The 60,795-nt window shown below is 36.1% G+C and overlaps 8 protein-coding genes, 1 non-coding gene and 1 pseudogene across 10 annotated transcripts; 3 read left to right on the top strand and 7 right to left on the bottom strand.

The window, feature by feature from the left end:
* Nucleotides 1-21,215: 21,215 nt before the first annotated feature.
* Nucleotides 21,216-22,507, bottom strand: LOC146945336 (pathogenesis-related protein 10-like). The gene is made up of 2 exons (XM_085747852.1): nucleotides 22,242-22,507; nucleotides 21,216-21,745 (listed from the first exon to the last, which is right to left on the bottom strand). The coding sequence occupies exons 1-2, from the start codon at nucleotides 22,420-22,422 to the stop codon at nucleotides 21,453-21,455; spliced, it is 474 nt and encodes a 157-aa protein (XP_085603978.1). The 5' UTR covers nucleotides 22,423-22,507; the 3' UTR covers nucleotides 21,216-21,452.
* A 4,049-nt stretch (nucleotides 22,508-26,556) lies between these two features.
* LOC146945335 (disease resistance response protein Pi49) lies at nucleotides 26,557-27,483 on the bottom strand. Its single transcript, XM_085747851.1, has 2 exons — nucleotides 27,245-27,483; nucleotides 26,557-27,061 (listed from the first exon to the last, which is right to left on the bottom strand). Exons 1-2 carry the CDS (start codon nucleotides 27,423-27,425, stop codon nucleotides 26,766-26,768), a joined length of 477 nt encoding a protein of 158 aa, XP_085603977.1. The 5' UTR covers nucleotides 27,426-27,483; the 3' UTR covers nucleotides 26,557-26,765.
* Nucleotides 27,484-30,126: 2,643 nt separating this feature from the next.
* LOC146945332 (uncharacterized) lies at nucleotides 30,127-42,353 on the top strand. Its single transcript, XM_085743693.1, has 3 exons — nucleotides 30,127-30,737; nucleotides 41,434-41,687; nucleotides 41,766-42,353. The coding sequence occupies exons 1-3, from the start codon at nucleotides 30,173-30,175 to the stop codon at nucleotides 42,279-42,281; spliced, it is 1,335 nt and encodes a 444-aa protein (XP_085599819.1). The 5' UTR covers nucleotides 30,127-30,172; the 3' UTR covers nucleotides 42,282-42,353.
* LOC146945333 (uncharacterized) lies at nucleotides 32,932-37,998 on the top strand. Its single transcript, XM_085747687.1, has 4 exons — nucleotides 32,932-33,581; nucleotides 33,726-34,789; nucleotides 34,892-35,530; nucleotides 36,005-37,998. The coding sequence occupies exons 1-4, from the start codon at nucleotides 32,932-32,934 to the stop codon at nucleotides 37,996-37,998; spliced, it is 4,347 nt and encodes a 1,448-aa protein (XP_085603813.1).
* Nucleotides 33,298-33,404, bottom strand: LOC146945334 (small nucleolar RNA R71). The gene has a single exon (XR_015029530.1). It is a non-coding gene; the product is annotated as a small nucleolar RNA R71 (small nucleolar RNA).
* A 1,742-nt stretch (nucleotides 42,354-44,095) lies between the features above and the next one.
* On the bottom strand, nucleotides 44,096-45,612 carry LOC146945331 (class-10 pathogenesis-related protein 1-like). Its single transcript, XM_085747847.1, has 2 exons — nucleotides 45,359-45,612; nucleotides 44,096-44,609 (listed from the first exon to the last, which is right to left on the bottom strand). The coding sequence occupies exons 1-2, from the start codon at nucleotides 45,537-45,539 to the stop codon at nucleotides 44,314-44,316; spliced, it is 477 nt and encodes a 158-aa protein (XP_085603973.1). The 5' UTR covers nucleotides 45,540-45,612; the 3' UTR covers nucleotides 44,096-44,313.
* A 1,716-nt stretch (nucleotides 45,613-47,328) lies between these two features.
* LOC146945330 (class-10 pathogenesis-related protein 1-like) lies at nucleotides 47,329-48,855 on the bottom strand (annotated as a pseudogene). The gene is made up of 2 exons (XR_015028020.1): nucleotides 48,593-48,855; nucleotides 47,329-47,843 (listed from the first exon to the last, which is right to left on the bottom strand). The product of XR_015028020.1 is annotated as a class-10 pathogenesis-related protein 1-like (transcript).
* Nucleotides 48,856-53,066: 4,211 nt separating this feature from the next.
* Nucleotides 53,067-54,057, top strand: LOC146945329 (uncharacterized). Its single transcript, XM_085747850.1, has 2 exons — nucleotides 53,067-53,533; nucleotides 53,617-54,057. The coding sequence occupies exons 1-2, from the start codon at nucleotides 53,336-53,338 to the stop codon at nucleotides 53,890-53,892; spliced, it is 474 nt and encodes a 157-aa protein (XP_085603976.1). The 5' UTR covers nucleotides 53,067-53,335; the 3' UTR covers nucleotides 53,893-54,057.
* Nucleotides 54,058-54,728: 671 nt separating this feature from the next.
* On the bottom strand, nucleotides 54,729-57,593 carry LOC146945328 (uncharacterized). Its single transcript, XM_085747846.1, has 3 exons — nucleotides 56,217-57,593; nucleotides 55,605-56,089; nucleotides 54,729-55,520 (listed from the first exon to the last, which is right to left on the bottom strand). The coding sequence occupies exons 1-3, from the start codon at nucleotides 57,576-57,578 to the stop codon at nucleotides 54,950-54,952; spliced, it is 2,418 nt and encodes an 805-aa protein (XP_085603972.1). The 5' UTR covers nucleotides 57,579-57,593; the 3' UTR covers nucleotides 54,729-54,949.
* Nucleotides 57,594-59,320: 1,727 nt separating this feature from the next.
* On the bottom strand, nucleotides 59,321-60,378 carry LOC146945327 (disease resistance response protein DRRG49-C). The gene is made up of 2 exons (XM_085747848.1): nucleotides 60,142-60,378; nucleotides 59,321-59,820 (listed from the first exon to the last, which is right to left on the bottom strand). The coding sequence occupies exons 1-2, from the start codon at nucleotides 60,320-60,322 to the stop codon at nucleotides 59,525-59,527; spliced, it is 477 nt and encodes a 158-aa protein (XP_085603974.1). The 5' UTR covers nucleotides 60,323-60,378; the 3' UTR covers nucleotides 59,321-59,524.
* Nucleotides 60,379-60,795: the final 417 nt, after the last annotated feature.

Below are 60,795 nucleotides of genomic sequence, written 5' to 3'. Positions count from 1 at the left end.
GGGATTAAAATGCAAATAACAAAAGTACAAGGACCAAAATGGAAATTAAAACTAAAATTGAATTGAAAAAAGTAAATTGAAAATTAACGTAAAGCGAGACGATTAAAAACAACGAAGCAGGAGTTTTTATGTGAAATGACCAAAACGCCCCTAGGGACTTAAAACGACTAAAAATGACTCAAATGCAATTTTAAAATGATTTTTTAACAAGGGATTAAAGCAAGAGTTTATACAAGCGAATTAAAAGACTCAGAGACAATTTTTAGGGTTTTAAACAGGGTTTTAACACATGAAAAGACTAAAATGCCCCTAGGGGCAAAACTGACTCAAAATGACTTTAAATGCAATTTTTGAAATGGATTCTGACATAGAATTGAAATGAAGACTTATTCAAACTACTTGAAAGGACTCAAACAAAATTTTAAAAGACTGAGAGAAATTTGACATAGGAAATGACTAAAATACCCTTACATGTGAATTTTGCAAATAACATTGAAATAAAATGCAGAGAAAGATGTAATTGATCAGAGACAGATTAAATGGCTTATAATGCAAGAAAAGAAGAATTGAATAAGTATTTTTAGGTCCAAAATTAGGGTATAACAGCTGCCCCTATTTAAGTTTCTTTGTCCGGAGAGTCAAGAGACGAAGTCTTAGAGTTGACGGGACGAAGATACTTAAATATTAACATTTGCACTGCTTTTGGACATAAAAATACGCTTTCAGATTTTCAAAAATATGAATGCCATGCAACACTTTGATTATGAATGCAAGACAACCAACTGGAGTCTATGGAACCTGTCATGTCGCTGGGGATTCAGGTGGACATTGACCGGGTAGACAAACCAGGGGATAGAAAAAAGGTACAAGCTGTTCTTTGGGTCGAACTAACCACTTGACCAAGGAATACAAGACAAGAGATAGGTACAAGCTGCTCTTGGGATCGAACTTGGCACTTGACCGGAAACATAGACATATAGGCAGATACAAGCTGTTCTTTGGATCGAACTTGACACTTGATCGGAAACATAGACATATAGGCAGATACAACCTGTTCTTTGGATCGAACTTGACACTTGATTGAAAATACAAACAGATAGACAGACACAAACTATTCTTCGGATCGAACTGGCCGTTTGGCTGGAGCTATAGACAAAAGGGTTGATACAAGCTGTTCTTTGGATTGAACTTGCTTGTTGGATTATCACCACGTCATGTGGGAGGGTGCAAACTGTTCTTTTAGATCGAACTTGCCGTTTGACCGATAACAAAGCCTGAGCTGGGTACAAACTGTTCTTTCTAGATCGAACTTGCCGTTTGATCGATAACAAAGCATAAGCTGGGTACAAACTGTTCTTCAAATCGAACTTGCCGTTTGACCGATAACAAAGCATAAGCTGGGTACAAACTGTTCTTCAAATCGAACTTGCCGTTTGTCCGGAAGCATAGGTATATAAGCAGGTACAAGTGGTTCTTTTTTGGATCGAACCTGGCACTTGACCAGTAGCAAGATACAAATTGAGAGTCTGGTTTAACAAGATACCAATTGAGGGTAAATTGTCATTGACCTGATTTGCAAATAGACATGACCATTTTTGTTGGCCCAAGAGTAAATTGAGAGTAAATTGACATTGATTTGAACTGAATTGAAAGTTGAAATTGACATTGACATTGACATTGGCTTGGAAATTGAAATTGACATTGACATTAACATTGGCTTGGCAATTGAAATTGACATTGACATTTGACATTGACATTTGACATCGACATTGACATTGGCATTGGATATTGACATTTGACATTGACATTTAACATTGACATTTGACATTGACATTGACATTGACATTGACATTGACATTTGACATTTGACATTGGCATTGACATTGACATTGACATTGACATTGGCATTTGACATTGACATTGACATTTGACATTTGACATTGGCATTGACATTGCTTCGAATTTGACAGTTGAAATTGAATTGAACTTGACAGTTGAAATTGAGATTGACAGTTGCAATTGAAATTGAAATTGAGTTTGACATTTGGAATTGAAATTGAAATTGACATTGAATTTGACAGTTGACAGTTGGATATGCAAAATGTATGTATGGTATAGCAAGATTATTGGATGTATGAGCACATAAAATGCATGATTATGCATGTATGAATGCTTGAAATGCATGATTGGTTTGCACTTTGACAGAGAAATTTCACAAAGGCAGACAAGACATTGGAAGATTGGGCACGTAGTGGCTCGTGCTGCGACATATTCACAGGGGAAAAACCTCTTTGGAGAGACCGTCGTTTGAGAGACGTATCAAAACCATGGCTGAGAGCAATAAGGCTTGTAAAGGAGGACCTTTGGAAGGTTCTTGGATACAGGTCGCCGTTGCTAGGCGTGTCAGTGCTGGGTAAACATTGGATGTTCGTATCTGTGGTCAATGCTTTTTCAATATTTCATTCTTTCATTTTTTCATTTTCAAACCCCATTTTTGCCTGAATCGCCCTTTCGGGTTTTCGATTCACCGGGGGGTAAAGATTCTTTTCATTGCCCCATTTTTGCCTGAATTGCCTTCATAGGTTGTCAATCAGCGGGGTGCTCATTTTTGCCTAAGCCGCCCTTTCGGGTTTTCAACTTAGCGAGCTTTTCATTTTTCATTTTTCATTTTCATTCTATTTTTTTTCATTCTTGCCATTGACCACAGATCATCCTGGGGAGTAACCTGCTTGTAACATGTATTGAAATAGACATTGACATTCATTCATTCATGCATGTTTCATTGAAATGTACCCTGTTGCTCAGGTTTGCTTTCAAAATAGACAGGAAAAGATTTTTCAATTTTCAAAGATGTTTGTTTCAGCCATTGATATCATCAAATAGAAAGAAAATATTCTGTATAAAGCATTGAAAGTAGAAAGAAAACAGAATTTCAAACAATAGAAAGGCTCAAATTGATGTAGAAGAGTGAGGGTCAGCCAAAGGCATGACTTCACGGATTTACAAAGCTTGGAAATTGGTAATTTTATTGGCTGGTGATACATTGAACACGATGACCGCTACATTTCATAGAAATTTTGAATTCACAAGTATAGAAGCCTCTGATGAAGATGATCATTGACAGTTGCAGATGCCCCAAGGGGTGATGGTGATTTGCCAGATATAGTTACTTGTCTTTTATTGTCAACCTCATTTTTGCATGAACCGCCCTTTCGGGTTTTCGGCTCATCGAGGCGCTCATTCTTGCCTGAGTTGCGTACAATCTCAGCGAGCTTTTTCATATATTTTTTTTGTCCCTAACTTTTGCCTGGATCGCCCTTTCGGGTTTTCGATCCACCGGGAAGCGCATTTTTGCCTAGGCCGCCCTTTCGGGTTTTCGACCTACCACGCTGTTCTTTTCTTTCTAGACAAAGTATTTCTTGACTATATCGGCATTAACAGGATTTGGGAGCTCAACTCCATCCATGTGTGTAAGAATCAAAGCACCACCAGAGAAAGCCTTCTTGACAACATAAGGACCTTCATAGTTAGGTGTCCACTTGCCCCTTGGGTCGGGTTGTTGACTTATCCTTCTTTTCAATACAAGTTCGCCTTCCTTGAATTCTCGAGGTCGGACTTTCTTGTCAAAAGCATTCTTCATACGTACTTGATACAACTGTCCATGAGTCATAGCATTCATACGTTTCTCTTCAATTAGATTCAATTGATCGTACCGACTTTGACACCATTCAGCCTCAGTTAACTTTGCCTCCATGATCACTCGAAGAGATGGAATCTCCACTTCCAGAGGGAGAACTGCTTCCATACCATACACAAGAGAGAAAGGAGTTGCCCCGGTTGAGCTGCGCACTGTAGTGCGGTAACCATGCAAGGCAAAAGGTAGCATTTCATGCCAATCTTTGTAAGTAGTGACCATCTTCTGAACAATCTTCTTGATGTTCTTGTTAGCGGCCTCCACTGCACCATTCATCTGAGGTCTATACGGAGAAGAGTTGTGATGTTCAATCTTGAATTCTTCACATAAAGCTTGCATCATGCTATTGTTCAGATTGGAACCATTATCAGTGATGATCTTGTTGGGAACACCATATCGACAGATGATGTTATTCTTGATAAACTTGACAACCACTTGCCTGGTCACATTTGCATAGGAAGCAGCCTCAACCCACTTGGTGAAATAGTCAATTGCCACTAGAATGAAACGATGTCCGTTGGAAGCTTTTGGTTCAATTCTTCCGATCATGTCAATGCCCCACATAGAGAAAGGCCATGGGGAAGAGATAACATTGAGAGCATGTGGAGGCACATGAATCTTGTCAGCATAAACTTGACATTTGTGGCATCTTTTGGCATGTCTGTTGCAGTCACGCTCCATAGTGATCCAGTAATAGCCGGCTCTTAACAATTTTCTTGACATGGCGTGACCCGAAGCATGGGTCCCAAAGGTACCATCATGTACATCATGCATCAATTTCTCGGCTTCTTGCTTATCAACACATCTTAACAAAACCATGTCGTAGTTCCTCTTGTATAGGATTTCTCCGTCCAGAAGGAATTTGCTAGCCCATCGTCTCAGAGTCTTTTTATCCCTGTTGGAAGCACCAGGTGGATATTCACGATTCTGCAAGAATTGTTTGATGTTGTAATACCAAGGCTTTTTATTATTCACATCCTTATCAGCTTGATCTGGCATATTTTCAATAGTAAACACATGAGCGGGTCTATCAAGACGTTGCACTTTGATTACAGGCACATCATTCCAGTGATTGACACGAAACATAGAAGACAAGGTAGCAAGAGCGTCAGCCATCTGATTCTCATCCCGAGGGATGTGGTGCAGCTCAACCTTGGTAAAGTATGTCAGCAAACGTCTTGCATAGTCACGGTACGGGATCAGCTTCTCATGATGAGTCTCCCATTCACCTTTTATCTGATTAATAACAAGTGCAGAATCTCCATAGATGTCAAGGTGTTTGATTCTCAGATCAAGGGCTTCTTCAATGCCCAAGATGCATGCTTCATATTCAGCTATGTTGTTTGTGCAGTCAAAGGTTATTCGAGCGGTGAAAGGAATGTGGTGCCCCTGCGGAGTTACAATGATGGCCCCAATTCCTTTACCATAAACATTAACAGCACCATCAAACACCAATCCCCACTTGCTATTGGGATCTGGCCCTTCATTGATCAGTGGCTCTTCACAGTCTTTTGCTTTCAGATACATAACTTCCTCATCAGGGAAATCAAACTTAATCGGCTGGTAATCATCAAGAGGTTGACAAGCAAGGTGCTCAGCAAGGACACTTCCTTTGATTGCTTTCTGAGCTTTGTACACAATATCATATTCGGACAATAACATTTGCCAACGTGCGATCTTTCCAGTAACAGCAGGCTTCTCAAAGATGTACTTGATTGGATCCATTCGGGATATCAACCAAGTGGTATGATTCACCATATAATGACGCAGGCGTTTGGCAGCCCAAGATAAAGCACAACAAGTTTTTTCAAGCATTGTGTACCGAGTCTCACAGTCGGTGAACTTCTTGCTCAGATAGTAGATAGCATGCTCTTTCTTGCCAGTCTCATCTTGTTGACCGAGAACACAACCCACTGAATCATCCAACACTGACAGATACATAATCAAAGGCCTTCCTTCCACTGGCGGGACAAGGATGGGTGGTTCCAACAGGTATTCTTTGATGCTATCAAAAGCTTCCTGGCATTCATCATTCCATACAACAGGCTGATTCTTTCTGAGCAATTTGAAGATGGGCCCACAAGTAGTAGTCATGTGAGATATGAATCTTGAAATGTAATTCAGACGCCCGAGGAAACCTCTGACTTGCTTTTCAGTTTGAGGGGCCGGCATCTCTCTGATGGCTCGGAATTTGTCAGGATCAACTTCAATGCCTCTTTGACTGACAATGAAGCCAAGCAATTTCCCAGATCGTACACCGAATGTGCACTTGTTAGGATTCAACCGCAGCTTGTACCTTCTCAGTCTTTCAAACATCTTTTTCAAATACACAACATGTTGCTCTTCATCACTTGACTTTACAATCATATCATCAACATATACTTCAATTTCTTTGTGAATCATATCATGAAACAAAGTTGTCATGCCTCTTTGATAGGTAGCACCAGCATTTATCAAGCCAAACGGCATTACTTTATAACAGAACGTTCCCCACGGAGTGATGAAGGACGTCTTTCCTCTATCTTCAGGAGACATTCGTATTTGATTATAACCAGAGAAACCATCCATAAAGGAGAACACTTTGGATTGAGCAGTACTGTCAACAAGCACATCAATATGAGGCAATGGGAAGTTATCTTTTGGACTGGCTTTATTCAGATCTCTGTAGTCAACACACATTCGAACTTTCCCATCTTTCTTTGGTACTGGTACGATGTTGGCAATCCACTCAGGGTATTCAGCTGTCATGAGGAAACCCGCATCAATTTGTTTTTGTACTTCAGCCTTGATCTTAAGAGCCATGTCTGGACGAGACCTTCTTAATTTCTGTTTGACAGGAGGACATTCAGGTCTTGTCGGTATCCGATGTTCCACAATCTTGGGATCTAGACTCGGCATATCTTCATAGGACCATGCAAAGACATCTGGATAATCATGGAGAAGCTGAATGATTTTCTTTTTCACCTCTGGCTCCAGTGCAGCACCAATCTTGATCTCTCGCTTATTCTCTTCAGTACCCAGGTTGATGAGTTCAATCTCTTCCTGGTGAGGCTGAATGGCTCTTCTTTCTTGCTCAAGCAGTCGAGTGATCTCATACGGTATCTCTTCATCATTATCATCCTCATCTTCAGCTTCATATACAGGGAATTCAAAATTTGGAGGAACCATAGGGTCACTGTGTTCAACGGGTTTATTATGGTTCAATCTGCATAATGTGATTGGGATGATTTTAGAAAAAGTTTTTCATGCAGATTTTTGAAATTAATAAGAAAATACAAATGTTTTGGTTCTTTCTGGCATTACCATTATTTCCAAGAAGAAAGGCACTAAAAAAAGTAAAAAAACAAAGAGTCGTGAGAAAAACGACAACTTTTATTGATAACGGCAATGCCGAAACAAACATGCCCTTACAATGATATCACTTTCGCCTTGGGCAGAGCGAAAGGATTGTTATTTTGAAAACAAGAAAACATGAGCAACAAGACACATTACATGGAAGCATGCATGACTAAAGGAACATCAATGGCTTCCCAATTTCTCACAGTGCCTCCTGGTATAACAAATGCAGGCACGTGACCACTTCCAGCAGCGTCTTCAGCAATGGCATTGATGAACCCAGCACTGTAGAAGGTTCCCTTTGAAACAGCAGATGTCGGGGAGAATCCAAGGCCTTCTTTACGCTTGTTTTCCAAGATCTGAATCACTTTGCCCCAGCCGGCAGCTTGCCCTTCTTGCCTCGGAGAATCCTGAAGCACTGGCACAATCACACATACATCACTGACGGTCAAGTGTTTGTCATCCATCAGACTCTGGATATCATCTTGCACCACACGACAGCCCATAGGATTTTGGAGACATTCTGAACAGGAAGCATGATCATGTTTGAACAGAGAAGCCTGGCAAAGCTTGACATGTAATGGCACCAAGGGAGTAACGACATTGCGGACATCCAACATGGGATCCTCTTGAGGAACGGGAACCCTTTCAAAGGCCTCAATCATGTTAACAGCAGCATGGTTTGGGAGCGGATTGTCAAGGACATGAGGAACACTGTTCTCGAAAGTCAACCGTCCTTTTTCTATCAGGTCTTTCACAATATATTTCAGAGCAAAACAACCTTCGACATCATGGCCTTGAGCACCCTGATGGAATTCACATGTTAGGTCCTGACGGAACCTGGGAGGCAATGGATTAGGCGGAGGCTTGCCTGGTCTAGTGACACAGTGTCCCTTGGCCAGTAGAGTTGGGAGCAGTTCACCATACGACATTGGTATTGGTGGAAAAGAAGGCTTGGGTCGGGGACCCTGTTGTTGCTGTCGTTGCTGGTGAATAGGAGGTTGTTGTTGTGTTTGCTGAGGGATAGCATTGACGGGCATTGGTGGTTGACCCGGTGGCAGAGGGTATTGCTGGTAGAATGGTGGGAAGAACGGATGCTGAGAGTATTGCATGTAGTGATAAGGCAGAGGTAGTTGCATGGCTGCTGCAGACGGGTTACCAGACACCATCCCTACGTCAGATTCTTTCCTCTTGTGATGTCCGTTACCGTACTTCTTTGGTGCACTGTTTGAAGATTCACCTTTTTCTAGGACAATAATACCATCTCGGACGGCCTCCTCTAGACGCGTTCCCATTGTAACCATATCAGAGAAGTTGTTTGGGGCAGAGACTATCATTCTCTCCTTATATTCCTTCTTCAGGGTCTTCAGGAATGTCTGTGTTAACTCTTCCTCATCAAGTCGAGGAGAGACACGGGCAGCTGCCCCTCTCCACCTCTGAGCATATTCTCGGAAGGTTTCATCTGATTTCTGAGATAGGGCTTTGAGAGAGTCCCTGTTTGGCCTCAGACGGGTGTTGAACTCATATTGACCTTCGAAAGCAGCAGCGAGTTCCTCAAAGGTATGGATGTTGTCTTTGCTCAGACTAGTGTACCAATCTGCTGCATCATCTGTCAAGCTACTCTGAAAGCAGTGGATCATCAGTGCATCATTTTCGGCGTAGTTAGCCATCTTTCGGACATACCGGATAACATGGTTATGTGGGCAAGAAGTCCCATTGTATTTGTCAAATTCTGGCTCTTTGAATTTCTTAGGAACCTCAAATCGGGATACCAAGCATAGATCACGAGCTTTAGCAAGAGCACCATTGTTTCCCCGACTAGCCTTGACCTCACGGAGTTCTCCAGCCAACTCCATCAACTGTCTTCTCATAGCTTCCATTGCGGGATCTTGTCCACGCGGAGTGTCAACATCAATCACCTGTTGTACAGTGTGTACAACGGGGTCGGTAACAACAGTAGTCACCTGAGGCATAGCAGTAGATACAGGAATCTGTCCTTGACCAGCAAAACCAGAGACACCAGCAGCAGTATTAGGAGAATAGTAAGCTGAGAGACCATAAGGACGCCCATTGGGCATAACAAAACGAGCATCAGTAGCCACAGTAGATAGTGGGATAGACGGAATTGCTTCAGTAGAAACTGGGATAGATGTGGCTGGTTGTTCTTGTGCAGCCAGCAAAGCAGACATAGTGTCATGAGCCTTAGCCAAGTCTTCTTTCATAGCAGCCAATTCGGCACGGAGTCGAGCATTTTCTTCTTCAAAGTTAGCCATGATCCTTCTCTTGTGAAATCTTGTTTGGTGAATTCTATCTGGTTGGTAGACTTTGCGAACACGAGCCACTTTTCAGACTGCGGCGGACAAAACCAGGAGGCAATGAGCACGAGAGAAGTTTTTTGTGACCAATGGATGCACATGATGCATGAAATGTGTTGATGCATATGCAAAAAGACTCTTTTTTGTGTTACCGAAGGGTTTTAGACAAATTATGAACTTGTAAACATTACCAAACAACAATTAACGTAAACGGGAAACAAACAACAACATGTAGTTTTACAAGACAATTTTAACATAAACAAATGGAAACAACAACAGGAAATGGAAGTCCTCAAGCATAGGAAGTGGAAGTGTCGTCCTCAGAGTCGGACTCATAGCTGCAGTATCGTGCGTAGAAGTCACGGGCACTCCTAGCCCTCTTGGAGTCCCTCATAAGCAACCTATCTTTCTCTTCAATCTCTCTCCTAGCCTTAGCTAACTCTTTCTTCAGTGTCAAGACCTCATGAGTCTGCTGCTCACCCTTTCCATCCAAAGTCATGATCAAGTTCTCAGCCTCATAGTATCTAGCTCTCCACTGATGCTTTTCCCGACTCTCCATAGCTAGATGCTCCTGATACATCTCCTGGGTAGGTGGGAGTAGAGGCAAAGGCATGGTAGGGACAGATGCAGACACATATCTCATAGAGGGGTAAGGCGTACCAGCCTCCTCAGCTCGGTTTATTACCCACTGTGTATAGGCCTCATGAGCGATACCGGACCTCACACCCATATGCTTTACCTCTTTCTTCCGAAGTTTGGTCCAAGCTTGCATGAAATCTTCTCTAATGCCTGTGGGAGCATTGGAGTAGTGAAAGAAGTAAGGAGCTGTAGCAAGATTGATGGGCTTATCTTTCATCGGAAAACCGAATTGTCGCAAAGCAAGCTCCGGGTTGTAGTTGATTCCACCCCGGGTACCAAGAAGAGGTACATTAAGAAACTTTCCACCACCAAAGATGATTTCCTTGACCCTAGAAGCGGGAGTGAGCCAAACCACTTCATTAGGAGTGAGAGCCATAATCCTCTGTGAAATAGACCAATTCCTCGGATTGTCGTGGAAAGACTGCGGAAGGTGCGAAATAAACCACCTATAGAGGAGAGGCACACAACAAAGAATGTATCCACGACCTTTGCTGGAACGATCGTGAATAGCATGGTATGTGTCAGCTAGCAAAGTAGGAACCGGATTCTTGGAGTGGAAGATCATAATAGCATTCATGTCCACGAAGCCATCAAGATTCGGAAAGAGAATAAGCCCATAGATGAGAAGTGCAAGAATAGCCTCGAGAGTGTCCTGACAAGTGGTATTGAGGTTGGCTTTCCCAAGAAGATACTCTGAAGTGAACCCTCGGATATGTGCCTTAGTAACAAGATTCTTGGAGACATCGGTGGTCTTGAGATGGAGATCTTTAGCAATAACCAATGGAGGAGGAGGATCTTCAGGTCCCGAGAAAGGTATCCCCTTAGCAATAGATAGACCTGTCAAGGAAGAATAAGCCTCTAGAGTAGGCACCAACTGAAAGTCTGGAAAAGTGAAGCACCGATAGTCCCGATCATAGAATTGCACTAGAGTGTGCACAAGCTTCTCATCCACATTAGTATGGAGAATAGGAAGTAAAGCCCCGTAACGACGTCGGAAACCAGTCGGATCCTTAACCTTGAGTGCCAAATCTCTCAAACTAGCCAAATCCACTTCCTTGAACTTGTAGGAATTAGTCCTCTTCATTCCTACAATGTTTACAAATTCAACTTGTCTAAGCCCTTCGATAACAATGCATGGAAAAAGTTTATGCATGTATGCATGTATGCATGAATGCATGATTATGTTCAAGTTCGGAGAAAACATGGTGGGTTTGAAGTTCAAAGGCGAGGAGTCATGGGCGGACACGGTGTCCGGTGAAACTAGGGTTTTAGGATAATAGTAACCGGGTTCTAAAAAGGTTCCCAAGTTGCAACCTCTCCGACGTATCTCATGGTGTCACGAGACAACCCTCGCTCCATGATTATACGTGGAAGGTCTAACTTGGGTGTAGTATCGCGTGACGACTAAAACTCGAGACAACACCCGGTTTAGCCTCCGCACTACATCCTAGAAAATGGCCATGGATGGGTTTGGTTATCTACGGTTCATAGCGTCATAGAACAATTAGAAGCAAAGTGCCTAAACGCGACGACCCGCGCCGACAACATCACCCCCAAAATGCCTCAGCTATGTGGGATTGATCGCATAATCCAAAACACGAGGCAACCCCCGGAATGAATTGTCGATTATATCCCTCCTAAATCCTAAGTTCACTCAGCCCGGGTGCAGGACTTTTGATATTCTCACCCCACACGTTTGCAAGAAATTAAACATTTATTCACATAGGAAAGCAAGTAAAAGAACAAGTAAAAATACAAGCGCAAGCGTGGAAATAAAGACTAGGCGTAACTCTCGAATTTCCCCAGTGAAGTCGCCAGCTGTTTTATCTTGGTTTTCGGGTGTCAAACATTGATTACGTTTGAACCTTTTAAACCGGTGATATCTTATTTTTTCTTGGGAAGGGAAAAAGTAAGCAAAACCCTTGAGAATCGAGGTCCGGGAGTTGTTTTCGCTACGGGAAGGTGTTAGGCACCCATAACGACTATAGTAACCTATAGGAACCGTCTTTAATTTCTACGCGCGCGCTTTATTTTTAAATGCTATTTTGAGAGATGTTATTAGACCTAAAGATATTCTAAGTGAAGAATTGGAGGGAGAAGAATGTTTTTGGATTTTTATTTTAATTGAATTGAAGGAATTTTGTTCCTTGCCTACGTACCCGTTTAAGGGATCAAATCCACCGTAGTTCTCTTCCAAAAATGTTTTTGTTTTTGTTGGTTGATTTTAAGTTTGAAAATTGGATTTTGAAGAATAGAAAGAGGCCTCAAGGGCATGAGATTATGAAATTGTGAGGTTGAATTAGTCATTTGCAAAATATGGTCAAAGTATGATTATTTTTTCATTGAAATTTGATTAAGAAAATAAAAGGGGAAATTCAATGGGGTTTTGACCCCAAGGTTTATTATGAAAAATGTTTGAGTGAAGTTTATTCAAGTTTTTTGGAAAATGATTTTTCTAAGTATAAAGCCTAAACATACATCTAAACATACAATCCTAAACATACATCTAAACATGCATATTCTAGCTATATCTAAAGTGATGTGTGTGCATGTGTCGGTGCTTGTGTCGGTGTACATCATTAGAGTCCATTGTTCTTTACATCATACCCTAGATACATTCTATGGCCTCTTTGCCAAGAAATTAAAAGTTGTATGAAGTAAAATATTACAAAAGCTCCTAAATATTACATTCTAAGTCTTGGTACAAATTAAATTGCAAGAAAGAAATAGAGGGAAAAAAAATATGAGAAGGAGATGAAATGCTTATGGATGTATGAAACATAAAATGAAAATGGGTTAGTAATACCAATGATATAGAAGCAAAATGACAAGTGCATGGTAAAACAAATATAACTTGCAAGTAAAGTAAACTAACAATTTTAGTAAAAAGTGACAAAAGAACTTGAAATTCAATATAATCCTAAAGCAAACTCAAGACCTAGATTCTCACAATATTAAGACATTTCAAGTGATTCATTCCAAGGGAACAAATATGAGAACCAAGGGAAATTATCATGCCAAAAATTATACGATTTTCAAGCTCTTTATGCACTTTTATCTCACAAAAGAGTTTCACATTATTTACCAAACACAAGGTCCTCAAGAACTAAACCAAAACAGCAAGCAAACACCACATTAAGAGGCAAATTTATTCCACAAAATTACATGTCTAAATGTCACAACTTTATACCAAAATCTCAAGGTCAACATCACATTAAAACTTCACAAAATTCTTCAAAAAAAGTGAACTAAAAGCAAGACAAAAACACACATACTCTTGGAGTGAATTTTGGCATGAAACCACATCCCAAAGGATAGGCTTACAGGGCCAAGATTACTACAAGAAAGAGTTTACAAAGACCTAGGCAATTTTTAAACAAGAATGCACGTAAAAATTAACACAAATGCATTAATGAGAACACAACACATTTCCACATATTTTGATCAAGATTTATCATGCAAAAGCTACTAATAGTCATCAAGAATTCACAATAGTAACAAGAAAAACAAACGTGCGTTTTTTGGAATTTTTTAGCGTTAAAATTACATGCGTGGGGGTGAAAATAGCAAAAAACAAGGAAAACGCCCAGGAAAGGGGGGTGCGAGCAGCAGTGGAAAATGAAACAAAAACGTTGGGCCTAAGAGGGAACATGGGTTGGTGGGTATGGGCATTGGAGCGGGTTATGGACAAGATCCATGGGTCGAAGGTTTAGACCCTTTCTTCTTCATTGCTTTCACGTTCCCAACAACACCACACAGTCATTTTCCTATTTCTTCATTCATGCTCCTAATAACAACACATAATCCTCCTCTTATTTCCTACTTCTCCTATGTTCATATTTGAGTTTTAGATTCCAAAAGTAACAAGCACAGACACGCCAATCGGAAAGGCTTTCACGAACAAGACTAAGAGGGAAAACTGTCAAACCTTCGTGAAGCCATGAATTGAGAGTGCAGCTCCTTCCGTGTTGTTTGCAGGTATTCGTCTTTCTTCTTCCTTTGATTCAGTTGAGCTGCTTCCAGCTGCACCGCTCCTAACCGCTTCCTCACGTCCTCCGCCGTTGGTCCTTTCAATTCTCCACCGTTGCAGCCTCCGTTGCCGCCTCCGGAGGACTTAATTCATCCAATCGAATCCGGTTTCTGGCAATGTCCATCTCCCGGAGTTTCTGGAGAAGGCCATCGGAACCACCTGGATGCGGTGGTCGGAGCTCAGATTTAAAACCAGCTTGTTTATGTAAAAATTGACGGAAAACACCGTCGTTGGAAGAATCTCCCGGCTCTGGTGCAATGTCGCGGTTCGCGACGGAGGAAGGGTTGCGTGATTGAAAGGATGAAGATGAAGTGCGACAATTTGATAAAGATTGTGATGAGATTTTGGTTAAACTTAAGAGACGTTGAGTTGAGTTTTCTTAAACGTCATTGATGAAGAATTGAAGGTTCTAGAGAGAGAAATAGAAAGAGGATGAAAGTGTTGAATGGATTGAATTTGGTTCGAAATCTGAAGGTGAAGGTTCATTTGCGTGAGTGATTTTTTTTGTGAAGGAAGTATGAAATGTACAGTGATAGAGAAAGAAGTAAAGAAAGAGAGAAGAGAGTGTGAGGTTTTGTTTCTTTTGGATGATTCAAGCTTTTGGTTATGGAGGTTGTTGTGGTGGTTATGGTTGTTGAAGATGGTGGTGGAAGTTGGTTATGGTGGTTAGAGTGGTGGAGAAAGTTTGTTAGGGTGGTGATGGAGGTTGTTGAAAATGAAAGAGGTGGAGGGAAAATGAAAAATGTGAATTTGTGGATTTGTGAGAAATGATTGAAATAATTAGTTGTAAAAAATGATTAGTTATGGACCTTGACCAACTTTGACCTATTTATAGGTGATGTGGAAATGCTTGGACCAATGGGAGTGAGACATGTGGCACTTGACTTGTAACAAACCTTGACTTTGACTTAAAAAGGGATTAAAATGCAAATAACAAAAGTACAAGGACCAAAATGGAAATTAAAACTAAAATTGAATTGAAAAAAGTAAATTGAAAATTAACGTAAAGCGAGACGATTAAAAACAACGAAGCAGGAGTTTTTATGTGAAATGACCAAAACGCCCCTAGGGACTTAAAACGACTAAAAATGACTCAAATGCAATTTTAAAATGATTTTTTAACAAGGGATTAAAGCAAGAGTTTATACAAGCGAATTAAAAGATTCAGAGACAATTTTTAGGGTTTTAAACAGGGTTTTAACACATGAAAAGACTAAAATGCCCCTAGGGGCAAAACTGACTCAAAATGACTTTAAATGCAATTTTTGAAATGGATTCTGACATAGAATTGAAATGAAGACTTATTCAAACTACTTGAAAGGACTCAAACAAAATTTTAAAAGACTGAGAGAAATTTGACATAGGAAATGACTAAAATACCCTTACATGTGAATTTTGCAAATAACATTGAAATAAAATGCAGAGAAAGATGTAATTGATCAGAGACAGATTAAATGGCTTATAATGCAAGAAAAGAAGAATTGAATAAGTATTTTTAGGTCCAAAATTAGGGTATAACAATCTTCCCCTCCCATCTTCTGCAACTCCTCCTCTCTCTCTATGTTCATTTCAATTTTCCCTCTCTAACAGAGAGATATTTCAGAGAGATGGGAAAACATAATGGGTCTTGGATGGCGGCGGCGGCTGAATGGATTTCGGAAGGCGACGATATGAACGAATTTCGAACGTGAACGGATTTCAAACGTCGTAAGGGAGAAGAGGATGTCGTGGCCGGAGTGAAAACCAGATCTGAACGTGTTGATGATGGTGAGGACGGTGGTTGTGAGGACGGAGGTGAGGAGGACAGTGGAGGACGCCGATGGAAGAATAGAGAGAGAAGGCACACAAAGAGAAGAGAGGAAGAAGAGGTGGTTGGTGGTGGTCACCGTTGAGGACGGTGGTGGTTGTGTGTACGACGACGATGATGGTGGTAGGAGAAACGAAGTACGGTGGGAGAATAGAGAGAGAAGAGAACACGTAGGGAAGAGAGGAAGAAGAGGGGTGGGTATTTACAAAACTACCCCTGCTTTAAGGTTAAAATGTCCAAATTGTCCATGATGTCTGTATTGTGTCAAAAAATCTGTGTTTGTTTATCATTGCTCTTTATTTAAAGTTACTTTAAATTTATATTGATTTATATATCAAATAACTTAAATACTCACAAACTTTATGTAAATTAATTTTCAATTTTAAATAATATTTTATTAAACATTAACGTTAATTCCTTGAGTAAAAAAATATAAAAAAGTATGTTAATTTCCCGTGCTTAGCACGAGTATCCCGATTTGATGATAATTTTGGTGACCCGTTATTTTTCCAAGAAAGGGGAATACTCGCACCAACGCTTGATTCAGTTGAGCATGTTAATAAATATATGATGTCACTGATTCCAGGTGAAGAGAAAGAGTATTTAAGCTCTGATTCTGTTTGTCGATCGGGTGAAAATTCTGATGTCCAAAACGAGTGGTTAACAACAGAATTTCTTAATGGTATTAAGAGCTATGGAGAGAAACATCGATCAGGCCAATGGATTGTGTAATGGTGCGAGGCTGACAGTTACACATCTAGGGAAGAGCACGATAGCTGCTACCCTAATTACAGGAAAAGGGACGGTACTAGGGTATTCATTCCCAAGATGAATGTTATTCCGAGTGATCCAGGACCACCCTTCGAATTCAGGCGCATGCAATTTCTATTGACGCTTTGTTTTGCAATGACAATAAATAAAAGTCAGGGTCAATCTTTATCTCGGGTGGGAGTTTATCTTCTTAAGTTCGTGTTCACGCATGGACCACTCTATGCCGCTGTCTCTCGAGTTACTTCTAGAAAAGGTTTGAAGCTGCTCATCTTGGATGAAGATAATAATGTTTGCAAGGAGACCACAAATGTTGTGTATCGTGAAGTTTTTCAAAAAGTATGATCATTGGTTATGTTTTAGAATTGTTGTTGCTATAATTTATAAAACTAAAGTTGCGTATTGTTTGGAAGTTGTTTTTTTTTAATTTCTTTGTAAGGCGTACTTGTCATTACAGGCCATGCAATTTCTATATAAGCAGATCCTCCTGCCATTGACTTTTAATTGATGCACTTTTCAGGTATAACAATACATGAAACTTTTTTTTATATCGTTGTTACCCTAAAATACAATATTTACATTAGACCATTGATTTTGTAAAAAATAAAAACAAATAACAATCGGCGTTTCTGTAGCCCAAACTATATTTATACACACCCGTAAAAAATTTAATGTTTGCATTCACAGACTAGGTGTATACATCTGACACTAGGCATGGCAATGGGGGGTGGGGGGGGGGGGGGGGTGGGGACGGATTTTACCTTCCCCGTCCCCATACCCGATTCTCATATACTTACATGTTATTCTACCCATACCCAACGGGGATGAGAAATTGAATCTCATCCCCGTCCCCTACGAGTTCGGGTATCCCCGCCCCATCCCTGTCCCCGCATTGAATAATTTTTTAAAATAAAAAAGAGAAGTTTGTTTGCATCCCCAAGAGAAATGCTGTAATACATTATCGAACAACACGCTCACATTGACATTTGTTAGATGAAATGATTTAGTTGATCCTTTAAATATCAATTGTAGTTTTTATTAACATGACAATTATCAAACAAAATAACATGACATATCAACATAAAGTAATTTTTTACATTTGGGACGGGTATGGGTTTGGGTTTGGGGTGGGTACCTATATACCCGTTACCCGTCCCATACCCGTGTTTTGAAATCGGGAAAAACACATACCCATATTCAAACCCAGTAAAAACGGGGAAGACCCGTCAAATTGGGTTTGGTTCGGGCGGGTAATCGCATGTATGGGTTTTCTTGCCATGCCTATCCGACACTGACTATTATATAAAAAAAATACAAATTTTGTAGTTTTTATGATTAATAAAATACATTATGTCAACAAATAATAATATACAGTGCGTCGGCCTTTTTTTTGTTAGTATAAATATTACATATGTTAAGTTTAAAAATGAGTACATCTTATACTACAAATAATTAGTATAAATATAAATCCAAATACTTTAATCGTTATGTGCAATGTTTAGATATTTCAAAATATATACAAAATTAAGATGATATTTTTTTACATATCAAATTTAAATTATAACCACACTTATAACTTTAAGATAACATAATATAAAATCTATACATTTGATTAAAAAAGTTTTTTATTTTCCGTGCTTGGCACGGGTCACTATACTAGTAATATAAATATGTAATTATATTAACCACACTCGTATAAGAAGTAAAAGAGGGCGAAAAACACAATTACAAAGGCACTGTAAATATGCGGCTACCATCCCTAAATAATGAAAGACAAAAACCCCAACTAACATAACACCTATCAATAATGAAACTCCAAAAAGACTCCAACCTCCCAATCCAAAACTCTATCTCATTAGACAATATTTTGGGTTCCAACACCATTCATAGAACAGACTAGATGGAATCTTTAGTTTACTCAAACTCCATTGGCAAGATAACACCTTATCCTCTTCCACCATCTCTTCAATCTCTTTAGTAATATTGCTGGTTTTTTATTTTTTTTTATTTCTAGAGTTCCAAATAGGCCCGGCCCAAGGGCCAAACACCCAAGCAAGGGCTTTAGGCCTCAAGATTTTAGGTTAAAAAAAGGCCTCAAAATAAGTTAATTTAGCTATAAGTATATAATATGACATACTAATAAACAATATTTGTCTAACTTAGTTGGTCAATTTTAAGGCCTCAAATATCCTTTTGGTTTTAAGTTCAAATCTTGGATTCAATAAAACTTGATTTATTATGCTTTTAATAAACATTATGTTATTTTTTATTAATTTCAAGAGGCCTCATTATAAAATTTGCTTTAGACCTCTTGTCATGTTGGGTCGGCCCTGGTTCCAAATCACCCAAAGAGTTGTATGCCAAATCAACCTCTAACCCTTTCTAAGCTTTTTGAGCCTCCCCTCCCTTTCCCAACATTCAAAATGGGAAAAATGGTTTTAAGGAGAGTAATGAAATTAAATTCAAGCCAACCAAAAACCTTGGACCACAACACAAACACCACTTGACAATGTAAGAAAATATGAGAAGAAGTTTTGGTACCGTTACCAAACTCACAAAATAAATTTACCTCCAAAGGAAAGCAATTTCTCATAGAGAGGTTGACTTTCGTTCGGATACGATCATGAAGTAACTTCCAAGAGAAAGCCACTATCTTTGACGGCGCAAGACTCTTCCAAATTGACTCAAACACCCTTTCCTTCGATCGGCTTAAAGTGGCATCCACCTCCAATGATTGTTCAATCAACATATATGCCGACTTAACCAAGAACCCCCTGATATCGTTCGCTTTCCACCACCACTTATCCACCCAAACCAAAGCCCTCCACTTCCGAATCACCTCCTTTAATTCGTTAAGCAAATTCAATTCCCACACGAAAAGTGGTCTTCACAACAAAAAACCAATCACCTATCTCTTCATTCACACCCGAAAAATAACCCACCTTTGCGTACTTTTGAAGAAAAACAGAAAAGAGCCGAGGGAAGGAAGTGAATAAGGGTGCATTTCCCACCCACATGTCTCTCCAAAAACTTGCATTCTCTCCATTCCCCACCTTTCTCACCACACAATTATTAAACCAACTAGTTCCCATGCCATCATATATTGCCACAATGTCCTTCCACCACCTCGATACAAACCATGACCACTCATCGACTCTCCCATCAAACAATACTACCACCCGCCCTCCATACTTGGCAACTAGAACTAGTTTCCAAAGTGAATTTCCACATTGTAAACAACCTTCATCTCCACTTAGCCAATAGACTTAAATTCATTGCCTTCACATCCTACACTCCTAAGCCCCCTTTATTACGTGGTTGACACACCACCTCCCATTTTATCCAACTAATCTTGCACCCCCCTTTCACACCCCCCCCCCTAAGGAATTCTCTTTGAATTCTAACTATCCTTTTCCAAATTTTCACCGGCACCTTCATATATATAGGATAAATAAAAAAAATCGGGATTGAATTCAACACCAAATTGAGAAGGACAATACGACCTCCAAGGCTCACATATTTATTCCCCCAAGAATTCAAATTGACAACTTCCTCAGATTCTCTCCTACTGGTAGCTCCAAATAATTAAAAGGGATAGCTCCCTCATAACAATTAAAAAAAACACAAGCACTATCCTTAAAATTTCTACCTACATTCACACTTATCAAACAACTTTTGAAAAAATTAACCCTTTAATCCGGATACCATCTCAAAACCTTTTAACAACGCCTTTAACATCCATAAAATTTCGATGGTAGCCTCCCCTATGCACAAAGTATCATCCGCATATTGGAGATGAGAAATTACAACCCCCTCACTTCCCACTGCAAAACCCTTGAACATATTTAAATTTACCAAGTTCCTCATCAAACCACCAAAGTCCTCCGCCACCACAAGAAATAAGAATGGAGTTAACAAATCACCTTGCTTAAGGCCTCGTGAATACTAATTTCCTCCGTAGGAGTCCAATCACAAGTATAGACATATTACCTCCAAACACACAAGTTTTCATCCACTCCACCCATTTATTACAAAACCCCACTCTTCTCAACATATATTCCAAGAAACTTCATTCCACCGAGTCATATGCCCTTTTAAAGTCAACCTTTAAAATCAAGCATTCATGCTTTAATTTTTTTGCCATATCAACCAGCTCATTAACATCCAATACTCCATCGACCAAGTTTGGCCCCTTTAAAAAAGCCGATTGAGATTGAGAGATAATTGAGTTCATCACCTCGGCTAATCTTGAAGCCAACACCTTGGAGAGTAACTTGTAAAGACTACCCAATAAAGGGATCGGAAGAAAATCCTTAAGGGAGAAAGGATTCTAACTTTATTTCATTTAATAAATTGGAATAATCTTTTACCTCAAAATCAATCTTAATCGAACAACAAACATCTTTCAACATATTCTCTCATAAATGACATCGATGTTTGACTAATTTTGCAGAATATGTAGTCTAAGAATCACCTTTTATTTTCAGATTCATTAAGAATTAGTCATTGCTTGATGACACTAGTTAGTAGTAAGTATTTGTTTTTCTTGAAGTTATTCTTAAAATTTCATTTCAATAAATAAAATATATCCCTTCCAACCTTTAGTCCATGGCTCACTCAGTCAAATACCAAATATTTCATCTTATCTTATATTAAAAAAAAAACTGGAAGGTTCAAACATCTTTAATCAACTTGTGTTCGTTTTACATCTTAACACTCGAATTGCAACACATCAATTTTCTTCAAATACAAAAACATTCTCATAACTCATACTTAGGCCCCCATCTTACAACCCAACCTTAATCTGGTTGTTATTAATTTGCACCATATAGCCAAGTTCTTATTAACTCTAATTAAACACATTCAGTAATCAGGATTTGCCAAAAGGTACCCTTCAACAAGCTTTACAAGTCCTTCAACCTTTGCTTTACCAGCTTTCAACTCCTCCTCACTTAAATTATAATCACCTTTGGTAAAATAATCAACATGTACATTCCTAATGGACCCTCCATTTGGTCCTTCAACCAATTGGCTCTTGAATGAGACTTTCTCCAATGTGTCAGCCAATCCAGTGCCCCCAATAATGCTAAAGTTGTACACAAATTTAGTCTCATCAATTTCATCCACTCTGTGTAGCACATACTTGGTCTCTCCACCTGTATTCATCAAATTCACTCATTTCATATTCCATTAATTTAATTTAACTAACTATGATTATAAATTATGTTATATAAATGATTTTCAAATGAAATAACTATGACCATATTCCTTTAATTTAACGAATTAATCACTAACATTTGTCTATAAAAAAAAATAATGATCATGGTTTCTCATTAAAAACAATCATAACATTTTTCTTCGACTTACTTGTGATGATTTTTGGATATGTGAATTAGTCTCATAATTGATTCAAAAAGCTCAAGTTTACAAGAATACCACGATATAAGTAGGTGCAAATTATGGTCTAAAGAGACAGAGTTACAATCCTCTGAGACAACTGTAAAATGATCATTAGTGTCATTTTAATTAATTATAATTTTCTCTTATTTTAATTGAGGATCATTTTTCTACAATACAAGTCCTCACTTGTCACTCTAACAAAGACTCAAATCCTAAAGTCATGGAATTAAAATATAGCATTTAATTACTGACCTTCAACTGTGGTGAGCTTCTTGATTGTTCCAGCACCACCAGTTCCTTCAGTGAACTCAATACTTTGGATCACTTCCACAATCTTTGGGAAGAGGTTATGAAACTCTAATGACATGGCTTTGAAGAGCCTAACAGGAGGAACAGCAGCAGGGGTAGCATACTCCTGAGTTTGTACACCCATGATGAAGAATTTCTCAATGAAAATCAACACAAAGTGATTTTGATTATGAGAAGATGTTAAGGTTTGTAGCTGCTGTGTTGATTCTGAAGAGTTACATAAACATAGACATTATTATATAATGTATTATTTGGTTGGTGTTGTTGCATTGCATGTGTACTAGTACTACCACCATATGGGGTTAGGTGAAATTAAGCTCAGTATGTGTTTGGTGGTGTCTTTTTTTTTTGTTGTGGTTATTATTGGGAATAGTATTTGGTGATAAGAAAATAACAATTGGAGGAATTTGCAGGGTGATCAAGGATTAGTCAAAGATGGCGGATATATAAATAAATATAATGGTGACAAAACATTGAGGCGGTTTTTGTGAGGGAAAAAAACAATTATTGATGTGATGGCTTCCAATATATGCAATATATGCTAGACTTGATGTATATTATAGAAGATTATATAGCTCAATTGATTTAAATGAAAGAATAAGAAGTTGAAGATTCTTTGTCCAACCGGACTAAATAAGGAGAATAATAACATTGGTCATTTCAAATAAAAAAACTATGCTTATATTTTTTCTAGAAGACTTTATACTAGTACTATTATTGATGTGGTGGACGAGTGAACTACTATGATTGACCGTTCAAAAGATAAGTTATCCTACTATGATTGTGCTAAACTTATTAAAAAAAATAAAAAATAAAAAATAGGGGAAGTTTGCAAATTTGATTTGATTGTACGAAGCGGTTGAGTTGATTGTAGTAAATTAAACGTCCTGATTGCAAATTTTATCAATGATTAATATTCTTCGAATCCCTATTTTTCTTTGTTGAATTAATGCAAACAATTATCAGTTATGAAACAAAGGTTCTATTAAGTGGTTAGTTAGGTGAGATCTAACGTCCCAGATGCCATGCCGTTCCTTAATCACCCTACAGGTCTTGCGTGTGATATGGTAAAGGTTCATCAATCCTTTAGGTTTCCATATGCGGTCACTCTGTTGATTAAGTCTGGGACTTACACTTTCACGGATAATTGAAACAAGAATAGTAGAAATTCCTAAATTATCATCTAAAGGAATAACTTTTACCTATGAATCTTAGAATTTCACCACATAAGCTTACTTGTCCTTATTAGATTAATGGATAGGCCTAATCATATCTTACTATGGGAAAAGAATAAGATTCATATGCAACAATTTGAAAATTAGACCAGAAGTACCTCTGCAAACTATTTCTAAGTTCATGCACACTTTATAAGTATGTCACACTCCCTAAGGTTGTGAAAGCATTAAGCCTGATGCATAAAAAAAAATCGATTTTAAAATATAACCGAATAAAAGATTTGAATGAATGAAATCCAACAAGCAAATAGAGATTCATTTGAGAACCTTAAGTAAAAGGTGTTTAGTTACTCATGGTAACTGAAGATAAATCAAAAAATAAATAAAACATACTATATGAACAAAGGTTGAGGAGAGACTTCTTTGTTCTCTTAGGGTGCGTTTGGATGGAGGTTTAGGAGGGGAAGGAAGGGGAGGACTTACTTTTCATTTTTAAATTACGGACTTTATAAAATAATTTTTAAAAAATTGAATTAACAACATGATAAATGATCATATAATACTTCCAAAACACTTAATTAATTTCAAAAAAACATTTTACATTGTATAGAAAATCTACAATTATAACCAAAGAACAAAAGATAACAGAAGATGAACAAACACATTTAAAATTTGTTACCTAATTTGGCCCAGATTGACCCACGTTTGAAGAGATGAGCAGTCTCAAATCCACTATAAATGAGTCTTTACTAAGAGATCTAAAGAGGTTATTGGAAAATAGCCACACAATCTCTCCAAGAGTAAATTCTAATTTCTACATGTTTTTCCCAATCTCTCAACTCACAAGAGGATCCTAAAAAGAAATCAAGAGTGAAGACTTAAATCCTTTCTGCAATAAAATTTCATTACCCAATATGTTTAGAATGTGTTTCATAAACCCTTATGCCTCACCCAAAAGTTAGTCTTGATCGATCAAAAATAAATCTTGCGAGTAGTGTGGTTTTTAATTATGATTTTTTATTTAATTAAATAATTAATGAGAGATGTAATTAGATCTTTAAGCCCATAAAATTAGTGATTTCATTAGAATTGGTGAGGGCAGCGGTAGGGCCATCCCTAAGAATTCGGAGGCTCGGCTCTGAGAATGAAAAGAGGCCAGTGATAAAATCAAAACGTATTTTTTTTTAAAAGAGCAATGTTCTATTTATTTTTGTTTAAAAGATAATTATAAGGTGTCGTATATATGCGGTACACCTAAAGGTGAAAATGACTACCGTATACATGAGGAACCCCCACCTAACACCAAAAGCAAGAGGACCTAATTCTAATAGGCCTAAAAGGCTAAAACAAGAGGACAGAAAATGGTTGGGGGTACTAAAAAAGATTGGAGGGCAGTAGTATTAGTGGATATTGAAAAAAAGAATTGAGGCCCATGGCTGAGGGAGGCCCAGCTCTGTTGAGCTGTTTGCACCCCCTCAGGTCCAGGCCTGGGCAGCGGCGAAGCTCATAAAAAATTTATGCAGGAGCCAACTATAAAGAAGAAATTTTTTGAAAACAGATGTATTAAATTTAAGGATAAAATATATTTTTAGTCCCATAAATTATAATTTTTTATGGTTAGTCCTTAAAAAAATTATTCAATTTTTGTCTCAGATTTTTAAAATTTTACAAAAAAAAATGTTTTTAGTCTTGAATTTAATCTCTAACAAAAAAATTAAGGACTAAAATTAACAAATCTTAGAAACTTAACGTAAAAATCGCTATTTTAAAACGTTGGGTAAAATGCATTTGAAGAACCTAATTTCATCAATAACTGCCTGTTTAATAATAGATTAATAATGTCTTTTCAAATGTAAATAAATAGGTTATTTGCAAGAAACTCATTGTCCATTTAATTTGTCTATGACTATTGTCTTGATAATTTTTATTGTTGAAAAAGGTTTCACTATTGTTGTTATTGAGACTGAAAGTATCAAACCAATACAAATAAATCAATCAATTTTGTAGTAGTTTTTTTACTTTATTATTTATGCTAATTTTTACAACTAAACTTGTTTGGGGTAGCTTGATGTTTATTATTTGGGGTAGCCAAGGCTACCCCTCCCATATGAAGGGCTACGCCCCTGGGTGAGGGTGATTAAGAAAATTTGGTGGTTATTGATTTTTCTAGATTATATTAGTAGTAGATAGATAGATATCATAAAATTTGGAAACAACCAAGGTTTTCCAACTCGAGAGTTTACCTCAACTCGTTTTATCTAGGTAAACTCGACTCGTAAACTTGACTCGAGAACTCGTACGAGTTTACCTAAAATCAAAATTATATAAAATTTATTATATGCATGACATATATAAGCTAATATAATATTGTAAATAGGTCAATAGTGCAAAATATGACTTAATTACAAATGCAACCAAACTACTATAATAAAACGTTATGTTCAACTTAGCATCAAAATACAAAAATTAACGCACAAAATCGTAAGTTTTATAAGTCTTTAAGTTTAAGCCATCCATAAAACCCTCCAAAAAAGCAAGTTTCACAAGTTCCTAAAGTTGTTAATAAAACTATCTAAAAAATAAACTAGTTAATTTCTTCAAAAGGTCAACAAACACCACCACCGCAACTCTAACAGGCGTCGCAATCATCGGCGTCGAAATATGAATTTCCACACTCGGAATCGCAACCCTAATTGGTATGTGCTCCCCTGTTCATGGTTTGAGAACTCAGAGAAGAAAGAAAAAGAAAAGTTTCATTTCAGGAACAACGTGTTACTGTAAAGTTAACTATTCAGTAAACGTTTCAGTCTTTGGTCTTGTAGAAAAAGAATTGGGTTTTGAAAAAAAAATAGGCCTAAAAAAGGGTCTTTTTTATTTTATTTTTTTAGATGTAAACTCGTAAAACTTGGTAAACTCAGTCAAACTCGTCAAACTTTTCAATTTTACCAGAAATCGAGTTTACCTCCAAGTTAACACCATTTTGATACCTAAAAACGTAAACTCGGTAAACTCAGAGAGTTAACACTCAATTTGCCGAACATTGGAAACAACGTAAAAAAAACGTATAAATAGTAAAACTTGTATAAGGAATATGTGGAGTATTATTTATAATTTATTGAAGAAGAGAAGTACACTTAAGACTTACAATCTCACACTCACACTTAAGCAACAAAAGGAAAGGGGGAAAGGAAAAATGAGAATTACATTGGCACCCAAATTAAGCACACTGGATATCATAAAATGTGTCACAACACAATATTTATATATAGAGCAAGCAAACACACTATATGCTTTAGTTGTAGTGAGGATTAGCCAAACAGTAACCCTCTATAGCCTTGAAAAGACCATCACCCTTAGCTTTGCCACTCTTGAGTTCCTCTTCACTAGGAGTAACATCTCCTTTTGTGAAGTATTTCACATTAAGCTTTGCAATGGATCCTCCATTTGGACCTGCAGACAATTTAGCCTCAAATGAGATCTTCTCTATTGTGTCTGGAAGACCAACACCTCCAACAATGCTGTAGTTGTAAGCCAAGTTAGCATCATCTACTAAGTCCACTTTGTGCAAGACATGCTTGGTCTCACCATCTGCACATTGATCCGTTTCACAATCACAAACATCATCAGCATTACTTCAAATATGAAGAGATGTAGGTAGTTCAGACGATGAACTTAGACTCGATGTAGAAAACATAATTTTTTTAAACACTAACGTAACAATTAATTATTAATATTTGACTATAAAAATAACATAAATATATTTATACCGACCTTCAACGAATGTGAGTTTTTTGATAGTTCCGGCACCACCGTTTCCTTCAACAATTTCAACACTCTTGATGGCATCAATAACCTTTGGAATAAGGTTATCAGAATCTGTAACTAGAGCTTTGTAAAGTGTAGCAGGAGCTACAGTGGAGGTGGTTTCATCCTCAAAATTGAACACACCCATGATGATAATGTATTAAAATGCTAGGTAAGAAATAACAAATAATGATGGTAATGTGTGTGGTTTATGAATGTAGTTACGGCTAGTATTTATAGGAACTGAAGTTGTATTGTTTAGACTTTAGATAGCCAATTAGATAAAGATGATGACTAATATCGGGTTGTTGGAACAATTTTATTCACATTGAGATATGAATTTGAATAAAAAATACATAGCTTTTTAAATTTTAAAGAAAAAAAATATTTGGCTTCACAAAATTCTTGATATAGTATTTTTTTTCTTTTCTCTCTTATAAGATCAGTCAAATTTTAAAACTCTTGATATACTATTCAAAGAACCACAAAAGCTATGACAATATATTCAAAATCTGAGTATTCTTTGGGTTGAAATTCGTTGAATGTCACTAGATTTCTGTTTTACACGATCAAATGCAAACCCAAAAAAGAAGAGGAAATTATGTTGCAGTCTTTCTCATTTTTATTTTATTTGTTAATATTAAACAATTCAGTCTCAAGACGCCATTCTAGAATCCTGACTAATAATACTACTATTTTATTTACAAAATATTTTTGTTTTTTTAATAATACTAATACTTTAGTTGGAAATATTTAGTGTGTGTTTAGTTTTTCTTAAGGGATTTAGTGTCTGTTTAGTTTTGCCGACAAAAATTGTTTCAAATAAAATGATTTAGTTAAAAATGGGTTAAATGAGAATTGAGTTATGTTTAAATATATTAATGTATAAGTGTGTTGAACTCTAAATTTGAGTATATTACATTTAGAATTAAAATTTGCGGTTCTAAGTTCTAACTTCAAGTTACATAATTATAGAGATAAAACCAAATTCAATAAGCATCGGTCAAATATGTCAAAATCAATCTTATATTTTTGATTTTACGGTAGGGAGAGCCCAACCATGAATTTTATACTTAAATTAATGGGGCGTCTAATATGGAGGTTGCACTTGGGTGCCTTTGACTTTGGTATCATTGGTGCCTTTGTTTATATCTCTCTCTCTTAACCACTAAGTCGCTCTCATCTAAATAATTTATTTTAACCATTAATTTATCATTCTCTCTCCTCTAAAAAGAACTTAGCCTAATATGGACTCAATCTAATAGAGGACCATACTATTTTTAGTAAATTTTAATTTTAATAAAATATTAACTATATTCTCCATTTTTTTATTAACAAGTGTTCTAAGGACTTTAACTTCAAAAAAAAAAGTGTTCTAAGGGCTTTTGTTAAAGGTTCACAAAAGAAAACATTTATTAAGTTTTATTTAAAAAAAAGTTGTTTGCAAGGTGTTTCAAAATCTCGCCGCTCATTTATGTTGATGATTTGGTTTGCTTGCACATGGGTTATATGTAAAGAAATGAACAACATGATATTTAGTAATATAACAAGCTCAACTCTTCCACTTTTAGATAAATTAAACTCATTTCCTATCGATGGTTGAAGCAAAAAATTCAAATGTTGCTTGCTTAATCCTCTTATGTGTTTTGGCTTTGACTAATTCTTGTATTCCCTTTTGTTTTCTTTTGGTTTGAACTATTGATATTGAATACACAATTTCTAAGATAGAATTTATACTTTAAGCTTCTTAACAAGTTCCCTAAGAACAATTGTTAGCATTTGCATCATCACAAAAAAAAAATTCTTCTTGTTTTTTTTAACAGAAAATTGAGTATTTTCTTCTAGAGGACATGTAAAACTATTATGTACACCTCTACCTTTGCATAATCCACAAGTATTCATGCTATGTGATAACTCTTTTCCACCTTTAAGACGCCGTTGTTTGGGACGACCTTTTGTTTTAGACTGTGGAGGACAATAAACAACATTGACTTAATCCTCAAAGATAATATTGACTTGTTGGAGATCTACTTCATCATCGTCATGTGATGCTTGAAGACAACATCGTAATGGTGTGTGGTTAGATGGAAAGTCATGGCAATTATTATGAAGAAATGAAGAAAAATACTACCTCCGTTCCTTTTTAATTGTCACTTTTTGACATTTTACACAAACCAAGACAATCAATAATTGTTTCTACTTTTGATGCAATAAGTTATACTTTTACTATAATGACCTTAATAATTTAACATCTCATTTCATATATTTCTCTCTCCGCAATAAATAACAAAGGATAATATTGGTAGAACAACATTTAATGATGCATTGAACTTTGAAAGTGACAGTTAAATAGGAACAAAAATTTTCTCTAAAAGAGACACTTAAAAAGGAACTGAGGGAGTATTAAATTTAAAAAGGATGACTACTAAGACCACTTACAATGGGTTATTGAATCCCAAATTCAATAGGTTGAAGCCATTGCAGTGCCTTGTTGAATATCAATCGGAGGAAAGAGAGGGTGAATTAATTCAACTTGTTGAAATGCTGTCCGACCTGCCACGTGGAAGCTCGAGATTGGCCGAAAATGGCGCGTGACGTGCACGCGCTGACAGGAGAGTGTGAGGAACAGGAAACGCGGAAAGAGAAAGAGGAAGTGATAAAACATTGCCACGTGCCTTGCTACGATTGGCTGCTTGGATTTTTATCTTCTTAATAATTTGGACTCAATTATTTCATTGTAAATAATTTTTTTTTTTTACCAAAATTCGTCATTTTTTTTCCTCTATAAAATGAGACTTGAATCATTTCATTTGGACACAGAAAAAAATCAAGTTTTTCACTCTCTTAATCTCATTATTAGTCTTTCTGTTAAAGTTTTAGTTTTTGATTAGTGAAATGGATCCCAATAACAATCAATTCAACACCCAAAATTCTTCTGATTACCCATTTAGCTACCAAAATCCCAACAATTATCAACACCCAAATCAATTTCTCAACCAACATCCTCAAAACCCAAATCAATTTCCCAACCAATATCCTCAAAACCCAAATCAATTTCTCAACCAAAATCCTCAAAACATGCCTAATTTTGGTTTTGCCTCAAATTTCAATCACCCGTCCTCTGTTCCAAACAACTTTCATCCATATTCTAGATCTATGATGGCATATCCATCTCAAACACCCCCATTTAATGGTTATATGCCGATGATGAATGAAAATTTTCAGAATCTTGGTGAATATCCTGAATTTTCATCACAAATAAATCGTGGTGGAATGACAAGAGACACTGAAGTCACTCCAGAGGATACAACTTCTAAGAGCAAGAAAAACCCCCAACCATCATGGAACACTGAACAAAATTTGGTGTTAATTAGTGGGTGGATAAAATATGGAACATCCAGTGTTGTCGGGAGAAACCAGACAAGTGAAGCATATTGGGGTAAAATTACTGGGTATTGTAATGATCATTGCTCATTCGATTCTCCACGCGATGTCATTGCATGCCAAAACCGTTTTAATTATATGAGCAAATTAATAAATAAATGGGTTGGTGCTTATGTTACCGCTATGCGTCAGAAAGCAAGCGGTTGGTCAGAAGATGATGTTTTGGCAAAAGCCCAGGAAATATATGCATGTGGGAAGAATGGTAAATTTACTTTAATGGAAGAATGGCGCGCTCTCCGTGATCAACCACGTTATGGCAGTCAAGTAGGAGGCAGTCAAGTGGGAGGAAATGTTGGCTCAGGTAGTAGTGGATCTAAGAGATCTCACGAGGACTCTGTAGGATCTAGTGCTCGTCCAATGGGAAGGGAGGCAGCTAAAAAAAAGGAAAAAAGAAAAGCAAGGACGCTGGCTTGGAGGAGGTGGAACAGGAGTGGGTTCAATTCAAAGAAATGAAGGTGCAAGAGATGGAACACTTTAAAGAGTACACCGAAAAAATGGAAAAGTACACCGCAGTGCAACAAGAGAAAAACAGATTGAAGAAAATGGACATGTACATAATGTTAAGTTCCAAAGAGCATCTCGATGACAGGAAAAAAGCTTTGTTGGAAAACTTGGAGCGTGAGCTGTTCAGAAATTAATTTCACTAATATTTGTTTGTATTCGGTCAAAATTGTCAATGTTGTCTAGTCCCCAATGTTTACTTTAAATAATTGTCAGTGTTGTCTAGTCCTCAATGTTGCTTTAAATAATTGTCAGTGTTGTCTAGTCCTCAATGTTGCTTTAATAATTATGCATAATATTTGTCCCGTGACTTTTTTCACAAACTTTAATTTCACAGCCCATGGTATTCTGATGAGTCATAGATAGTATTAATTATTGCCTTATTTAGTTTAGTTTTATTTTAGATTTGATTTTATTTTATTGCATTTTATTTTAGTTTAGAATATTTTACTTCAAATTGTCTTTTATTTTATTTTAGGAATAAATATATGGTGGAAGGTGCCTTGGAGCAAAAGAAAGAGGACTGGAGCAAATACAGCGCAAGAATACGAAGATACGGGACAAAAATAAGTTCCCCCAAACTCAGAAGCTTGGCACGGCCCGTGCCAACATGTGGCACGGCCGTGCCCGTCCCCAGGATGCTCTTTTGCTGCTTTTCTTCGGGCCCAAGTTACCCTGTTGCAGCTTTACCGTTTTATCCTTTTAGTTGCTTAGTTTCTAAGTCGAATGTAAAGCTATAAATAGAGTAGCTTTCCACCATAAACAATCATGCTTTACTTTGTTTATTTCAATTGCTATTTTAATAAAAGTCTTTATTTTCCCTTTTACTTTCTTTGCAATTTATTTTACCGTATTTCTCTCTTCTTCCTCCATGTCTACGATGAACATGAGTGAGTAGACTTCTTAGTCTTAGGATTATTGGGGAGTCTAATGACTCAATCCTAAACAAAACATGTCTAAACCCTAATTTCTATGTAACCCTAATTTCTAATCTAGATTCACCGTCTTAACGTGGATTAACAATTATCAAACTGTGGAAGCGAAAGCGGAGGGTTTGATAATCGTTAATCCATCATCCCAAACATCAATTCATAAAGCGAGAGCGGAGTCTTGATGTTGGAACAAGTGAATCTAGACAATAATTGCAAAACAGTGAAATAGTCTTTGCAATTATTGAGACAAAGAGTAGTTTCAATCCTTTATGCATCTTCTAGTAATCATGTCAGCGAAATAGGCTTGGTTGCTAGAAGTAAACTCTCACCGGACTTTCATCGGAAAGGTGAGGGGCTAAGGGAAACCGGTCTTTAGAAATTAGTGTGTAAATCATGAAATTAGATGTTTAGGTTTTGTCTAGTGAAGGATTAGTTATTAAGATGAACCAATGATCCTAAGACCCTTTATTATTATTGTTTTTACCTTCAGCAATCAAACTCTTTCTTATCAACTTTCTCTCCTCTAATCATTCATTAAAAGTTAATTAAGTTGAACAACTCCCTAGTGGAACGATAACTCTACTTACTACTATTACTTCGATAGGCCTTGCACTTGCGGTTTGGCTCTATCAAGTTTTTGGCGCCGTTGCCGGGGAGTTAACTAATCTAATTAGCTTTTTCTTAGTGATTAGAATTCTCTCTTCTTCTCTTTCTTTTTCTGTTTTTATTTTTTTTCTTCATCATTAACTTCTTGGAAAGCATAAAAATAATACCAACATGGCTGAAAGACGTGCTCTTAAGGAATACGTGACTCCTTCAATGGAAGAGCCATATGCTATTATTGTGTATCCAACGGTTGAAGATGAAGATTTTGAAATTAAGCCTGCCCAACTTAAGATGGTGCAGCAAAATTATTTTTCGGGATCCCCCGATGAGGATCCCAATCTCCATATCTCAACCTTTTGGCGGCTCACCGTAACATATAAGAAAAACCAAGAAACCTTGAGACTACATCTCTTCCCTTTTTCTCTAAAGGATAAGGCTCTCAATTGGTTCCATTCCCTAAAAGTTGGCTCCATCACTTCATGGGACCAATTGAAGCGTGAATTTCTCATCCGTTTCCTCCCCCCATCAAAAATCGGCCAACTAAGGGCAAAGCTTTTTCAATTTACTCAAAAAGAAGGGGAATCTCTTCATGATTCGTGGGGACGTTTTAAGGATATGCTTAAACTTTGCCCCCTCCATGGACTAGAAGAATGGTTGATCATCCACACTTTTTACAATGGTTTATCTCATGCTACTAAAACCTTTGTTGATACAGCTGCAGGTGGTGCTCTAATGAACAAAAACTTCGAAACAGCCTATGCATTGATTGAAGACATGGCTCGAAATCTCTTTCTATGGACTGATGAAGAACTCACTACAAAGTCTTCACCCTCCAAAAAGAGGGCAGGTATGTACGAAGTCTCTAACTATGACCACCTTGCTTCTAGGATTGATGCACTAACCCACAAATTTGAAAAACTTAATGTTAGTGATACTACTCCTACATCCCCTTGTAAAACATGTAGTGAATGCAAAATAGGTAGTGTTGAGCAAATAAACTTTATTCAAAACAACCAAGGGGTAAGTTTTGACCAAAGCCCTAATGAAAATCCCTTGGTTCAAGGAACAACACCACCAAGTTATGCTAATGACCAAAGGGTTATTCAAAAGTCTAATCTTGAACTTCTAATGGAAAATTATCTTCTTAACCAAACCGAGCAGCTCAAAGAGCTTGCAAATCAAACTAGACTTTTGAATGACTCTTTTGTTTCACTTACATCAAAAGTAGACTCTATCTTCTCTCACAATAAGGTCTTAGAGGCTCAGCTCTCTCTAGTTGTTCAATTTTGCCAACCTAGAATGAACGCCGTTACACTTAGGAGTGGTAAACAATTAGAAGACCCCTTAAGAGTCAAGCCTAGTGAGGAAGAGACTAGTGAACCGCAAGGTGAGATGGCTAAAGAAGAGAGTGAGAAACCACAAAATGAGGAAGTTACACCACCTCCTTTCAAACCAAAGATTCCTTTCCCTCAAAGATTTGCCAAGTCTAAGCTTGATGAGCAATTTAAAAAGTTCATTGAAATGATGAATAAAATCTACATTGATGTTCCCTTCACCGATGTCCTAACTCAAATGCCCACCTATGCTAAATTTTTAAAAGAAATTCTTTCAAAAAAGAGAAAGATTGAGGAAAGTGAAACGGTGAACCTTACGGAGGAATGTAATGCCATCATCCAAAATAAGTTGCCACCCAAGCTTAAGGATCCAGGAAGTTTCTCAATACCTTGTGTCATAGGGTCTGAAGTAGTAAAGAGAGCAATGTGTGACTTAGGAGCCAGTGTCAGTTTGATGCCTTTATCTCTTTATGAGAGATTGGGATTGGGAGAGCTTAAGTCAACTAGGATGACCCTACAATTAGCAGACCGTTCCCTTAAGTATCCAGCTGGAATCATAGAGGATGTCCCTGTCAAGGTAGGAGAAATCTACGTCCCTACGGACTTTGTTGTGATGGAAATAGAGGAGGATAACCAAGTACCCATACTTTTGGGAAGGCCCTTCCTTGCTACCGCCGGGGCTATAATTGATGTTAAACATGGGAAATTGGAATTTAATGTTGGTGAAGATACTGTTGAATTTGAACTTGCTAAACTTATGAAAAGTCCCTCCATTAAAGATTCTTGTTGCATGTTAGATATAATTGACCGTTGTGTGAAAGAATGCTCCTTAGCATCAACTACACATGATGGTTTGGAAGTATGCTTGGTTAGTGATGCAGGTACAAAGCTAGAAGGAGATGCCAAAGCCTACGAGGAGCTATTGAATGAAAACCCTCCCATGGAAGGTTTGGGCATGGAAGAATTAATGAAAGAAGAAGCAGCCCCTCTACCAAAGGAGGCGCCAAAGGTGGAACTCAAACCACTCCCACCAAGCTTGAGGTATGAATTCTTGGGCCCTAACTCAACCTACCCTGTTATTGTGAATGCAAGCTTGAATGAGGTAGAAACTGAAAAATTGCTTTATGTTCTCAAGAAATACCCTAAAGCCATAGGTTACACCATTGATGACATTAAAGGAATAAATCCCTCATTGTGTACACATAGGATATTGCTTGAAGATGACTATAAGCCCTCCGTTGAACACCAAAGAAGACTAAATCCTAACATGAAAGAAGTTGTGAAAAAAGAAGTCTTAAAGCTCCTAGATGCAGGTGTCATCTATCCAATTTCTGATTCTAAATGGGTTAGCCCGGTTCAAGTAGTACCTAAAAAGGGTGGTCTCACAGTCATTAAGAATGATAAAAATGAATACATTGCAACTAGAACCGTCACCGGTTGGAGGATGTGCATTGACTATAGGAAGCTTAACAAAGCAACCCGTAAAGATCACTTCCCACTCCCCTTTATAGACCAAATGTTAGAAAGGTTAGCTAAGCATTCACACTTTTGTTACTTAGATGGCTATTCTGGATTTTTCCAAATACCCATCCACCCTAATGACCAAGAGAAAACCACTTTCACATGTCCCTTTGGTACCTTTGCCTATAGGAGAATGCCCTTTGGTCTTTGCAATGCCCCCGCTACCTTTCAAAGATGCATGATGTCTATTTTTTCTGATTTTGTTGAAAATATAATGGAAGTTTTTATGGATGATTTTTCTGTGCATGGATCTAGTTTTGATAATTGTTTGACTAACCTGGAAAAAGTTTTGGAAAGATGTGAACAGGTGAACTTAGTGTTGAATTGGGAAAAATGTCACTTCATGGTAAGAGAAGGAATTGTCCTAGGACACTTAGTCTCTGAACGAGGTATAGAGGTAGATAAAGCAAAAATTGAAATTATTGAGAAAATGTCTCCTCCTACCTCGGTCAAAGAAGTTAGAAGCTTCCTAGGACATGCGGGATTCTACCGCCGTTTCATTAAAGATTTTTCTTCAATCACTAAGCCACTAACAAGCTTGCTCCTTAAGGATGCAAATTTTGTGTTTGATGATGCATGTCTAAAAGCATTTTGCAGGTTAAAAGAAGCCCTGGTCACTGCACCAATCATACAACCACCAGATTGGAATTTACCTTTTGAAATAATGTGTGATGCAAGTGACTATGCAGTTGGGGCTGTGTTAGGGCAAAGAAAAGACAAGAAGATGCACGCCATTTATTATGCAAGTAAGACCCTTGATGAGGCACAGGTAAATTACGCTACAACTGAGAAGGAACTATTAGCAGTAGTCTATGCTATTGACAAATTCAGGCCATACTTGGTAGGATCAAAAATCATTATTTACACAGATCACTCGGCCATAAAATATTTGTTAAACAAGAAAGATGCCAAACCAAGATTGATCCGATGGATTTTGCTCCTCCAAGAATTTGACATTGAAATAAAGGATAAAAAAGGCACTGAAAATGTTGTAGCTGATCACCTGTCCCGCCTTAGGGAACCCAATGAGGATGAGTTGCCTTTGGATGATTCCTTCCCGGATGACCAACTCTTCTTATTAGCACAAGCTAACACACCTTGGTATGCATATTTTGTTAATTTTCTTGCAGCAGGAGTACTACCACCTAACTTGAACTACCAGCAAAAGAAAAAATTCTTCCATGATCTCAAGCATTATTATTGGGATGAGTCTTACCTCTTCAAAAGAGGCTCGGATGGAGTTTTTAGAAGATGCATCCCTGAAAGCGAGGTAAGTAGTATTCTTCACCATTGTCACTCCTCCTCCTATGGTGGCCACGCCAGTAGTCAAAAAACTTCTTTTAAAATACTTCAATCTGGTTTCTGGTGGCCATCACTTTTTAAGGATGTGCATCTCTTTGTTTCTAAATGTGACAATTGTCAACGCACCGGTAATATTACAAAAAGGAATGAAATGCCCTTAAACAACATCCTTGAAGTTGAAATTTTCGATGTATGGGGTATTGACTTCATGGGGCCATTTCCTTCCTCTTTTGGTAATCAATACATATTGGTGGCTGTTGACTATGTGTCCAAATGGGTTGAGGCCATTGCTTCCCCCACCAATGATGCACATGTAGTTATAAAATTGTTCAAAAAGGTTATCTTTCCAAGGTTTGGGGTGCCAAGGGTTGTCATAAGCGATGGAGGGTCTCACTTCATTTCTAAACACTTTGAAAAACTTTTACAAAAATATGGAGTGAAACATAAAGTTGCAACACCCTATCACCCGCAAACTAGTGGACAAGTTGAGGTCTCAAATAGACAAATAAAGGCCATTCTTGAAAAGACAGTTTCTATCTCTAGGAAAGATTGGTCAAGTAAGCTTGATGACGCTCTTTGGGCCTATAGAACAGCTTATAAGACTCCCATTGGAATGACTCCTTTTAAGCTAATTTATGGGAAAGCTTGTCACCTCCCGGTTGAACTTGAGCACAAAGCTTATTGGGCAATTAGGAACCTTAACTTGGACCCAAAACTAGCCGGTCAAAAAAGGAAACTTCAACTAAGTGAGCTAGAAGAACTTAGGTTAGATGCCTATGAAAATGCCCGCATTTACAAAGAAAGAACAAAAAAATGGCATGATAAACATATCCTTAAAAAGGACTTCAAAGTTGGTGACCTTGTACTACTCTTTAATTCTAGGATGAAGCTCTTCCCAGGAAAACTAAGGTCTACGTGGTCTGGTCCGTTTCAAGTCCGCAAGGTCTATCCCTATGGGGCTGTTGAAATCTTTTCTGAAAAAACCGGACCATTCAAAGTTAACGGACAAAGGCTAAAGGTTTACAACGTAGGGGAAGGAACCGAAGTAGTGGCTGCTTGGAGACTTATTGACCCGCCTTAAAGTTGTTTTTCTTCTTTTTGTCAAGCTAATGACGGTAAAAGAGCGCTTCGTGGGAGGCAACCCAAGCTTTTAACTGCTCTTGTTTTGTTTTTCTTTGTTCTAAGTTTTCTTGTAGGTAATTGTCCAAGTATGATTCGACAAGAATTCAAGAAATTGAAAATTTTTGAAGCCTCCTTACCAGAAGGTTGGCACGGCCCGTGCTAAGATTGGCACGGCCGTGCCATGTTTTTCAAGCAAAATGGGGGGCAAGGAAACAGAATGTTGGCACGGCCCGTGCTGAGGTTGGCACGGCCGTGCCAGCTTGCAGATCCCAAAATTCATCAATTTTTGCTATTTACAGCACACTGTGAGCTTTCTGCACCCCTTTCTTCCATTCTATTTCTTCTTCTTCTTTTTAATTTCTTTTTCTTTTGAATCATTGAGGACAATGCTTCCCCTAAGTGTGGGGGGGGGGGGGGGGGGGGGCCTAATAAAGTGTCTAGAGTCGTAGTGTTCCCAAACTCCCTTGAACTTTATTCTTTTGTTTTGTTTTTATAGCAAGAGGCATAACTAAGTAGCTTGTTTTTAATGTAAATATGGCATGAAAATTTTTGTTTTGTCTCTTCCTTAGGTTGCTTCTTGTACATGAAAATAGTTTCTTGTGTTTCTTATGTTCTTGCTATACCCATGTCTTGTTTTAATATGAAAATTCTCCAATGAGAAAAGCACCCGGTTGCAATCCTTGAGCAAATGTATGAATAGGTATTTTAAGGAGCACGTTCTATCTTTAGTGTTAACTTAGACCCTTTAAAGTCTTAAGAGTAAAAGTAGTATAAGTTTGTGTGGGAAAATTAATCAAATTGTTCTTAATTGTTATATTCTTATTAATTTGTTAATGTTAAAAGGGGCGGGAGGATGGCACCAACATGTGGGGGAAAGGACAATCCCTGACTTCCTAATTGTGGTGGTGACTCCCTAATTTGAACTTAATGTGAATCAAATTCATCAATGCTAGGGGGAAAGGACAATTACATCCAAAAAGACTTCCTACGCGGAGATGAAACAAATAATAATTTTGCAGCACTGCTTAGGGTGATTTTGAATCTAGGGGGAAAGGACAATTACATCCGAGAAGACTTCCTACGAGGATAGATAGCCCCTAAGCATCTGCAGCCCCTTGTGCTTAAATGTTAATCTAATTTAATTTAACTTAAATTCCCATCACTCTTATATGAAATGAAGAAAGGACTTTTCTCGGTTACTTTAGCACTAGGGATAAAACCTGTTCCTCATAATATCTGTCTTATACAGGAGCAAGAAAAGGGTTGGACTGCACACACACACTCACTTGAGACTTGATGTTGGGTAGAATAGGTTCATGAGAAGTGTTTGAAGTTGTAATTAGTGTACTTGAAGCAAAGCCTTTCTTTTGAGACACATTGTTCTTAATATTGCCATAATCAATCTTTTGTTGCTACTATGTTTATTGCCTTTTGCTTGAGGACAAGCAAAGATTCAAGTGTGGGGGAGTTTGATGAGTCATAGATAGTATTAATTATTGCCTTATTTAGTTTAGTTTTATTTTAGATTTGATTTTATTTTATTGCATTTTATTTTAGTTTAGAATATTTTACTTCAAATTGTCTTTTATTTTATTTTAGGAATAAATATATGGTGGAAGGTGCCTTGGAGCAAAAGAAAGAGGACTGGAGCAAATACATCGCAAGAATACGAAGATACGGGACAAAAATAAGTTCCCCCAAACTCAGAAGCTTGGCACGGCCCGTGCCAACATGTGGCACGGCCGTGCCCGTCCCCAGGATGCTCTTTTGCTGCTTTTCTTCGGGCCCAAGTTACCCTGTTGCAGCTTTACCGTTTTATCCTTTTAGTTGCTTAGTTTCTAAGTCGAATGTAAAGCTATAAATAGAGTAGCTCTCCACCATAAACAATCATGCTTTACTTTGTTTATTTCAATTGCTATTTTAATAAAAGTCTTTATTTTCCCTTTTACTTTCTTTGCAATTTATTTTACCGTATTTCTCTCTTCTTCCTCCATGTCTACGATGAACATGAGTGAGTAGACTTCTTAGTCTTAGGATTATTGGGGAGTCTAATGACTCAATCCTAAACAAAACATGTCTAAACCCTAATTTCTATGTAACCCTAATTTCTAATCTAGATTCACCGTCTTAACGTGGATTAACAATTATCAAACTGTGGAAGCGAAAGTGGAGGGTTTGATAATCGTTAATCCATCATCCCAAACATCAATTCATAAAGCGAGAGCGGAGTCTTGATGTTGGAACAAGTGAATCTAGACAATAATTGCAAAACAGTGAAATAGTCTTTGCAATTATTGAGACAAAGAGTAGTTTCAATCCTCTATGCATCTTCTAGTAATCATGTCAGCGAAATAGGCTTGGTTGCTAGAAGTAAACTCTCACCGGACTTTCATCGGAAAGGTGAGGGGCTAAGGGAAACCGGTCTTTAGAAATTAGTGTGTAAATCATGAAATTAGATGTTTAGGTTTTGTCTAGTGAAGGATTAGTTATTAAGATGAACCAATGATCCTAAGGCCCTTTATTATTATTGTTTTTACCTTCAGCAATCAAACTCTTTCTTATCAACTTTCTCTCCTCTAATCATTCATTAAAAGTTAATTAAGTTGAACAACTCCCTAGTGGAACGATAACTCTACTTACTACTATTACTTCGATAGGCCGTGCACTTGCGGTTTGGCTCTATCATATTCCTCACTAGTTTTTTCACAGCCCATGGTATTGCTTTACTATGCATACAAAACTTTAATTATGCATACTATTTTGTCCGTGTTACATCCATGGTATTGCTTTAATTATGCATACTTTTTTCACAGCTCATGGTATTGCTTTACTATGCATACAACATTTTAATAATTCAATCCCCGTGCTTCAACTATTTGCTTATATATAGGGACTTGAATAGCATTCATATCTACTTCCAATATCTACTTCCAAACACTATCAATGGATCCTTTTGGTTTTGATATGGAAGCCTACTTCAAAAAACGTGATGCTGAAGACACATATATGGTCAACCGATTTATTCAGCGTCGAAAAAAACTAGAGGAAGGTAGTGGATTAGGTAGTGGATCTGGTAGAAGAAAATATTTAAATAGAGATCATGCAGCAGCTAACCAAAGACTCATTGACGACTACTTTGCCAATGAGCCTACATATGACGATGCAATGTTTCGTCGTCGGTTTCGGATGCAAAAACATGTTTTCCTTTGAAGCGTTGGAGACCTTTCAAGTAGTGATAACTACTTCACCCAGCGAGTTGATGCCACCAACAAAGAAGGTATATCACCCTTAGCAAAATGTACCACAACAATGCGAATGTTAGCATATGGTGTGGCAGCAGATGCGGTCGATGAATACATCAAAATAGGAGGTACTACAGCATTGGAGTGCTTACATAGATTCTGTAAAGGAATCATACGATTGTATGAGCATGTGTACTTGAAAGCGCCAACGCAAGATGACCTTCAAAGAATACTCCATGTTAGTGAAATGCGGAGGTTCCTAGGGATGATCGGGAGTATTGACTGCATGCACTGGGAGTGGAAAAATTGTCCTAAAGCATGGGAAGGTCAATTTACTAGGGGGGATAAGGGAACCACCACAGTTATTCTTGAAGCAGTTGCATCACATGATCTATGGATCTGGCATGCCTTTTTTGGATGTCCAGGAACGCTGAACGATATCAACGTTCTAGACCGATCACTGGTGTTTGATGATGTGGAACAGGGAAAGACTCCAAGGGTGAATTTCTTTGTGAATCAACGTCCCTATAATATGACATACTATCTAGCTGATGGTATCTACCCTTCTTATCCAACTTTCGTCAAATCAATTAGACTTCCTCAAAGTGAACCCGATAAGTTATTTGCAAAACAACAGGAGAGCTGTCGAAAGGACATCGAACGTGCTTTTGGAGTGCTTCAAGCTCGATTTAAAATCATCCGTGAACCAGCTCGCTTGTGGGACATAGCCGATTTGGGTATCATCATGAGGTCATGCATCATATTACATAATATGATTGTTGAAGATGAAAGAGATACATATGCTCAACGTTGGACCGATTTTGAGCAATCTGAGGGAAGTGAATCTAGTACACCGCAACCATACTCGACCGAGGTGTTACCCACCTTTGCAAATCATGTGCGTGCTAGATCCGAGTTGCGTGATCCAAATGTTCATCACGAATTGCAAGCAGATCTCGTGAAGCACATATGGACAAAGTTTGGAATGTTTCGTGATTGAAGATGATTTGTATCAGACTAAATAAATTAGTTGTGTTTTGTGTGCTTGTTTGTTGTCTTGCATTTTAAGCTATTTGTGTGTCGCGTGCTTAGTTTGTTGTATTGCATTTTAAGTTAAGAAAAAAAATTATTTAAATAAATATTGTTTTTAAAAAAAATTAATTGTATTATTTTAATTTAATTTAAATCGATAATTATAATTTTATGTAATTATAAAAACAAAAATTAAATAAGAATAAGAAATAAAAAGTGGTGGGGTAGGGTGTTGAATGTTTACCATTGGAGTGGTAAAAATTGAATGGGTGTTGAATTAAGAGAGAGAAAATGATGTGGAGTGTTGGGAATTGAAAAAGTGGGTGTTGAAGGTTATTGAAAAAAATTTCCCATTGTACATGGTCTAATGTATTGGAAATGAGTAGTGATATTTTGACATCCATTTGATGACAACTTTGTTGACAACCTTGTTTTTCTCACTTCTTATTGGTCAAAAACAATGGAGAGAGAAAAAGGAAGAGAGAGAATAACAACATCATGTGAGTATGAGAGAGAAAGTTGTCAAAAAATGGTTGTCAAAATATCATTTCTCATTAGAAATTACATCATACCGGCTTTGTAAAGTCACTTAAATTTGTGTAAGAGTTAATGAATATTTTAATAAACACATTGATACTCTCTGATCTTCTTGTGGTTTTCATCCCATAAAAAAAATGAAAACACCATGATGAATATTTGTCCCGAGGTATAACATTAAACTAGAACTAAACTTAAAAATGATGGGCCATATGCAAAAACTATACTTTGTTGACAGTACATCCAAAAAGAATGATCTTTACAAGGCTATTCATACCCACTAAAATTCCAAATGACATGTTATAAGAAATTAAGAATTGACCTTGTATGTAGTATCAAACACAACCATCACCATATTTTTTATACCAATCAAAACAAGAAGCAGGAGACCAAAAAATATGCCCTAACCTTCTTTATTTATCAACAATATATGCATACTGAAGTTTAGAGCAACTCTTTTTTGCATCCTCACAGAAATTGAGACGATCCATACCATCACTTCCTTCAACTTTTTTCCCGGCTTTAGAAAAAGATTTGCAAACACATGTGAATTCTGATGTTCTTGTTTGTTATATGCAAAATTTGATTGAACGTTTTTTATTTGATTGATCACAATACAACATCATTGCTTTAAAGTTCAGTATTTGAGTCAAAGATGTCTTATCATCAACTCAAGGGTTCGAAGAATGTGATTTTGAAGAACAACATGAAGGAATTCAAAGACAAACGTATAGCGGCACTTGAAAATTCAAACGACACAACTTCTAAAACACGGTCATATCAAAGTGTATATGAGAAGTCTTTCTGTTAAACAGTTATTGATCTTACGGTGCAAAAGATTCAAAATATAAGAAAGAATCTCGCACTTTCTAGTAAGCAGTTGATGATTTTTCATTGCAAAAGATTCACAATATAGAATGAATCTCACAGAAGAAGTCTTCAGAAAAGTTAGAAGACACATGACACTTATACATGTTAAATTTAGTTTATTTTCTTGTCCATAAAAAGTATAATCAAACTCTGTAAATGAGTTCATTTCCGTTCCATAAAACTTACCTACCAAATAACGCATCCGCGCTCATATGATGAACATTTGCCTTTTATTGTATCAATTTGCACTCATACATTTCTTACATCGTAAGTTACACCTGTGTATCCTTAAACCTATCAACCAAGAAAGTCTAACTTGAGTTTTAAATTTGATCTTTCGAGTCCATTTATTGAAACGAAAGATTCAAAAGGGGATCAAGTAAAAAAGAAATATATTATTATAATTTACTGAAGCAAGGTACACACAGGACTTACAATCTCACACTCACACTTCCACAACAAAAGGAAAGAAATAGAGAGAAGTAAAAAGAAAAAGAGAGAATTACATTGGCCGCCAAATCAAGCACACATGATATAATAAAATGCATCACAACACACCATGTATATAGCAAGCAAGCACTGAATTATATGCTTTAGTTGTAATCAGGATTTGCCAAAACGTAACCTTCAAGAGCCTTAAAAAGACCATCACCCCTAGCTTTGCCATTCTTGAGTTCCTCTTCACTTGGTGCAGCATCACCTTTTGTGAAGTATTTCACACTAAGCTTTGCAATGGTTCCTCCATTTGGTCCTGCAGACAATTTAGCCTCAAAGGAGATCTTCTCCACTGTGTCTGGAAGCCCAAAACCACCAACTATGCTGTAGTGATAAGCCAAGTTAACATCATCTACTAAGTCCACTTTGTGCAACACATACTTTGTTTCACCATCTGCACATCATTGGTTAAAAGGATGACCTATTATTTTATATATAAAAAAACAAGCTAATGAACAATCCTTATATAATACTAGTAATGATATCATCAATAAAATAATCAAGTTCCAGTTAATCAAGCAATTGTGTTTAAGTAGTTAATTAATTTTAGTCAAAGACAAATTGTTCGGGAGAATTTGAGATAATTTTGATTAAACTATACTTATTTCCCGACTGATACTCAGATTAGAACAAAATAATATCACCAAAAGAATATTCTAGCATTCTTTCAAATATACCGTTAAAAGGATGACTTATTCCATAACGAATGAGATCACTAAGCGGAAATTTACTTTTCTTATAAGAACTTCATTTTATTTTATCTTTTTAAGTATAAACTTACTTTAATACAACCTTGGTTAAATTGTCCATTTTGTGCTAAGAACCTTTTTCAAGTATACCAAATCAATGTGGTTATTCTTCTACTAACATCAAAGTGTCACAATTACTAGGAAAGTGATAAAAAAATTGATAAACGGTAAAGTGGTAATTCTATAATTAAAGTAAAAATAGAAAATATTTTCTCAAACCAATTAATTAGCAACCAAATATGTTAATCATAAGAGTGTCTACTAAACACTCTCATATATTTTATAAATTGTATTTTATCTGTATAGTGAATCAATTTTTCTCTTAATCCGTGTGAATTTCGCAGTTAGATTCTTTATAATAATCAAAAAAATACACACATATATTTATACTGACCTTCGACAAAAGTGATTTTCTTGATGGTTCCGGCGCCACCGTCTCCTTCAACCATATCAATACTCTTGATGGCATCAATAACCTTTGGGGTAAGGTCGTCAGCATCTGTAACAAGAGCTTTGTAAAGTGTAGCGGGAGCTACAATAGATGTGGTTTCATCCTCAAAATTGAAAACACCCATTATGAATTATAATATGCTAGCTTGCTAGTGAGGGAAGTATTAGTAAATATAATTATGAAGTTGCTTAATTGTTTGTGTGGTTTATGTGGAGTTGAGTCTAGTATTTATAGGAACTGAGGATGTACTGTTTAGACCTGGACTATGTTTAATACAAGGTCGTTGGGCCATTTCTTATTCACATTGTGACGTGAATTTGGATAATATTATTTAATATTATTTTTAATGTTAAAAACTTAATTGGACTCACAAAAATCTTGAATTTACTATTCATTTTTCTTATCTCTCTTATTTTTCTCTCCTCAAGGACTAAAAGTAGTCTAAATTCCAAATGCAAACGAAGTCTATAAAATAAACATATCCTCACACAATATAATATTTGTCCTCTCATAAATTCTAAAAACGACTTTGACCTTGTTGATTCTCTATTTCTCTGATCTTTATATAGGTTATATTATTTTTAACGAGGTTTCACCTCCACGATGGCAAAAAAAAGTCACAATGCACATAAATCCATTTTGTTTGAGGAATATGCCTTTCCGAATTGAGAAACGATGCTGATATTTCTTATCGGCTTTGTAATGTCACTTAAAGTTATGTGGAAGTTTATTAATCCTTTAATAAATGCATTGATACTCTCTGATCTTCCTGTGATTTTCATCCCACCAAAAAAAATGAAAACACATATAATGAATATTTGTCTCGAGGTATAGCATTAAACCAAGAAATAAACTTAAACGTGATGTGCTATATGCAAAATCTATGTTTTGTTGATGGCACATCCAAAAAGAATGGTCTTTATAAGAATTGACCTTGTATGTAGTATCAAACACAACAACATCACCTTTTTTATACCAATCAAAACAAGAACCCCAAAATATATGCTCTAACCTTCTTTCTTTATCAAATGTTTATGCATACTGAAATTTAGAGCAACTCTTTTTTGCATCCTCACAATACTTGAGAAGATCCATAACATCACTTCCTTCAACTTTTTTCATGGATCTCGAAAAAAGATTACGAATGTCCTTTTTAATAAATGGAAGATACCCATACTTCACATTTTTCTATAGTTCTATTACACACATCAATTGTCTAACTAAAAGCCCTCCTTCTTTTAACAAAAAAGATCGTTCAAAAACATATTTTGAGATTGTTCGGTAAGCCAGCAAAAATCGCACTTATGATCGGGTCAGCAAAACATTATTTTGTTCAAGAACAAACTTTGCAACTCGACATTCACTTGGAAATATATCATGACGCTTGTGCAATGAAACTCGTAAATGAGCTTTGTATTCACACCTTATTGATTCTCTATTTCTCCGATCTTTTTAAAATGTGTTCCTTGTGTCATATCAAAGTGTATCTGAGAAGTCTTTCTAGTAAAATATTCAAAATATAAGAAAGAATCTCACACTTTCTAGTTGATGATTTTTCAGTGCAAAAGATTCAAAATATAAGAATGAATCTCATAGAAGAAGTCTTTAGGGAAGTTAGAAGACACATGACACTTATACATGTTAAAAATTAGTTTATTTTCTTGTCTATAAATATTATAATCAAACTTCATGTAAACGAGTTCATTTCCGTTCCATAAAACTTACCTACCAAATAACGCACCCACTCTCATATGATAAACATTTGCCTTTTATTGTATCAATTTGCACTCATACATTTATTGCATATTAAATTACACATGTGTATCCTTAAACCTATCAACTAAGAAAGTCTAACTTGAGTTTTAGATTGGTCTTTCAAGTCCATTTATTGAAAGGAAAGATTCAAAAGGAGATCAAGTAAAAAAGAAATATATTATTATAATTTACTTAAGCAAGGTACACACACGACTTACAATCTCACACTCACACTTCCACAACAAAAGGAAAGAAATAGAGAGAAATAAAAAGAAAAAAAGAGAGAATTACATTGGCAGCCAAATCAAGCACACATGATATAATAAAATGCATCAAAACACACCATGTATAAAGCAAGCAAGCACTGAATTATATGCTTTAGTTGTAATCAGGATTTGCCAAAACATAACCTTCAAGAGCCTTGAAAAGACCATCACCCCTAGCTTTGCCATTCTTGAGTTCCTCTTCACTTGGTGCAAAATCACCTTTGGTGAAGTATTTCACACTAAGCTTTGCAATGGTTCCTCCATTTGGTCCTGCAGACAATTTAGCCTCAAATGAAATCTTCTCCACTGTGTCTGGAAGCCCAAAACCACCAACTATGCTGTAGTGGTAAGCCAAGTTAACATCATCTACCAAGTCCACTTTGTGCAACACATACTTGTTTCACCATCTGCACATCATTGGTTAAAAGGAGGACCTATTATTTTATATATAAAAAAACAAACTAATGAACAATCCTTATATAATACTAGTAATGATATCATCAATAAAATAATCAAGTTCCAGTTAATCAAGCAATTGTGTTTAAATAGTTAATTGATTTTAGTCAAAGACAAATTGTTCGGGAGAATTTGAGATAATTTTGACTAAACTATACTTATTTCCTGACTGATACTCAGATTAGAACAAAATAACATCACCAAAAGAATATTCTAGCATTCTTTCAAATATACCGTTAAAAGGATGACCTATTCCATAAAGAATGAGATCACTAAGCGGAAATTTACTTTTCTTATAAGAACTTCATTTTATTTTATCTTTTTAAGTATAAACTTACTTTAATACAACCTTGGTTAAATTGTCCATATTGTGCTAGGAACCTTTTTCAAGTATACCAAATCAATGTGGTTATTCTTCTACTAACATCAAAGTGTCACAATTACTAGGAAAGTGATAAAAAAATTGATAAACGGTAAAGTGGTAATTCTATAATTAAAGTAAAAATAGAAAATATTTTCTCAAACCAATTAATTAGCAACCAAATATGTTAATCATAAGAGTGTCTACTAAACACTCTCATATATTTTATAAATTGTATTTTATCTGTATAGTGAATCAATTTTTCTCTTAATCCGTGTGAATTTCGCAGTTAGATTCTTTATAATAATCAAAAAAATACACACATATATTTATACTGACCTTCGACAAAAGTGATTTTCTTGATGGTTCCGGCGCCACCGTCTCCTTCAACGATATCAATACTTTTGATGGCATCAATAACCTTTGGGGTAAGGTTGTCAGCATCTGTAACAAGAGCTTTGTAAAGTGTAGCAGGAGCTACAATAGAGGTGGTTTCATCCTCAAAGTTGAAAACACCCATTATGAATTATAATATGCTAACTTGCTACTGAAGGAAGTATTAGTTAGTAAATATAATTAAGAAGTTGCTTAATTATTTGTGTGGTTTATGTGGAGTTGAGTCTAGTATTTATAGGAACTGAAGATGTATTGTTTAGACCTAAATGATGTTTAATACAAGGTCGTTGGGCCATTTTTTATTCACATTGTACGTGAATTTGGATAATATTATTTAATATTATTTTTAATGTTAAAAACTTATTTGGACTCACAAAATTCTTGAATCTACTATTCATTTTTCTTATCTCTCTAATTTTTCTCTCCTCAAGGACCAAATGCAGTCTAAATTCCAAATGCAAACGACGTCTATAAAATAAACATATCCTCGCACAATGTATAATATTTGTCCTCTCATAAATTCTAATGGTTACATGTGAAAGCTACCATTATAGTGTGGCAGGGTTGAAAAATAACTAGATTTCTTAAGAATTTGGTTAGAGATTCGATTTTAGATGAAAGATATCAGAGTTCATCCAAAAAAAAATTGAAAGATTATGAACACTATTTGGGTTTGTTGATAATTTAAAAAAAAAATTGATTTTTTACTACAAACTTGACTCAATGGGATTTTTTTATTGTATAATATTTATAATTTTAATTTTTACGAAGAAAATATTATCAATAACAGTGACACCAATGACTATAATTCAAGTGTCACGAGTAGGATTTAAACCCTATTTCTTATTAGCACCACTTAGATAACATACTAGTCTTTTATCAAGGTTTTGAATTATTTTAACTTTTTTTAGGATGAATTATTTTAAGTACATTGACTTGAAAGTTTTTAGGATAACATACAAATTATATTCTTAGGTTTTTTTTTGGCACAACTCTTCTTCTTAGTTTATTGACCTGAAAGTTTTTTTAGGGGTTTTAACATGAAAGTTGATAAAGTCTTGCTAAGTATTAAAAAATTATATCCTTAAGATACATGTTAAAAATTCGAAAATAGAAATAATTGATAACTTTTATTTAAAATTAACTAAATTGTTTTTTAATTTTTTAATGTGCTGAATACACAAATCTTGAATAAATTTATTTTAAACTTCTTATCAGATGTCTTGAGAGCATTTGCTAATATTTCCTATAAAATATTAGCAATATAGGATGACATTGACATATATACTTTTTTTTTGAAAAAGTTGCCTGTGTTGATCCGTCCATTTATGTTTACAACTATCCTGAAATCATACTTTAGTATCAAAATTTTAATATCAAATATCGTGCACCTTAGTTTTTATGTGTTTTTAAAATGTGTCCTATACAATGTCACATAAATATCACTTTGACTAATCATCTTTAATTCAGTGACGTGTTACCCTTTAAAAAAAAAACAAACAAACTCTCAATCTGAATTTGTTTTAAGGTGAATCTGAAGAAATTGTGAACAGGTCAAATATTGGTTTTGAAGCATTTAAATAACAAAACCATAGGCTACGGCAATATATTCAAAATCATAGCACTCTGAAAGTCGTAGCTTTCTGCTACACATTATCAAATGCAAACCCAAATTAGAGGATATTCTGGAGTTGCTCATATAATAATAGTACTACAAAGTATTCAGCTTTGACGAAATATTGCAGTCCTTCTCAATTGTTTCTTGTATCAATATATAAATATTGCAGCCTCTAGACGCCATTCTAGAACATGTAGTTAGAAAAATATTAATATTGTTTCTTTTCCCATTCTAATTTGAAGTTTGGTCGAATAAATAAAATTCTACTTGAAATTTAAACTTGAATTCTTTCAAACAATTTGTTCTTAAATAAATTTCATTATTCATTTAAACTCAATCGTTTAGTTAGAAAAATATGAAAGTTTAATTGATCTTTACTATTCTTAAAGTTTAATTAGTTAGAGATTATTAATAAAATTTCTCCTTCACTAATTTTACTTTTTTTGAAAATAATGTTATACATACATACATACATACATACATACATACATACATACATACATACATACATACATACATACATACATACATACATAGTCAACTTACTCTAGCAATATGGTAAAAAAGAAACTTACTCTAGCAGTAACTCCTATGAGTATATCTATATAATAATTTATTTAAAAAAAAGATTATTTTATGGGTCTTGTTAACAAATGTCCTTAGGACATTGTTTAAGTAATAAACAAAAAAAAAATTGTCTTGAAAATACAAGTCAAACACATGTAAAAGTCATAACTAGACAATATCTAATGTAAAAGTGACTACTTTTAATTTGAATACTTAAACAATGTCTTAAAGGCATTTGTTAACATTTTTCATATTTTATTAATTCAACTGTGAAATTAATAATACATCTTACAATCCCTCAAAAAAATAAATAATACATCTTACAAATCAAATATACCGTCAAAATATATATTTGGTATATATTTATTACGCAAAGTAATTCTTACAAAACTTAATCTCAACGAGAGAAATTTACTACTCTATTTTATCATAGGAAGTTTATAAGTTGAAGAAGCTCCTCGATATATGTATGATTAAACAAGCTCTTCTATCTTTTTTTTATTAGCGTTAATCCTCCAAATTTTAGAGAAAAACGTCATATAATAATCTAAATTACAAATGTGAATCTCAAAAATGTCACATCTTTGCATGTCTAGATAGAGAGACTTAGCATGAGGGATATCCAACCAACAAATATCCTTTGTTTAGCCTAGAATAGGAATGTGCTTGGATTTGAATAGATAAGCCTCTTTTAAATACAAGTTACCACTAGTAGCACCTCTCCAAACAAGCTTGTCTAGTTTATCATCAATAAGGATGATAACTTGTTGAACAAGGTACCTCAAAACATGAAATTGGTTATCTAAATATGAAGGGATATACCAATTTTGATAAACAATAAAATCAAGAACATTAGCAGAAAGATGGGAATGAATGTTGTGAATGAGTTGCAAAACCTCTAATAAGGGATCACCACATAATTCATCAAGCTAGAAATCAATTTGCTCAACATTGCCTAGCTTCCAACAAGAGGTATCTTTGATGGCCAAAAACTCATCTTTGACACTGGTTCAAATAGAAGAGATATATGATGAGATATTATATTTTTTGCTCTCATAACAATGGTTTTTTAGAGCTAGATTACCACCAAAATACTTGGTTTGCAAAATATTGATGATGGCTTCAAAAGCTATGCAAACACATTCTCTAACATTCATGCCATGAATATAACCTTTTTGTGCCTATGAAACCAAAGCTGGCATGATTTGTGCTAACCTATAAGCAATAACCTTCGAATTCAAAGTTAGCCATTGCTATTGGCATGTATTGATCAATGGTATCAACATTAGAACTTTTTTGGAATGAGAATCAATGTGTTGGCATTGAATTTTGGCATCATCCATCCAAAAAAGAAAAAAGATTGTAGGATAGAATTGATGACATCTTCTTTGATCATTTCCCTGTAATTTTGATAGAAAAAAACCACCAATCTTGAGAAGCAAAAAATTGCATTCTTTATTTCATGCCAAGAAGGAGTCATTGTGAGCAAGTTATTGGTATCCTCTCCAATGGAATTAGTGATTACTTCCTCCACAAGGAAATGTTCCTACAAAACAAAGAAAGTAGAAAACAAATCTTTATAATAGTTCACACTTCACAATGTGGTCACCTATCTGATTTCAATCAGAAACTACATCATCTCCAATCTTGAGGGAAGTTATATATTATTTTGGTAGTATTTATAATTTTGGCTATTCTGTGGAAATTGTTTGTTTTTCTATCACCCTCCAAGTACAAACTAATCTTTTCTTTCTCGTGCTAGAACAACTCCTCAACGAACTCTCCAAAGCTTTGTGAGTCATTTTTTCTTTATTAAGCAAGGAATTCATGGTGGCATTGGTGCCTATCTCATTTTACAAAACATTAAAATCAGCTTCAGTATTTCCAAACACAGTTTTGTTCCAACCTTTCAATCTATCCTTCAATATTTTTTAGTTTCATGTTCAAAACATATATACATTGGACAACCAATAACTTTCTCCCTCCAACAATCAGAGATCAGCTCCTTAATCACGCTTTGACCACATCCTCATAAATCTAAACTAAGAAGTGAAAATTTGTTCATTGCAATAAAATTTAAGCATAAGAGTATAATACGCTTTGTTCTGTCAATCTAGTTGGGGTGTTTGCCAAACCTCTCAAATTGTTCTGCCAATCTAGTTGGGGTTATGAACCTTAGCTTTGACATGGTATCATATTTCTTAGGTCAAATGCATCATTAGGTCCTTTAAGTTTTTAGTTTTTCCCAAAGTCGTCCTTTAAGTTTTAAAAGTCCCAAACAGGTCCTTTTAGTTTTTGAATCGTTTCAAACTCATACTTTTCGTCAGTCTCTGTTTAACATTGTCGTTAACTTGCTTTGTAGGTTCAAAACGCACCGTTTTGCATTGCCAGCATGTTATAACAGTGTGTGTCTTCTTGCATCACCCATTTGTTCCCCAATTTGATAACCCTAAACTCCATTGTTCCCCAATTTGAAATTTCAGAACTTCAATCCAGTTTCCATGGCCTCCTTTCGCACAAATTCTTCCAATTCTCGTAACAAAGTAGATGGGTCCTCGCACAGTAACGCTGTTCTTCGCAACAGAAGTGAGGATCAAGATTTAATAGAATGTTGGTGCAAAGAACCAGCTGTTCTTCGCACAGTAACAAAAATGGGGCCAAATAGGGGAAGGAAATTTTGGGGATGTCGAGAATGGGTGGTAAGTCTTGTAACTTTGATGTTCTGATTGATAAATTGTTAAGTTGGTTATTAACAAGCCTGTTCATTTTTTTTATTTTTTAGCCTAATGATGATGCTGCTGGGTGTGGCTACTTCAATTGGCTTTCTAAGTCAAAGAGTGATGAAACACAAGAACAAACACAACAGGTGGGGACACAATGTGTGGAATGCTGCAAGAAAGAAATGGTAATAATGAACATTACAAGGAAACTATCCAAGAAAAAGAATGAAGAAAAATCAACCAAATATATGTTGAAAATGGTTGTTGTTATCTGTTTGTTTTTAGTTGTGATTTGTGTCATCACTACAATAGGTTGGATAGTCAATAGTCTAAAGTGATGTAATGTGTTGTGTTTAACTCTAGTGTTTATGTATGTCATGTGTTTTGTTGAAGAATCTAGTTGATGTAATGTGTTGAATTGTGGTTACGTAATTTGTTGTAATTTGATATGATCTCATGTACTGTGTAATTGTTGACAAGTTAATGAAAGTTGTTCACCAAAATTTGGCAGCATATAACTTAAAAATTTGGCAGCATATACCTTACAAATTTGGCAGCATGTACCTTAAAATTTGGCAGCATGGACCACTAAAATTTGGCAGCCTATAATTTCAATATTTGCAGCATATAAATTATGCACATAGCAACCTATAACAGTGCATATAGCAGCTCAATAAAAAGAGTACAAGCAAGGCCTAAAAACACATAACCTTACAACACCAATACACCATCTCAATAAAAAAAAAACCCCTAAAAACTCATTCCCCAACAGCTAGGAACAAGTTTAAACTGCAAAGTAGATGTGATAGCAATACAACCAGAAACAAATCAATTAAAAAACCAGCAAGCTTAAAAACAGAAGCTGCTCTAACAGAACAACACAACCGCAGCAGAAAACCTGCTTCAGCACAGCAGAAATCAACGCAAGAGGAACACTGCAAAAGCTTCAACAGCACAAAACAGCACCTGCATAAATATCTTGCGCCAGATAACAGGAAAACAGAAAAAACCAAGCCGCTGAAGCCTCTTCTGCTGATCCAAAAATGCAGCACCTACTGAACTCTCTTAAGGCACTCTCTAGCAGCTTATAAATCAAAAATTGTGCACATAGCAGATTATAACACAACTGTGCACATAACAACCTATGAATTGTGCACATAGCATTACAACATAATTGAGATAACCAATAATGTCATTTATAAGGCCAATAATATGTCTTACATGATTCAACTAGCATAATTTCAAAGTACATAATTCCAAAAAAAGAGTTGGATGCATATTACATTCAATTCATCCTCATTAAACATTCCAACTACAACATCAGTGGATGCAAATTACATTCATAATACCAAAATAAAATATTCAAAAAGACACTGATCTAACTTAGGCATAAATCTAAAATTTAGCCTTCCTAGGCTGCATCTTTGACCTTGTTGGCTGAGATGAAGTTGCAGGATGAGTAGAAGTTTGAGGTTGTGTTGTGGGTTGTGGCTGAGAAGAAGTTTGACCTTCTTTGCATGATCCCTTTTTATGGCCAGATTTTTTGCATATACTACACTTATTTGCCTTGCCTTTCCTACTAACGAGTGAAGGATCCCTATTTCTTTGGCCTTCCGTCCTCTTTTCATCAGCTGCCCTATTTCTTGATTTCTTTGGCCTCCCTGGCATCTTTTTTACCGGAGGTGGTAAAATGTCCGGGTAAGGTGTTTCTTCCCATAAATTCTGTCCATTTGTTGGGTATATGACAGGCTGATAACACTGGACATATGCTTCTTTTCTAAAAATATCTGGTATGGCACTTGCAGGGTCCACGGTTCTTTCATTGAAACAAGTAATTGCATGACAACAAGGTATACCTGATAACATCCATCTCCTGCATGAACAAAATTTGGTCTGCAAGTTAACTGTGTACTTCTCTTCAGTCTGGTGTATTCTATACACTGAGTATATTTGAAATCCAGATGGCCTAGCAAAATAAATGACAACATCAAATTACAAAACATTATATTACAAAACTAAATTATAATCCAAATCATAACACTTAATTTACCTGCACATCCAAAACCTTGTTAATTCTTTTTCTTTCAGAAGCTTCTTAGTTATGTTTGGCAAAACAGCACCAGGCTCAAGATTTGAAAATCTGTCTCTGTTTCTAGCCCACCTCTCCATTAGATAACCTCTAATCTCTTCCATCATAGTCACAAAAGGCTTTTCCCTTGGTCCAACAATGACACTGTTGAAGGTCTCTGACATGTTGTTCACTAAAACATCACACGTGTTTTTAAATGTAAACCTTGATTTGCTCCAATATCTTGGTGGGATCTTCCATAGATGCTGGTATGCCTCTTCACTAACTGCTCTCAGCTCTTTCATGGTTTTTTCCCATGCTTGTGGATAGCTTGACTTGGCAGCTTTCCACATAAGGTCCTTGATTACCTTTCCAGCACATTTTTTTCTCAAATTGCTGTAAAGATGTCTAACACAGAATCTCTGTTCAACACCAGGCAGTAAAGCATCCATTGCAGGTAATAGTCCCTAAGGTTTTGAAATTATAGTTAGCAAAAGAAGGAAAAAAAAAATCTTACACTGAACTGAGCATAATATCAATGAACTAAAATTGTGCTTTTACTGCAACATATATAAGGTAAATGAATCAACTAACCTTTTGCTGATCTGACATGAAAGTCACTTGTTGACAAACATCTTTACCACCCAAATCATTGATGAGCAACTCAAGAAACCAAGTCCATGAATCTCTTGTTTCACCTTCAACAACTGCTATGGCAATTGGCAACATTTGTTCGTTTGGATCCCTGCCAACAGCTGCAAGAATCATACCACCATAATATCCCTTTAAAAAGCAACCATCAAGCCCAATAAACCGTCTGCACTTTGAGAAACTTTTTCTACACCCATCAATACATACATAGAACCTATGAAAGCTAGGAAACAATGGTCTATGAATAAACTCTTCTCCATTACCTTCTTCACTTTGTTCAGTTGGTTGAACTTTGATCTGCACTGTGCTATGAGGATTTGATCTAATCAACTCATGACCATAATCATAAAGCCTTCTAAACTGCTCCTTAAATGATCCATCAACCAGTTCAATTGCAGCCTTTCTAGCCCTATAAGCTTTCATTTTACTAACCCCAGCATTCCACTTGTTATGTGCTCTTTCACTAATCTTTCTCCCTCTTATGTTAGGATTCTCTCTAACACTAGAAACAAGCTTCTTTCCCAACCAATTTGAATGCATTAATCTGACACTGTACTCTGTAGTGCAATTATGGATATCTACCAATTTTCTCAACTGCCATGTTTCCTCATCCTTCCATTTTGAACACATTGCAACCCAGGGACAGCCAGTTTTGCAACCTACTCTGACTCTTTCTTTGTCATCTTTTATAAATCTTAAATCTCTCGCATTGTAGATAGCATAGTTGGTAATCGCTTCCTTGAACTCAACCTTGGTACCAAATCTGGCTCCTAACACCCACTTAAAATCAGCCATCTTTTTAGGCATGACAAATGGTGGATAACGCTCTTTGTTGCTATCATCTGAATCATCACCATCATCCTCTGTATCCAATTCACTTGAATCATGTTCTTCATTTGAACCTTTCACTTTTCTTTTTCTCTTTTTTTCAATTGTTAGGGACATATCATCACTAGACTCATGTTGAATTTGAAGCTCTTTAGATGAACTACTTTGTCCCCTTTCATTTGAAATAAGCATAAGCCTTTTCTTAGGCCTCCCTCCTTTATTTTTCTTTTTTGGCTCTGATTGAACTTCCTCATTTATCAACAACTCATCCTCCAATAAATTCTCATCATCAGAATCATCAAACCTATTATCACTAAAGTAATAATCCTCTTCATATGATCCCCCATCATTGATTACATCCTCATCATATTCATTAGGTTGTGACTCAACATCATGGCCCACAGTTTGTGACTCAACAGTTTGGTGAACTAATTCAGGTTGAGATATAGAGTGCATGAAAAACAACAGTTTGGTCATGCTACCTGTTGTAAAGTAAAATCCAACAAGAAAAAATTAAACAATGTCCGACATGGGGACCATATACATCCGGGACCACAGACAAAATCACAAAAAATAATTCATATTCTAAAACCTAGCCAATCGCATTGGATGTGGGACTACAAACACCCAGTAAACAAACAATAATCACTAAAGTAGTGGGACAAAATATATGTAAACACACATATAAAGCATGGACACTTTTCATATGAACAGGAAGCAGAACAAAAAGCATGAACAGGTAAAGCATGAAGGAAGTTGTAACCTTGTAAAGCAAAAACAAAACATTTTTAACAAACCTTGATCCATTGTATTGCAGAAGCCTTGCGATTTTGTTTCCCTCATTCGTGTTTCAGATTGTTGATTTCGTTTCCCCCAATTTCATTACCCTAATTGAACCTGCGTTTTTCGTAAGTCGTTTTCCTTTCTAATTGACAGGCGTTGCGCTAATCGTTTTCCTTTATAACACGTGCAAATGCAAAACGGTGCGTTTTGAACCTAAAAGCAAGTTAACGGCAGTGTTAAACAGAGAGTGACAGAAAGTATGAGTTTGAAAGGATTCAAAAACTAAAAGGACCTGTTTGGGACTTTTGAAACTTAAAGGACGACTTTGGGAAAAACTAAAAACTTAAAGGACCTAATGATGCATTTGACCTATTTCTTATGCTCATTCCATTAATGTTATTGTTTTTTCTTTCTAGGTTTAGAAGGGGCGAATACATCATCTTCAGCCACTTGTTGAATAACTTGTTGAACTGGTTCTTTCTCTAAAACCACCAGTAATCTTGCTTCATTTTCTTCATTTCCAGCTATGTTATTTTTAACTGTCTATCTAGAATGATGTTTCCCTCATTATCATCTGAGGCTAAGCTTTCATCAACCTGATTTTGAGTAGCATCCACAAACTCTGAGGCCAGTGGACTTGCACCCTCATTGCTATCCTCCTCCTCCATTTTAGCAGTAGCACTGGTGTCCTTTTGAACTCTATTCTCATAAATTGGTTCCTTCTCAATGTTATCATTGTTTACAAGAGCATCAAATTTGTTACTCCATATTATAATTTTCAGTTCTTTTGTTGATAGATTCCTATTCCAGTAATGAAATTCAACGACAACATAACCCCATTTATTGCCCGAGGTATCTTGCTCTAAGTCTTCTAGTTCTTCTATAAACTAAGAGCATATGCTTGCTTTGGTAATTTTGTAGCGAGATTCCTAAAAAAAGGGTCCTGATAACCTGGAGTTCTGTAGGGAGCTAAATGAAGTATGGCCAAGAATAGTTCTACCCAAGAGTCGAATTGAGATTCTTCTGAACAATTTATCCTTTGATAGTTCATTAACCACTTGAACTCAATTGTTTGGTTAAAATCTACAAAGAACTTTATTAACTAATAAATAAATCCCGCATATACTTTTGCCTTTTAACAATGACTCACATATTGATTCCTCCGGAAAGAGGTCTTAGTAGTCTAGAGTTCGATTGGAAGAAAAGTAAATTCTGATTAAGAATAGTTCCTACCAGAATCGAATTCGGGTTCTCTCGAACGATTAGTCTTAGAGAGGTCATTAACCACTTGAGTTCAATTAGTGTACTGTTTTCAATAATATAAATGTAAAATAATTGATAAATTACTATAACAAAAGTCTATATTTTTAACTTTCTTTTGACAGGAAAAAAAGTTAATACTATAAGTATAACTTATAATTTGAAAGACACATGTATAAATAGTAACAATTTCTTTAATAAAAAAACTGACAAGTAATTTTTTGGAAGGAGGCACACATGACTTACAATCTCACACTCAAACTTCCATACCAAAAGGAAAGGGGGGGAATAGAGAATTACATTGGCACCCAAACTAAGCAAACTGGATATAGCATATCTTGTGTCACATCACACCATGAATAAGCACTTAATTATATGCTTTAGTTGTAATCAGGATTGGCCAAACAGTAACCCTCAAGGGCCTTGAAAAGACCATCACCCTTGGCTTTGCCACTCTCGAGGTCCTCTTCACTAGGAGTAGCATCACCTTTGGTGAAGTATTTCACACTAAGCTTTGCAATGGATCCTCCATTCGGACCTGCAGACAATTTAGCTTCAAATGAAATCTTCTCTACTGTGTCTGGAAGACTATCACCTCCAACTATGCTGTAGTTGTAAGCCCAGTTAGCATCATCTACCAAGTCCACTTTGTGTAAATCATACTTGGTTTCACCATCTGCATGTCATAGATTCATTTCACAATCATAAATATCATGACCATTACTTAATATATTTAGGTTTTTAAAAGTAGGTACAAGAATTTGTCTAAAACTACGAAGCACGGACACCAATCACAACACGGACACATCAACGCCGATCAAATTTTGAGAAAATGACATAATTCAATGTAATCACAAGTGTCGTGTCGATGTTGAATGTCAGGACGCACCGTCAATCAGAAGTGTCGGTGCAACTTAGGTCTAAAATAACCCTAAACCCTAAATCTTAATAAGTAAGATTTGCTTATAAGAAATATAACAAATATATTGATACTGACCTTCAACGAAAGTGAGTTTCTTGATGGTTCCGGCGCCACCATTTCCTTCAACAATGTCAATACTTTTGATGACATCAACAACCTTTGGGATAAGGTTGTCAGCATCTGTAACAAAAGCTTTGTGAAGTGTAGCAGGAGCTACAATGGAGGTGGTTTCTTCCTCAAAATTGATGACACCCATGATGAATTATAATGCAAGTGTAAGAAAGAAATAATTAAGTTGTTTGCCTAGCTGTGGTTTATTAGTGAAGTTGAGCATGGTATTTATAGGAACTGAAGATGTTATTGGATGGCACGTTAGAGGAAAATGATGAATAATTCCAGGTCCTTGGGCCATTTTTTTTATTCACATTGGGATATGAATTTGGATAATATGTACTATTAAATATTACTTTTTAAACTTTATAGAAAAAATTATTTGCACGTAGTTTATTAGAGCATCCACAATGGAGACACTCATTTTTGGGTTCTTAAATGAGTCTCACATGTACACATCACTCGTTTATAATTTTTTAATAGTAATATCTAATAAGCACTCAATCACTCCAACCCAGATCTCACACAAAATTCTTAAATGGGACCCACTAATCAACTATCAATAATTTTATATCATTATATTTTAATTTTTTAATATTAAAATAGTGTGGGTCCCGC

This window comes from Medicago sativa, chromosome 2 (genome assembly GCF_051527215.1).
Source record: "Medicago sativa cultivar Bolivia chromosome 2, Bolivia_mono, whole genome shotgun sequence".
NCBI lineage: Eukaryota > Viridiplantae > Streptophyta > Magnoliopsida > Fabales > Fabaceae > Medicago > Medicago sativa.
The sequence above is the reverse complement of the archived record's forward strand: the minus strand, read 5'-3'. Positions and strand labels throughout refer to the sequence as shown.

Coding starts and splice junctions, on each gene's coding strand:
- LOC146945336 (XM_085747852.1), bottom strand. CDS start 22,422: ATGGGTGTACAAACTCAGGAGTATGCTACCCCTGCTGCTGTTCCTCCT. Junction 21,746..22,241: donor GAAGCTCACCACAGTTGAAG/GTCAGTAATTAA, acceptor TGATGAATACAG/GTGGAGAGACCAAGTATGTG.
- LOC146945335 (XM_085747851.1), bottom strand. CDS start 27,425: ATGGGTGTGTTCAATTTTGAGGATGAAACCACCTCCACTGTAGCTCCT. Junction 27,062..27,244: donor AAAACTCACATTCGTTGAAG/GTCGGTATAAAT, acceptor ATCAATGTGCAG/ATGGTGAGACCAAGCATGTC.
- LOC146945332 (XM_085743693.1), top strand. CDS start 30,173: ATGGATCCCAATAACAATCAATTCAACACCCAAAATTCTTCTGATTAC. Junction 30,738..41,433: donor TAAAATTACTGGGTATTGTA/ATGATCATTGCT, acceptor TGGAGTGCTTAC/ATAGATTCTGTAAAGGAATC. Junction 41,688..41,765: donor ATGATCTATGGATCTGGCAT/GCCTTTTTTGGA, acceptor GATGTGGAACAG/GGAAAGACTCCAAGGGTGAA.
- LOC146945333 (XM_085747687.1), top strand. CDS start 32,932: ATGGCTGAAAGACGTGCTCTTAAGGAATACGTGACTCCTTCAATGGAA. Junction 33,582..33,725: donor GATGAAGAACTCACTACAAA/GTCTTCACCCTC, acceptor TAAAACATGTAG/TGAATGCAAAATAGGTAGTG. Junction 35,531..36,004: donor TGCAACTAGAACCGTCACCG/GTTGGAGGATGT, acceptor TCTCTGAACGAG/GTATAGAGGTAGATAAAGCA.
- LOC146945331 (XM_085747847.1), bottom strand. CDS start 45,539: ATGGGTGTTTTCAATTTTGAGGATGAAACCACATCTATTGTAGCTCCC. Junction 44,610..45,358: donor GAAAATCACTTTTGTCGAAG/GTCAGTATAAAT, acceptor AATGATGTGCAG/ATGGTGAAACAAAGTATGTG.
- LOC146945329 (XM_085747850.1), top strand. CDS start 53,336: ATGGCCTCCTTTCGCACAAATTCTTCCAATTCTCGTAACAAAGTAGAT. Junction 53,534..53,616: donor GGGGATGTCGAGAATGGGTG/GTAAGTCTTGTA, acceptor TTTATTTTTTAG/CCTAATGATGATGCTGCTGG.
- LOC146945328 (XM_085747846.1), bottom strand. CDS start 57,578: ATGACCAAACTGTTGTTTTTCATGCACTCTATATCTCAACCTGAATTA. Junction 56,090..56,216: donor TCATGTCAGATCAGCAAAAG/GTTAGTTGATTC, acceptor TCAAAACCTTAG/GGACTATTACCTGCAATGGA. Junction 55,521..55,604: donor ACAAGGTTTTGGATGTGCAG/GTAAATTAAGTG, acceptor TTATTTTGCTAG/GCCATCTGGATTTCAAATAT.
- LOC146945327 (XM_085747848.1), bottom strand. CDS start 60,322: ATGGGTGTCATCAATTTTGAGGAAGAAACCACCTCCATTGTAGCTCCT. Junction 59,821..60,141: donor GAAACTCACTTTCGTTGAAG/GTCAGTATCAAT, acceptor TATGACATGCAG/ATGGTGAAACCAAGTATGAT.